The sequence below is a fragment of the Zingiber officinale genome, chromosome 5A (genome assembly GCF_018446385.1).
Source record: "Zingiber officinale cultivar Zhangliang chromosome 5A, Zo_v1.1, whole genome shotgun sequence".
Lineage (NCBI taxonomy): Eukaryota > Viridiplantae > Streptophyta > Magnoliopsida > Zingiberales > Zingiberaceae > Zingiber > Zingiber officinale.
In genome coordinates, this window is record NC_055994.1 from 145,849,942 (window position 1) to 145,922,030 (window position 72,089).

Below are 72,089 nucleotides of genomic sequence, written 5' to 3' on the forward strand. Positions count from 1 at the left end.
GGTGTAAATCAGAGAATGGCTTGGTTTTATATCCTCCATCCCCTGGCTATAGTCCCAACGACCGCACCAAGCAACTTCACCGAATAAGAAATAATAACAGTCGCAAATGACATATCGATGGACTGATATATTTAGTTTAATAATTTTAATTGTATTTATATTTTTAAAATTGAGACGATTAAATTGTATTAACCGATATTTTTTATAAATAAATAAATTTCTAAATTAGCTTAGCAGGTTGGAAAATTCTCAGCTAAACACGGCTCAGCCAAGATATCAAAGATGGGAGAGGCATCACTCGCTCGAGTTTCAAGCTAACATTTCAAAATTGGCACACGCCTCAAATATCTGAAGAAAGAAAAAGAAATAATACAGTTGTTACGCAGCACAAGAGTGAGTTTTAACTCATCTTTCTTGTGGAGGAATGCACTACTCCTTTCTTTTTAGATAATGGATACAGCATAGGAACAATGTTCGAGATACAAATTTGATCACCGAGAGATCTATAACAAAGCAAATAAGATTGAATTTCATCTGGATTTAATGTTATAGCTTCGGCCTACCGTCTATCTCAAGTTACACCATTGTTCACGGTAGAGAAGCTTAAGTGTATAAAAAGCAATTTCTATGTCATTCTTGCATGACATCGCTCTCATCAGACTCATGAGCATCAGTGACATCTCCTAGGCCTTCAGTATCAGTGCCTTCTTCCTCCTCAGCACCAATTGCGTCTTCTGATTCTTCGTCATCACTGTTCTCATATATAATAGGTTCGGGTTGCTCAGTGCCTTCATCATCAGTTTCATCATTGGCATTCTGCAGTCAGAAAGCATGGTGGAGACTAGGACAAGTAGAGTAGCGTTCACTGAAGAATAACTATATGAACTCAACTCACATTAAAAAGCAGGAGATCCAAAGAACATGATAATTGGACAGCTGACCCATATGTTGAGGTCCTTGATTCAAGTAACTGCAAGAATAATTTGACCATAAAACAAGATCGAGGCGCATGTCTAAAAGTGGGAAAAAAAAATCAACTATAGCAAGATGCAATGTGCAAGATACTATGAATTCAAATATTAAAAGCAAAGAACGAAGTGAATAAAATAACAGGTGATATTTTGTTATATTTTTCCTACAGAAACTAACATATTTCAGATGGAATTCACATGCACTTCACCTACAGGGAAGACCTCTTTGAAGACAAAATGCAAGTAACACGTGACAAAATACTAAAATTCAGAAAACTAATAACTGATATGAGTGATATCCCTGAGAAACAGTAAAATACTTCAATATTACCTGGTACAAAGAATTGAGGGTGCGGAGAGATGACTCTTGTAGCATTATGCTGCTTGCTTTATGACAAAGCAAAGTTCTAATCCATACAAGTACGCAGATCATAACTGCACCCCTGCAACCATAAGAAGAAAACTGAGGAGGAAGAATGAAAGATGAAGCGGTTGTTAATGCGAGTATATATGATGTCTTTGGATTGGCTTGTCCACAATATTCAAGGTAAATATTTCATTTTATTTTATAAAACAACAATTTGAGCACACAAACTCCCACAAATGTGGGATTTTGGTAGGGCCAAAAAATGTTTTTTTTTTATCTTTGCATACTAAAGTTGTGACTTCTTTGAAGACCTGTCTCCATGGTGCAATGGAGTAGTGACCACAATCAAGGTTGTCAAATCAAAGTTCAGATTGTGAATCTTTTTTTTTTTTTGATAAATTTTTGAATCAAGGTTCTTTCTTCTTTTTTTTATAGTGTTTTTTGCTTTAATTTTTAATATATTATGTTTAGCACAATGCCTTAATGGGGCACAATGCCTTAATGGGTAAGCTCATCAACTAAGTAATTTTTTTGACAAGCTAATGCATACAGGCTAAATGCATACACAAAAGAAAAAAAAAGTTAAATAAAGCAGTGTTTTTAACCTTTTACAAAGGCAACTTTTCAATATCATATTCTCTAATGAGAATCACAGAATTCATCTTGGAGGATTATACTATAGAAAAATGAATGAGGCCATTTGTTTACGTTTAATCTAACAGATTTCTCATGCAACTTTGATATCATCCAACAAAAATAAACAATGATAAGAAAAGTAGAAAACTACCTTGAATCTGCCATGAATGAAAGGTGCTCCAAAAGTTTGGCAACGCTGGCTGGATTTAGATGTGATATCGATTTGGCAATAACCTGAAAGAATTAGATATTCCAGAATCACATATGAACAAACTAAAAAAAAAATCAAAAATTCCATAAACTATTGATAATAAAACAAGCTGATCTAACTGATCTAAATCACAAGAACACCTAGTAGCCTAAAGTTATATATTTGAAATAAACTAAGTCAAGAGCTTTTAACTTCTAGATTCAGCTTGGCATTGTCTTTTAGGGAAGAGCCGCTAAATCTGAGAATTAACCCGACTCAACAAGTGTCGAAATAAGGAAAAATTTAAACCTCAATTCAGGAGTTTATAATAAAAATCACTTCCTAATTAAACAATCAAAAATAGAGTAGCAGCTTCAAAGATCAGGAGAATACAGACAAAATACATTGTACCTTCTCATCTTTTTCGTGTAGGCACTCCAATAACAATGAACGATCATCAGCACGTAGTGCTTGCCTTAACAAAACATGCAAGGAGTCTGCCCTTGGGGGATCCACGGTCGCAGCTGGTTCAGAGATGGGTTTGTCCTCTAATTTCTCTTCATTAACCATCTCTAGGCTTGAAAGCTTCTCGGCAATAGTAGGCTCATCCATACTCACTGCTCTACTCTTTTTGGGCATTTCTTCTATCTGAAGGCGGCGTTCGGCGAGGGAGGAACGAGGGAGAAAGAGGGAGAGGAGGGCACGGCGGCGAGAGGGTTTAGGGTTAGGGGTTGGCCTTCTTTTCTAAAGAAAAATTCAGGGTTTTATTTCTAAAAGAAATTCAGTTTGATAAATAGTTTATTTTAAGGGTGTTTTTAACATCAATATTTTTAAGCAAAAATTCAACCCCGGATAAAATTATCTAAATTGTCAAGAGGAGCCCTAGGCTGTGATGTATCGACAGAGGGCCCATACAGTGGATATTTATTTATAGTAGGATGATAAATTTAAAATATTAGACTGCTTAATCGTGTTAGTGTGTGCACTTATGTGTCAAGACACTGTTTATGTATTTTGTGAATAATTATTTAATAAAGGTAAAATTTATCATTAATTAATTACTTTTCTGTACGTATATGATTAATGATAAAGTCTCACAGATTAATGAGTATATTAATCTGAAAATAGTCCTTGATCAGATATATATCTAGAGGGGACATGGATATCTAGATCAACACTGAGTATGACTAGGTCGAGATAGACCGGAGGGATGGATATCCAAGTTGTACTTGGGGGTGCCTTGAGTTTAGAGGTACACTGGACACGACCCGCTTAAAAGTAGACCACATATTAAGCATCATTGGTCTTTCCTTTTATGAACGAGTGTAACTGATCTTTTAACTTGAGACCTTCATTTATTCTATGCGTGGAGTTATGTGCTTTGATGCCGTTAAAAGCAGTCTTTAATCGGATTGTGATTAATACGGTAGTTGGGTGTATGACAAAGCGTAGAGAGAATATTGTTAAGTCAATAGAGGATTCATCGCTCTCTTGGATTAGGAATTAACATCCTGGCCGCTTGATAGAGATATTAGTGACTCAAAATCCATGGTCATGGGAGAAATGATTTATCATTCAAGAGGAGTCTATTATATCTTGGAAATCAAGTAAAACAATTAATTTGGTAATGATGCATAATGTATCAAATTAATTGGGATGTAAGCTTAGATGAAGAGATTGAATTATATAGTAATCGGTTCATAGTGGTTTATAGTTTATGACTGATATTAATTTTATCACGTTGGGTGGCTAAAAACTGTTGCTAGACGGTTACCTTAGTCTGTGTATGGATTTACACTGCCTTCGTGTATAAAACCTAGAGGGTCGCACGCATAGCACGTAGACATGAACAAGAGTATCGGAAGCGAGTCGAGATCAAGATCAAATATGGATTTATTTGATACAGAGAAGAGAGAATTCGAATAACCAAAATCATGATGATTAATGGAGAATTCGAAGAGTCATCATAATGATAATTAATGAAAAATTTGAAGAGTTATCATAATGAAGGTCATAAATGAAGAATTTATGGAGCCTATAACTCTTCATCTTCCTTATTAATGAAGATCATAAATGATGAATTAATTGAAGGCTTAACTCTTCGTATTCCTTGGAAGCTATAAATAGCCATCCTCGGAAAGATTCAAGGTAAGGATTTCATTCTCTCCATTTCTCCTTCGTCAACTGTTGGTTGCTACTCGGAAAACCTAGAGGTTCCACTGTACAAAAATTTTGTACAAAAGTCTGAACCTTTTTCCTAGCTACCATGTGTTCTTTTAAATTAAATTTTGGATCGCTTGCGGAACTTAACACGTTTGATCCAAAACTTAATCTATTTGTTCTTTTAGGTTTAGACTTGGATCTCCTGCGGAACTTAACACGTTCGATCCAAATCACCTTAAGTTATTAATTCCATTAAATATTAATTTCCATAATTGGTTCCCAGTACTGACGTGGCGAGGCACATGGCCTTCTTGGATATGGGAGCAACCACCACCGACTAGACAAAACCTTTTATGGAAAGCTAATATTTAATTTCCTAAAATAACTTTAGGTTAACCGAAAAGAACAATCAAATCACAAGGAAAAATAAATCAAAAGAACACAACATCGAAAAACATATTCGAAATACTATAATCGTAAGCCTCTTGTATTTGGTATTATTTCCAAAAATAACTAGTATGATGCGGAAAGAAAAATTACTAGTTATACCTTTTAGAAAGACCTCTTGATCTTCTACCGTATTCCTCTTCTAACCTCGGACGTTGTGTGGGCAACGATCTTCCGAGATGAGAAACCACCAAACATCTTCTTCTCCTCCTAGCTAGGTTCGGCCAAAACAAGAAAGCTTCACCAAGGAAGAAGAAAAAAAACACCAACCAAGCTCCAAGGGATGCAAACTTTCTCTCCTTCTTCTTCTTCTTCTCCAAGTAGTATCCGACCACCACAAGAGCTCCAAGCCAAGAGAAAGGTTCGGCCACCACAAAGAAGAAGAGGGGAAGAGAGGTTGGCCGGCCACACCAAGGAATAAGAGAGAGAGAAAAATAATAGAGGTTGTACTCAATGAAGGCACCCCCACCCCTTCTTTTATATTCCTTAGCCTTGGTAAATTAGGAAATTTAATTATAATAAAATTTCCTTAATTTACTTGACATGATTTAATTGAGAAAAATAAAATAAAATTTCCCAATTAAACTCTTAATGGGCGTCCACATCATAGAGAGGCAAATTAGACAAGTTTCAATCAACAAATTAAAACTTCCTAATTTATTTCCGGAAATTTTAAAAAATAAAATTTCTCTTCAAAAATCCCTTCATGGTTGATAAAAAGAAATTTCTATAATTTTAATTTTTCAACATGTGAATAATTTTTAAAAATAAAATAAAATATCTTTCCAATCTACAAATAAGGAAAGAGATCTAATCTCTTTCTTTAATCTTTTGTAGATCCTTTTAAGAGAGATATTTTAATTTTAATTCTCTTTAATAAATTATATCTTTCATATAATAAAAATAAAAATTAAAATTCTTTTTTTTTTAATTTAATTATGGTCGGCCCCCTCTAGCTTGGGTTCAAGCTAGGGCCACCCTAAACCATGATTAGGTCGGCCCTAGCTTGATTCCAAGTTAGCTTGGTCGGCCCCCTTTAAGTGGGTATAGAAGGTGGGTATAAGTGGGTATAGTACTCTATAAATAAGAGGCTACGATAGGGACCGAGAGGAGGAATTGGTTTTGGTCTCCCGATAAAATTAAGCATCCCGTGTTCGCCCCGAACACACAACTTAATTTCATCAATAATAATTCATTCCACTAGAGAACTATTATTGAACTACCGCACCAATCCCAAATTGCATTTTTGGGCTCCTTCTTATTATGAGTGTGTTAGTCTCCCTGTGTTTAAGATATCGAATGTCCACTAATTAAGTGAGTTACTGACAACTCATTTAATTAATATTTTAGTCCAAGAGTAGTACCACTCAACCTTATCGTCATGTCGAACTAAGTCCACCTGCAGGGTTTAACATGACAATCCTTATGAGCTCCTCTTGGGGACATTATCAACCTAGTATCTCTAGGACACAGTTTTCTTCTATAATCAACAACACACACTATAAGTGATATCATTTCCCAACTTATCGGGCTTATTGATTCATCGAACTAAATCTCACCTATTGATAAATTAAAGAAATAAATATCAAATATATGTGCTTGTTATTATATTAGGATTAAGAGCACACACTTCCATAATAACTGAGGTCTTTGTTCCTTTATAAAGTTAGTATAAAAGAAACGACCTCAAATGGTCCTACTCAATACACTCTGAGTGTACTAGTGTAATTATATAGTCAAGATAAACTAATACCTAATTACATTACGACCTTCTAATGGTTTGTTCCTTTCCATTTTGGTCGTGAGCAACTGTTTATAATCTATAAGGTACTGATAAGATTATCTTCTGCATGTGACACCACATACTATGTTATCTACAATATAAATTAATTGAACAACTACAAACAAATGTAGATAATTTGACCAAATGTGATTCTTTATTCAAAACAAATGTTTACAAAAGCTTAGGCTTTCAGTATACACTCCAACAATCTCCCACTTATACTAATGACTAAGCTGTCATTTCTTCTACCATACATCTGATTCTCATTCCCTCCACATGCCGATCAAAAGCTTTCGCTGGAAGGGCCTTAGTGAAAGGATCTGCTAGGTTATCCGCTGATGCAATCTTGGCGATGACAACTTCTCCTCGCTTCACGATATCTCGTATCAGGTGGTACTTGCGCTCTATATGTTTACTTGCCTTATGAGCTCGTGGTTCCTTTGAGTTTGCAACTGCATCGCTATTATCACAATAAATTATGATAATTTTGGGCAAACCAGGAATCACATCTAAGTCCATTAGAAAGTTCTTGAGTCATACTGCTTCTTTAGCTGCCTCAGAGGCTGCTACATACTCAGTTTCCATGGTTGAGTCCGAAACGCATTTCTGCTTAACACTCCTCCATGAAATGGCTCCACCTCCTAAAGTAAACACATAGCCTGATGTAGACTTACTGTTGTCCCTATCTGATTGGAAATCTGAATCCGTGTAACCCACAGGGAGCAAATCGTCTGCTTGGTAAACTAGCATATAATCTCTAGTCCTTCTCAGGTACTTTAATATATGTTTTACCGCAGTCCAATGTCCTTGTCCAGGGTTACTCTGATATCTGCTGACCATGCCCACGGCAAAACAAATATCAGGTCTCGTACATAGTATTGTATACATAAGGCTTCCTACAGCCGAAGCATAAGGAACTGTTTTCATGTCTTCTATCTCCTTTGATGTCTTTGGAGACATCTCTTTAGATAGAGTTATTCCATGCCTAAAAGGTAAGAAACTTTTCTTGGAATCCTGCATGCTAAAACGAGCAAGGATTGTATCTATATATGAAGCTTAGGACAGACACAACATTCTTTTCTTGCGATCCCTTATTACTTTGATCCCAAGAATGTGTGCACACTCTCCTAAGTCCTTCATATCAAATTGTTTGGACAACCATACCCTTACGTCTGATAATACCTTGACATTATTGCCAATTAACAAAATATCATCTACGTATAGTACAAGAAATACCACCACGTTTCCGTTACACTTCTTATATACACAAGACTCATCCGGACTTTGAATAAATCCATATGACTGGATTACTTCATTAAAACGGATGTTCCAAGATCTTGAAGCTTGCTTCAGTCCATAAATGGACCAATTGAGCTTGCACACTAGATGCTCTTTGCCTTTTTCAATGAACCCTTCTGGTTGCTTCATATGGATGTTCTCTTCAAGACTTCCATTCAGGAAAGCTGTCTTGACATCCATTTGTCAAATCTCATAATCCATATGAGCAGCAATGGATAAGAGTATCCGGATAGACTTAAGCATGGCTACCGGTGAAAAGGTTTCCTCATAATCGATTCCCTCTTTCTGAATGTACCCTTTCGCAACAAGCCTAGCTTTGAAGGTTTCTACCTTCCCGTCTGTCCCTCTTTTCCTTTTGTAGATCCACTTGCATCCAACGGCTTTTACACCATCAGGTGGTTCTACAAGCTCCCAGACCTTATTAGAGTACATAGACTCTATTTCAGAATTCATCGCCTTTTGCCAAGATGTTGCATCTATATCTTGGAGTGCTTCGTCATATGTCCGGGGATCAGGTTCATGTTTACCCGGGATTAAGTCCGAAAACTCTCCCAAAAACATGAATCTCTCAGGCTGCCTTACAACCCTCCCACTATGACGAGGCACTGTCTGTGGTTGTGTATCATGTGTGACACGTGTTGCAGTTTCTTGTGGTACTTCATCTTGTACTGTTGGTACTAAAGTAGACGTGCCCTCTCTTAGTTCCTCTAAAACAACTTTACTACTGGGCTTGTGATCCATTATATAGTCTTCTTGTAAAAACTGGACATTGGTGCTAACAATGACCTTCTGGTCTTTATGACTATAAAATAAACCTCCTTTCGTTCCTTTAGGATATCCCACAAACACTCGAACTTCTGTACGAGATTCTAACTTATCAACATCTGGTTTCAGCACATGTGCTGGACTACCCCAAATCCGAATATGTCTTAGACTGAGTTTTCGCTCATTCCACAATTCTGTGGGAGTAGAAGAAACTGATTTAGAAGGTACTAAGTTCAGAACGTATACTGCTGTTTCCAGAGCATATCCCCAAAACGAATTTGGTAATTTTGAATAACTCATCATCGATCTAACCATCTCCATAAGAGTCCTATTCCTTCGTTCTGCTACACCATTATGTTGGGGTGTTCCAGGTGCAGACAATTGGGATTGAATCCCGACCTCTGATAAGTAATTCCTAAACTCTCCTAAGAGGTATTCGCCACTACGATCAGATCGTAGTGTCTTGATACTTTTACCTAGTCGTTTCTCCACATCAGCCTTGTATTCTTTGAACTTATCAAAGCACTCGGACTTGTGGCTCATTAGGTAAATGTATCCGTATCTTGAATAATCATCTATAAAAGAGACAAAATATTCAAAACCACCTCTTGCCTGGATAGACATAGGACCACACAAATCAGAATGAACCAATTCTAACACTTCTTTGACTCTATACCCCTTGGCCTTGAACGACCTCTTGGTCATTTTACCTTCCAAGCAAGATTCACAAGTTGGAAAATTTTCCAACTCTAATGAACCCAAAAGTCCATCGGCTATTAGCCTCTGAATCCTACTTAAGTTAATATGACCAAGCCTTAGATGCCAAAGATATGCTTGGTTCATTTCCGAAGGTTCTTTTTGTTGGTTGCTACTCGGAAAACCTAGAGGCTCCACTGTACAAAAATTTTGTACAAAGGTCTGAACCTTTTCCTAGCTACCATGTGTTCTTTTAAATTAAATTTTGGATCGCCTACAGAACTTAGCACGTTTGATCCAAAACTTAATCTATTTGTTCTTTTAGGTTTTGACTTGGATCTCCTGCGGAACTTAACACGTTTGATCCAAATCACCTAAGTTATTAATTCCATTAAATATTAATTTCCAAAATTGGTTCCCAGTACTGACGTGGCGAGGCACATGACCTTCTTGGATATGGGAGCAACCACCACCGACTAGACAAAACCTTTTAAGGAAAGCTAATATTTAATTTCCTAAAATAACTTTAGGTCAACCGAAAAGAACAATCAAATCACAAGGAAAAGAAAAACAAAAGAACACTATATCGAAAACAAATTCGAAACACTAGAATCGTATGCCTCTTGTATTTAGTATTATTTCCAAAAATAACTAGTATGATGCGGAAAGAAAAATTACTAGTTATACCTTTTAGAAAGACCTCTTGATCTTCTACCGTATTCCTCTTCTAACCTCGGACATTGTGTGGGCAACGATCTTCCGAGATGAGAACCACCTAGCACCTTCTTCTTCCTTACAAGTTTCAGCCATCAAAACTTCTCCTAGGATGAAGAGGTTCGGCCACCACCATCATGCTCCAAGGGATGCTAGAAAAGAGGCTTCTTTTCGCTCCTTCTTCTCCTTCTTAGTTCCGGCCACCAAAGCTATCTCCACCATGAGAAGGTTTCGGCCACACAAAGGAGAGGAGAGGAAAGAAAGGGCCGGCCACACCCAAGGAAGAAAAGAGGGAGAAAAATAATAGAGTTGTTCATCCATGAAGGCACCTCTACCCCCTCTTTTATAATCCTTGGTCTTGGCAAATAAGGAAATTTAAATAAAAACTTCCTTAATTCTTTTGCCATGAAAAGGAAAATTTATTTAATTAAAAATAATTTTTCTCTTCTCAATTTACAATGGCCGGCCATTATACAAATCTCCAAGCAAATAAAATTTTAAACACAAATTAAAACTTCCTTATTTGCTTCCGGAAATTTATAAAATTTTTCCAATAATTTTATCCCTTCATGATTGGTTTATAAAAAGAAATTTTATAAATTAAAATCTTTCTTTTAAACATGTGGATAAAAAGAAAGTTATCTCTAAAAATTAAAATCTCTTTCAATCTACAAATAAGGAAAGATATCAAATCTTTTCTTAATCTTTTGTAGAAACTTATAAAAGAGATTATTTAATTTTTAAACTCTCTTTTTAAATAATGAACATGTTTAAAAAGTAAAGTTTTCTTAAAATTTAAAATCCACCTTTTAATAAATAAGGAAAGATTTTAAATTTTTAAACTCTCTTTTAAACATGTAGATGATTTACAAATAAGAAAAGTTTTTAATAAAAATTAAAATCATCCTTTTAATCTACAAATAAGGAAAGAGATTAATCTCTTCTCTTAATCTTTTGTAGAAAGCTATAAAAGGAAATTTTAATTTTTAAACTCTCTTTTAAATCATGATATCCACATAAGAAATAATTTTAATAAGAAAACCCTTTTAATATTCTAGTGGCCGACCACCTAAGCTTGGGACCCAAGCTTTGGCCGGCCACCTACATGGCTCATCCACTTGGTCTTGGCCGGCCCTAGCTTGGGTTAGCTTGGCCGGCCCCATTGGATGGGTAAGAAGGTGGGTATGCGGTGGGTATAAATCTCTATATACTAGAGGCTACGATAGGGACCGAGAGGAGGAATTGGTTTTGGTCTCCCGATGAAATTAAGCATCCCGTGTTCGCCCCGAACACACAACTTAATTTCATCAATAATAATTCATTCCACTAAAGAACTATTATTGAACTACCGCACCAATCCCAAATTACATTTTTGGGCTCCTTCTTATTATGAGTGTGTTAGTCTCCCTGTGTTTAAGATATCGAATGTCCACTAATTAAGTGAGTTACTGACAACTCATTTAATTAATATCTTAGTCCAAGAGTAATACCACTCAACCTTATCGTCATGTCGGACTAAGTCCACCTACAGGGTTTAACATGACAATCCTTATGAGCTCCTCTTGAGGACATTATCAACCTAGTATTTCTAGGACACAGTTTCCTTCTATAATCAACAACACACACTATAAGTGATACCATTTCCCAACTTATCGGGCTTATTGATTTATCGAACTAAATCTCACCCATTGATAAATTAAAGAAATAAATATCAAATATATGTGTTTGTTATTATATTAGGATTAAGAGCACACACTTCCATAATAACTGAGATCTTTGTTTCTTTATAAAGTCAGTATAAAAGAAACGACCTCAAATGGTCCTACTCAATACACTCTTAGTGTACTAGTGTAATTATATAGTTAAGATAAACTAACACCTAATTACACTACGACCTTCCAATAGTTTGTTCCTTTCCATCATGGTCGTGAGCTACTGTTTATAATTTATAAGGTACTGATAACATGATCTTCTGTGTGTGACACCACACACCATGTTATCTACAATATAAATTAATTGAACAACTACATTTATCACAAATGTAGACATTGTAGGACCGATGCGGCCGGGTAGAAGGGGGGGTTGAATAGCCCTGAAAAATCAAACACAACCCTTTCTCGTACGATTAAGTTAACACATAAAAAATAGATTAAACAGAAAATAAAGCATAAAAACGAGGCACCGAATTTGACTTGGTTACAACCGGGGAGGTTGTTAATCCAAGGATGAAGATCGCACTAAGAGCTCCTTCAGGCGGAGAAGCCTCGTTTACAGCAGTGTAAGCACAGAAAGACAGAAGCTAATCTAAACAATGGAAGCACACAAGTGTTGTTTACAATTTCTGAACTGATGAAGAGCTTCTGGACCAAGGCTATATTTATAGCCTTGGTCGGGGCGCCTGGAAGGGTTCCGGGCGCCCTGGGGGGGATAAAGTTTTATCCCCCAACGTTCAGATCACGTAAATCGCGATCTTGGTCAAAAGCAAAAAGTCAACTGCGATTGACTTTTTGTCCGGGACCACTTCTCCGTTAAGTCCCCGTCTCGGTCCGGGTCTTCTGCTCCGGATCCGCTTGATTGGGTGATCTCTGACATCCGGAATAGGGCTCACCCGAACCCATCTTCCGGTCTTCTCGAGCGTGCTTCCCTCCGGCCTCTCGTCCGTCGCCGTGTCCTTCTCGCCCACCAACAGACTCATCCGCAGACTTGCCCCTCGATCGCACCTCGGCCGACCTTCGCTTAGCCGCGCCTCTTGCTCCCCGAGCAATCTTCCGCCCGGCCAGACTCGGAACCATCGCCGACTTCCTTCTCGTCCACGGTACTCTTCCGCAACGCCTCGTCCCTCCTCGGACTGTCGTCCTTCTCGCTAGCTGCGTCTTCCGCTCGAGTACCTGTGCTCCTAAGCTCCTGCACACTTAGACACAAGGTTAGAAAACAACAGAACCTAACTTAACTTGTTGATCACACCAAAACCAACCTTGGGGTTCCAACAGACATTTGACCAATGTGATTCTTATTTCTAGATAAATGTTTATACCAAAAGCTAGGCTTTTAGTATACACTCTAACAATCTCCCACTTATACTAAAAGACTAAGCTGCCATATCTGCTGCCATACATCTGATTCCCATGCCTTTCAAAAAGCTCTTGCCTTAAGGACCTTAGGTTATCATCTGATGTAATCTAGGCGGCAACAACTTCTCCTCGTTATACAATTTCTCGTATTGGGTAGTACTTGCGCTCTATTGTGTTTACTTGCCTTATAGACTCATGGTTTCTTCGAGTTTGTTACTGCACCATTATTATTACAATAAATTGTAATAATCTTTGGACAAACTAGAAATCATATCTAAGTCTATCTTGAGGTAATTAAGTCATTCAGCTTTTATGGCTACCTCAAAGGCTTGCCATATACTCTATGGTGGAGTCCAGAAAAACACCTATGCTTATCACTCTTCCATAGTTATGACTTTTCCTCCTAAAGTAAACACAAAACCCCGAGGTCGACTTATTATTGTCCCTATCCGATTGGAAGTTAAAATCCGTGTAACCCACAGGGACCAAATTAACTGCCTTGTAAGCTAGCATATAATCTCTAGCGCCTCTAAGGTACTTTAATATATGTTTTACTGCAGTCCAATGTCCTTGTCTAGGGTTACTTTGATATCTGCTAACTATGCCCTTGGCAAAACAGATTTCTGATCTCGTGCATAGCATACATTAGGTTGTCTAACTGTCGAAGCATAAAGAACTGCCTACATGTCCTCAATCTCCTTTGATGTCATCGGAGACATCTCTTTAGATAAAGACACTCCATGCTTAAAAGATAAGAAACCTTTCGAGGAGTTTTGCATGCTTAAAACGAGCAAGGATTTTCCGATGTATCAAGCTTGGGATAAGTAAAATATATTTTTTTCTTTCGATCCCTTATTACTTTGATCTCAAAAATATATACATTCTCCGAAGTCCTTTATATCGAATTATTTGGACAATCATACCCTTACTTCTGACAACATTTTGATATTGTTTCCAACTACCAAAAATGTTATCTACGTATAGTACAAGAAATACCACCACGTTTCCATCACACCTTTTGTATACACAAGACTTATCCGTTTACTCAATAAATCCATAGGTCTGGATTACTTTGATAAACCGGATGTTCCAAGACCTTGAAGCTTTGCCTCAGTCCATAGACTGATTGAGCTTGCACACAAGATGCTCTTAGCCGGTTAGCCCTTTGCAATGAACCCTTCTGGTTGCTTTATATGGATGCTTTCATCAAGACTTCCATTAAGGAATGCTGTCTTGACATCCACTTGCCAAATAGATAAAAGAATCCGGATAGACTTAAGCATGGCTACCAGTGAAAAAGTTTCCTTTTTCATCAAGCCTTGCTTTGAAAGTTACTACCTTCCTTTCTATCCCTCTTTTCCTATTATAGATCTTTTTACACCCAAAGGCTTTTACACCATTTGGTGGTTCTACAAGATTCCAGATTTTAGTAGAATACATATATTCTAATTCTGTTATTCATTACTCTTTGCCAAGATGTTGCATCTTTATCTTGGAGTGTTTCGTCATATGTCCGGAGATCAGGTTCATGTCCTCCAGGGATCGAGTCCAAAAACTCTCCCAAAACATGAATCTTTTTAGGTTGCCTAACAACCCTCCTACTACGACAAGGCACTTTCTGCAATTGTGTATCATTTGTGATACGTGTTGTAGTTTCCTTGTGGTATCTCATCTTGTACAGTTGGTACTAGATTAGACATGTCTTTTATTATTTCCTTAAGAACAAATTTTCTTATGGGCACATGGTTTATTACATAGTCCTTTTCTAAAAATCGGTCATTGATGCTAATAATGACCTTCTGATTTTCAAGACTGATCCGGCAGTAAGAATGGGGGACCCCATTTAGCAGAGTCAATGCCGTGAGGAGGGCCAAAGGCCTTGGCCGAGCGGATAAGGAGGGCGACGACCAGCTGAGGCTTCCGAGCGGAAGTAATATACCCCGCCGGAGGCGGGGTTCCGACGCTCATGATGAACAGTAGGAAAGGCCGAGCAGAGGGCCTGCTCGGCCGAAGGAATAAAACATCAACGCTGCGAACAGTCCAGAGCACATGACCTGGAATCTCCCGCGCGGAGCAGAACATCCGATCGGCCGGACGCGAGGAAACGGCCGACCGGTCGGACGATTGACGGGGAGTAAGAAAAGGCAAGGATAGGAACATCTTCTGAAAGCAGATGATATGTAGGATCCTAGGACATGGGCTCACTGCCCCATCAAGGACATGGGCTCACTGTCCCATCAAAGACATGCTCACTGTCCCATCAAAGACGTGCTCATACTGTAGCAGTAAGGAGTCAGCCAAGCTCCTCTGACAAGCCCATACTGGGTATGGGTTGAGGACACGTGTGTATGCCTCGGTATATGTACATCAGCCTCCTCAGAAGTCTATATAAGGCCTCCACTTCTTCAACCAGAGGTACACGAGTCTTCATCTTTGAGCCACTTCCTTCATCTATTCCCTCGCCTGACTTGAGCGTCGGAGGGCCGTCGCCGGGACACCCCTCCCGGCTCGGTTTTGTTGCAGGTTCGCCGGAGCACTCGAGGATTCAGCAGGGAGCGCCACGTCCCCAGCGTTCGTTGACCCCTGGTTCGGACAGGATCAATTTGGCGCCGTCTGTGGGAACGCACCTGCATCCGAAAGGGAACAATGGACGAGGCTGGACGACAACACACGGTGACGCTTTCGACGGAAGAACTCGACGCTCTGGTCGAGATGAGGGCCGCCAAACTTATGGAGCTAAAACAGAAAGCAGCCGCCGAGCGGCCGGAGCAACAAGCAACATCTGCATCGGGTGGCCGAGCGGAAGCACCTCAAGCCACCGTTGCATTCCATCGGGCCTTATTCCACACCCCTGAAGCTGTACCAGCTCGGAGAGATAGAGGATCTTCTTCCGACGAAATGCCTAGACGAGACGCCAGAAAGGGGAAAGCTCCCCGAGCAGACTTATCTCCCGAGCGGATTAATCGCCAATTTTCGGAGGCTATTCTACGAGACCCTCTGCCTAAACATTACGCGCCCCCCGCGATCGGCGAGTACAATGGAACAACAAACCCGGATGATCATCTGGGTAAGTTCGATAACACAGTTACGCTCCATCAATATACAGATGGAGTAAAGTGCCGAGTCTTTCTTACAACTCTCTCGGGATCGGCTCAACGGTGGTTTGATGACTCCGGACGGATCCATCACTAGCTCAAGGACTTTCACAACCTTCCTCCACCACTTCGCCAAAGTCGGCATTATCAAAAGACAAGAGTTTGTTCGCCATCAAGAAGAGCCGAGAATCGCTCGAGCTTACATCCAATGATTCAACCAAGTGGCGATGGATATTCCAACGGCCACATCGAGACGATGATGAATGCCTTCACGCAAGGCCTTGTGGACGGGGACTTCTTCCGGTCGCTCATCCGAAAGCCGCCCCAAGATTATGATCATATGTTGCACGGCCAATGAATATATCAACGTGGAGGAAGCGCAGCCTGTGAAGAAAGAAACACCAACCGAACGGGCTCCTCCGCCGAGGAGACCCTTGGCCATCAACCGCCAAGAGGACCGAGGGCTGAAGCAACCGATCCCCCCATACCATAAGAGGTAGCTGCCGCCCCGCCCAAGCCAAAGAAGAGATGGACCCCTATGTTCTGCTCCTTCCACCGGACGGATACGCATAACACAAGGGATTGTCAAGTCTTCCTTCGTGGCTAATCCTGTCCCAGAATGTCAACGGTCTCCTCCCATCGACTGGAGACAAAGGACCCATGAAGTCGACCGACCCGCACCGAGAGGCGACATCAACAGACGCCTGATCGGCACCGATCTCCAACAGGAGAATCGACGGGCGTCCAGAGAACGGTCCCGACCGTCCGCTCGGGAATAGAAGCAATATTGCGAGGCGAGATCAACGTTATTGCCGGTGGCCCGACCAAGGAGACTCCAACCGAGCCGGAAAGGCGGGCGCCCATACATCCACGCGGTTGTAGCCAGAGAGGGCAGTGGACCAGAAATCACTTTCGGGCCCGGAGACTTAGAAGGAGTAGAAGTGCCCCACGACGACGCGCTGCTCATCAAAGCGGTAATAGCAAATTACACTATTCACCGCATATTTGTTGACAAGGGACTCGCTAACATTATATTCAAGAAGTTCATCAAGGATAAATGAGAGGCAAATATTATGAATTGCCGGACCTCTTTTAAACGAATAATCATGGACAAACTACTGCTATCTCATCGGGAGAAGAGCCGCTCGGAGGACCAATGAGCAAAGGACAGGTGGACTCTCATCATATAACGTTGCACGTTGATTAAATTTCCTGGGAAACGTAAAGCGGAGATACGGAGGATAGTATTGGAAAGGAGTGCTAGATATGGTGTTGGAATCCAAAGTTCTTTTCGTGTGATCGCCTCGGATCGAGGTGCACGCCATAACCGAGAAACCTCCTGCTTAATTTATGATGAAAAGGAGGAAGTTCAGATCCATCCGACCCGATCGGATAACACGACCTTTATTGCCTCGATCCGGAGGAGGAGCGAAGGAGGAGCCGATCCAATGCCTCCAACGAAATCATGATGTCTTCGTCTGTCGACACATGAGTTGCCCGAATTTCCCAAGCATAGCGCAAGCATGAGTTGCATGTCCGACGGACGCTCGTCCAAAGGAAGCAGAGGAAAAGGATTTCAGTGCAGGTGAATGCAATCATCCCGGAAGTAGAGAACTCGAGGCCTACCATATACGCCAAGTGCGCCTCCCGAGCCGGCTAATGTATTAGTCTCAAGCCAGGCAAGTGGAGAGTCTCAGACGACTGGACTTAAACAAAGCATGCCCCAAAGATTTTATCCCCTGCCCTGGGTGGATTCTACGGTCTGCTGCGAATTAATTTGTATGCTTGACGCCTACCAAGGCTATCATCAAGTGCCGGAAGATCAAGAAAAGTAAGCTTCATTACCGACAAGACATATTGCTACAATGTGATGCCGCTCGATTGAAGAATGCCGGGGCCACCTATCAACGCTTGATGAATAAAGTGTTCTGTGAGCAGAGCGGAATCTGGAAGTTTATGTGGACGACATTCTTATCAAGTCCGCCCGAGCCGATCTCTTCAAGGACATGGAAGAAACCTTCCGAACGCTTCGCAAATATGAGTCAAGCTAAATCCCCAAAAGTGCTTGTTCGAGCAAAAGGAGGTTTCTTGGGGTACATAGTGACCAAGCGGGTATCAAGCCAATCCCAAGAAGGTGAAAGCTCCGCAAGACATGCGCCTCCAAGAAATACAAGGGAAGTGTACGGTTGACCGGTCGGATAACCGCTTTGTCCAGATTCATCTCCAAAACCGCCGAGCCTGCCATTCTTCAAGATCCTACGCAAGGCTACTAAGTTCCAATGGGATGAAGAATGTGATCGAGCATTCAAGAATTGAAGACATATCTTAATTCTCTGCCTATACTTGCCAAGCCGATCGGGGTGAGCCACTTTATATTTACCCGTCAACCGAGCATGTCAGAGGCTCAAGATTTGTGAGGGCGAAGCCATAAGAGCAGTGTATTTTCTGAGCCATATTTAAAAGATGTTGAATCTGCTACACCGGCTCGAGAAGTTGGCCTTTGCTTTAGTTCTAGCCGCTCGACGCCTTCGACCATATTTCTTGGCTCACACCATCATTGTTCGGACGAACACCCGCTAGAAGGGTGTCATAAATCCGTGGTCCTGGACTGCTCATCAAATGGACGGCGTAACCAAGTGAATTTGACATCCAATACCACCCGCCGATCAAAGCGCATTCCTGGCGACTTTGTGACCGAGCAAAAGCCGAGCCTAAGCTCGTGGAGAATATATGTGGATGGGTCTTCCACCCTACAAGGGATTGGAATATTGCGCTCTCACCTCAAGAAGAAAATATGCACTTATCCGTCCTACCTGGATTATAAAGCTACCAACAATGAAGCGTAGTATGAGGCCCTCATAGCCGGATTACAGGCAACACGGTGGGAGCCGGTCAGGTGACACTTTATTCAGATTCACAGTTGGTCGCTAGAACTATCTGCACCTTGAAATCAATGATTTTGGCTTAAACTCTATGCCGAGGCCTTTGAAAACTTAAAGCTAATTTCCATGAGGTTCTTATCCGTAAGATTCCCCAACGGAGAACCAGCAGCCGATGAGTTGGCCAAACTAGCAAGTTCTATGACGCCGGCCATTATCCCGAAGCCAATAACAAGTATCTTTGGTGGCACATGTTGACCGGATGGAAGGCCTCGGATTTCCGACTCGAGGACACCCATCATAGAGTTTTTGCGCGGCACCACTCGCCGATCGAAGAAGCCCACCGCCAGGAGGAGGGCCGGTTCACACTCATCGGCGATCAGCTCTACAAGAAGGCTTTCTCGCTCCTCTGTTGAAGTGTGTGAGCTCTAGACTCGGCTTACATCCTCCAAGAGGTACATCAAGGATCGTGTGGAGGACATCCAGGACGATCACTAGCCAAGAAGATTTTAGCTGGATATTTTGGCCAACCTTACAAATGGACGCCGCTCGGACAAGATCCACGTGCCTCTCATGCCGGAGTATCACAACTTCTCGCACCGACCCGCAGAGGAGATGAAGACATCAGCCGCTTCATGTCCGTTCGATCAATGGGGAATGGATATTGTGGGTCCATTCTCCGATGGCGACCGCAAAGGAAATTTCTACTGGTGGCGGTCGACTATTTTCCAAGTGGGTGGAGGCCGAGCCACTAGCCAGATCACCGAGCGGATGGTCAAAAATTCATCCGCAACACATCATCTCAGAGGTTCGGTATCCCTCGCTTGGTTTCCGACAATGGGCGCATCACAGGAAGGTGCTAGAAGATTGCAAAAGCTACGATCGAGCAACACTTCACGTCCGTGGCATATCCCCAAAGCAACGGCCGTCAAGTAGCCAACCGGAAATCCTCCGATTCTACGCACTGCTCGACCACGGGGGAGCTACGGATGAAGTGCCATGCTTTATGGGCCATCCGGACGACTGGAAGCAACGCGCCACACCTTTTCATCCGTGTACGGCTAAGTAGTCATTCCAGTTGAAGTCACAGTCCGGTCCGTCGGTCCAATTGTACGAAGGCAACGCCGATCGGAGGAACATGGAGCTGGATTTGATTGACGAGGAGCGAGCCAAGGCATCCGCTCGGCCGATGGCATACCGCCAACGAATGAAGCAAAACTACAACCGCGATCATTCCCGATCATTCTGTGCCTGACCTTGTTCGAAAAGTCAAACCGGTCATGCGACGCCAGAACTTGAAGTCTGCAAGGTGTCCTTCAAAATCACCGAAAACTCCGCCGGTGCATATTATTTGAGGATGAAGACGGTCATGGCTATTAGGCCGTGAGCGCGAACCACCTCCACTTTTATCCGGGATGAAAGGAGTACCACCGAATCATCCTGTACTTTTTTTCGACCAATACCGGAAATGCGAAATGAAGAATCAAGAGAACAAATATATGGCACCGTCAACGAGGAACGAAGGCCCCGCACGCTCGGACGGAGGTATATTGGTCGAGCCAAGGTGCTCTACGGCAAACCCGAGCCGCTCGGCCAGAGTACGCTCTCCAAGCCGAGGAAAGGGCGATGACCCGCCGCTTCGCCGCATAAAATAGTTCAAGCACGAGATGAGTTATGAAGGCCAAGGTCGCCGACCGTAAGGAGTTAGCCTTGAAGGTCGCCTAGCCCAGACGTTAAACCGAGAGCGACCGACCGCTATAAATATCCGCTAATATCGACGAGCCTCGCCATTAAAATCAAGAGTCGCTACCACGGCTATAATATCCGCGCCGAGCATCGACGTAATATCGAGAGAGCCGCGCCTATAAATCTCGAGCGAAGACCGACGAGCCCCGCCATTAAAATCGAGAGTCGCTACCGACCGCTATAATATCCGCCACGAGCACCGACGTTAAATATCGAGACGAGCCGACGCTATAAACCTCGAAGGAAGATCGACGAGCCCCGCCGTTAAAATCGAGAGCCGCTACCGACCGCTATAATATCCGCTACCACGAGCCCCGCCGTTAAATATCGAGACGAGCCTCATAAACCCCGAAGGAAGATCGACGAGCCCCGCCGTTAAAATCGAGAGCTACCGACCGCTATAATATCCGCTACCGAGCACCGACGCAATATCGAGAGACGAGCCGGCCTATAAATCCCTCGAAAGGTAAGATCGACGAGCCCCTGTCAAAAATCGAGCAGCGCCGACCGCTATAAATATCCGCTACCGACGAGCTCCGGCTGCAAAGATCGAGAGACGAGCCTGCCTATAAACCCTCCGAAGGAGATCGACGAGCCCCGCTATTAAAATTGAGAGTCGCACCGACGGCTATAAATATCCATGCCGATACCGACGAGCCTCCGTTAAAAATCGAGAGCCGCTACCGACCGCTATAATATCCGCGCCGCCGAGCACCGACGTTAAATATCGAGAGACGAGCCGGCCTATAAATCCTCGAAGGAAGACCGACGAGCCCTCGCCGTTAAAATCGAGCCGCTACCGACCGGCTATAATATCCGTCACGAGCACCGACGCTAAATATCGAGAGACGAGCCGACGCCATAAATCCTCGAGATCGAATAGGCGACAATCGAGAGCCACGCCGACCGCTATAAATATCCGCGCCGACGTAAAAATCGAGAGCCGCGCCGACCAGCTATAAATATCCGCGCCGACGAGCCCGCCGTTAAAGATCGAGACGAGCCGGCTTCTATAAACCCTCCGAAGGGAGATCGACGAGCCCTGGCCGTTAAAAATCGAGAGTCGCTACCGACCGGCTATAAATATCCACGCCGATACCGACGAGAGCCCGTCGTTAAAAATCGAGAGCCGCACCGACCGCTATAAATATCCGCGCCGACGAGCTCCGCTGCTAAATATCGAGACGAGCTTGCCTATAAACCCTCCGAAAGGGAGACCGACGAGCCTGCTGTTAAAATCGAGAGCCGCGCCGACCGCTATAATATACCACGAGCCCGCTTAAATATCGAGAGACAAGCCGCCTATAAACCCCCGAAGGAAGATCGACGAGCCCGCCGTTAAAATCGAGAGCCGCACCGACCGACTATAATATCCGCTACCACGAGCACCGACGCAAATATCGAGAGACGAGCCGCGCCTATAAATCCTCGAAGGAAGATCGACGAGCCCGTCGCTAAAATCGAGAGCCGCTACCGACGGCTATAAATATCCGCTACCGACGAGCTCCATCAAAAGATCGAGACGAGCCGGCCTATAAACCCTCCGAAGGGAGATCGACGAGCCCCGTCGTTGTAATCGAGAGCCGCACGACCGCTTAAATATCCGCTACGATTAGCCTCGTCAAAATATCAAGAGACGAGCTGCCTATAAACCCTCCGAAAGGGAGATCGACGAGCCCCGCCGTTAAATATCGAGACGAGCCGACGCCTATAAATCCTCGAGCGGAAGATCGACGAGCCCCGCTGCTAAAAATCGAGAGCCGCTACCGACCGGCTATAAATATCGACGACGAGCCCCGCCGAAATATCGAGACGAGCCTGCCTATAAACCCCCGAGCGGAAGATCGACGAGCCTCGCCGTTAAAATCGAGAGCCGCGCCGACCTGCTATAAATAGCCCGCCGAGCACCGACGTAAATATCGAGAGACGAGCCGGCCTCTATAAATCCTAGCGGAAGATCGACGAGCCCCGTTAAAAATCGAGAGCCGCCCGACCGGGCTATAAATATCCGCTACCACGAGCTCCGCTGTTAAAGATCGAGACGAGCGAGCCGCCTATAAACCCTCCGAAGGGTGATCGACGAGCCCCGCTGTCGTAATCGAGTCAAGGCCGACCGGCTATAAATATCCATACCGATACCGACGAGCCCCGCCGTTAAAATCGAGTCACGCCACCGCTATAATATCCGCTACTGCCGAGCACCGACGAAATATCAGAGAGACGCCTATAAATTCCGAGCGGAAGACCGATGAGCCCTCGTTGTACTGAGAGCCATACGACCGCTATAATATCCGCGCCGCCGAGCACCGACGTTAAATATCGAGAGACGAGCCGACGCCTATAAATCCCCGAGCGAAGATCGAATAGCCCCGCTGTTAAAATCGAGAGCCACGCCGACCGCTATAATATCCGCACCGACAGCCCGGCCAAGAAGATCGAGACGAGCGCGCCTATAAACCCTCCGAAAGGAGATCGACGAGCCCGCCGTTAAAATCGAGAGAGTCGCTACCGACCGCTATAAATATCTCATACGATACCGACGAGCCCCGTCAGAAAATCGAGAGCCGCTACCGACCGCTATAATATCCGCCGACGAGCTCCTGTTAAATATCGAGACGAGCCGCCTATAAACCCTCCGAAAGGGAGACCGACGAGCCTTGCTGTAATCGAGTCACCGATGACCGCTATAATATCCGCTACCGACGAGCCTGGCAATATCGAGACAAGGCTCATAAACCCCCGAGGAAGATCGACGAGCCTGCTAAAATCGAGAGCCGCACCACCGCTATAATATCCGCGCCGCGAGCACCGACGCTAAATATCGAGAGACGAGCCGCTCATAAAACCTCGAGGGAAGATCGACGAGCCCCGCTGTTAAAAATCGAGCCGACCGGCTATAAATATCCGCGCCGACGAGCTCCATCTTAAAGATCGAGACGAGCCGGCCTATAAACCCTCCGAAGTGAGATCGACGAGCCCTGCCGTTAAAATCGAGAGTCACACCGACCGCTATAATATCCGCGCCGACGAGCTCCGCTGTTAAATATCAAGAGACGAGCTGGCCTATAAACCCTCCGAGCGGAGATCGACGAGCCCCGTCTGTTAAAAATCGAGAGTCATACCGACCGCTATAAATATCATACCGATACCGACGATCCTCGCCGTAAAATCGAGAGCCGCTACCGACCGCTATAATATCCGCTACCACGAAAGCACCGACTAAATATCGAGAGACGAGCTGCCTATAAATCCCCGAGCGGAAGACCGCCGAGTCCGCTGTTGTAATCGAGAACCATACCGATTGTCTAAACATCCGCGCAACGAGCATTCGCAAAAACTAAATTGTTTAAGTCCGACTTCCAGTTGGTTTGTTAAATACTTCATTCATCAATGCAAACAGATAGCTGCCGCTAAACGATTTTGAGGAAAACGAGTTAATTGATTAACCCGACGGTTGTCTAGTGGGAGACACGAGCTTAACCGACTCTACAAATGAGCACCAAATGTATATGTAAGAGGGCAATAAAGGACCGACAAAAATGGAAGCAAAGGAATACAATTAGCCGAACAAGACGCATAAAATTTTACATCCGCCGAAGATGAAATACAAGAAGAACTTGGAAGAACTCGCCTACCCGGTCCTCAAAATTGAAAAAGGCATCCGGATATCGCCAATCATGGCCGCCAATGAGGCGGAATGTGCATTCCGCAGGAAGGTGGCCACCCTTCTTCAAGCACGCCACGGTGACCTTGATCACTTCTACGAAGGTTGATGAGACGCTGTCACCAATTTTGCGCCGAATCGCCCGGAGCGGAGGTAGTCTTGGCTACCGCTACTAGGCGTGCTCTTCTCCCTCCTTATATTTTCTCGAAATCACGAAGCGCTAAGGAATCTTGACCGCCTTCAAGTCCATTTCAGCCTTTGTGCTCGCCAACTATTTCCCGCCCTGCTCACCGGCCTCGATCCTTGGATCGCTGATCTAGCGCACGACATCTACTTCTCATCCCATCAGCTATCGCCGCTTCCGGCAAAGAGCGCTTGGCATCCGCTCAGGCTTAATTTGGCCCCAGCCGAGCCACCAGAGATGTGCTCATGCTTCTTCTATTCGGCCTCGCTGGCTTGTTTCTCCCCGCCGATGGACCCCCGACACTGAGTTTCTCCAGAGATCCTCCACTGGCAGCCGATGGCTAGTGGCGATTTGCTCACCAACAGAAGGATAATAAATGAGGAACCTGACAAGAGCATAGCATGTAAAGAAAATGAATTTACCCGAGTGGCTCACGATGTTGTTATCGCCGAGTCGCTAGGGCGCCATGAGGGCCACTTGAACTGGGCATCCTCAAGAGTCTTGAAGAACCCTGGTATGGTTTTTTCATGTAACGGGCTTGATGGCCGATCATGGACAAGAATATTCCTCCGATGGAAATCGAGGGTAGTCTGAGGGTCTGGGTGGTCGGCCTCTACCGCACTTTGCCCGAGGACCTCTAGGGACCAAAAGTAGCAGAGGGGGTGAATTGCTGGCCGCTTGCCTCGCTTGTTCCTTCAAAGATGTGCAATGAAAATACAAACAAATACAACAACGCTAACACGGCTGGTTTATTTGGTATCCACCTCACAAGAGGTGACTAATCCAGGATCCACACCACGCACGCACCTCCACTATGAAAACACTCTTTCTAGTAACTACCGAGGGCGGAGAAGCCCTACAAGACTCAAAGAAGAGAGGAAAAGGATACAAGAAATACAAGCTTACAAATGAGTACAAAACCCCAACCCTAGCTTCTTCTTTGATCCGCCTCTTGACTTGGAGAGCTTCCAAGATCCTTCAAGAATCCGCGATCCGAGCTTGGAGCGCCGGAGGAGTTGGCAGAGCCCGAGTGAATCAAGAAGGGATGCCGCCATCAACTCGCAGCCTATAAACGACGCCAACGGCCGGATCCCGATCGATTCGAATGTTCCCACTGATCGGAGGCTTTGGATCGATCCACGGATCGATCCAGCGCCTAGACTGCCTCGGATCGATCCACGGATCGATCCAGCTTATCGCGCGGCAGCAGCCCCAATCGATCCACCGATCGATTGGGACTCGATCGATCCACGGATCGATCTGAGCTCGTCGGATAGGTCCGATCGATCCGACGATCAGAGTTCGGATCGATCCACGGACGATCCAAGACTTGATTTTGTCCAAACCAAGTCTCAAACCTCCAAACCAACATCCGGTCCTTGACCTGTTGGTATGTCATGCCCAGCATCTAGTCACCCCTTGACTGCTAGGACTCCCTTACCAAGTGTCCCGTCAATCCTTCGACTCTACTTGACTTTTTCTTTCATGCCAAGTATCCAAAAATCCTTCGACCTACTTGGACTTCCCAAGACCAGATGTCCCGATCATCCTTGATCCATCTCGATTTTCCTTGCGGCTTCACTCACCAGGACTTTCACCTAGCTTCACTCACTAGGGTTTTCCATCTGCCTAGCTTCACTCACTAGGACTTTCACCTGGCTTCACTCACCAGGATTTCCATCTGCCTAGCTTCACTCACTAGGACTTTCACTTTGCCCAACATCCCAGTTAGGACTTCCCAGTCAAGTATCCAGTCAATCCTTGACCTACTTGACTCTTCTTCAATCAATATCTTATTGTCAAACATCTAAACCCAAACCAAGACTCAGCTTGGTTACCCAGGTCAACCTTGACCTGAGGGATATTGCACCAACATCCCCTATGGTAGAGGTTTCGCCCAACCGTCGTAAGCGACAACGAGTTCGTGGAGGAGAACCAGAGGGATGTGCGATGGGCGAGGCCACTGGAGTCCCGATCTGCGACGGCGTGCGATCTGGCGAAGCTAACCCGATCGGCGCCTGTGGTCCGCCCTCTTGGGTCAGCGGAAGGCTGGAGTCTCTTTGATGTTTTCGCCGAACTTCCAGTGGGGGATCCCCGACATGGGGGACCCCCAGCTCGGCTGGGGCAGAGGAAACAAGGTCCACCTCAACTTCCGTTGAAGTGGATGGGGTAACTTCTGTTTCAGGGGCGGACTGCGTCCCACTTTTTCTATATCGATAAAAGCTTCTTATCTCTAATTTTTATTTGTTATCTTATTAATTAAATAACTATAGTTGATATTCTAGGTATCAAACTAAATTGATTTTCAGAAATGGTTGTCTCATATCTTATTCAACTTTAAATGATTCGTTTCCCAAAGTTTGATCATGTGACTCATCAATTTGCTACCTCTATTAAGAAGTCTGTTTAAGCAAGCAAAGAGACAAAATAGAAATTGCAGGCCACAAACAACTGGGATAAGTAGTAAGTGTAACGCACGTTGCATGTGGAAAAAAAAGTGAGAAAAAGAACTAAAGTTCACTACAATAAAATACCAAGAGAAAGAAAAAACAGTACATGATACACTTGGACAGCAGAAAAAAGACAAAAAAAACAATTGTTGGGATGACCTGCATGGATCTCATTAAGTATGTTGGATATTCAACTTAATGATTCATTACAAGAAATCAGTCATATTCTGAAAAATGCTAATGACACTTTCAGACATAGAATAAATGAAAGGGGAAATGGAAAACCATACAACTTCCGAGATCGCCCCAGCCACGACTGATGATTCCCCTCTGCTGTGTCTCTTTTAGTGCCTCCAAAATGATAGATGTAGTTTTCTTTTCATCTTCAAGGGGCTTGAACAAAAAAAAACAAGAATGATTTAAAGTCTGCACATGCACATTAAAGCATAACATGGCAAGTGGCATTGGTCGACATCCATATTTTATCTTGCAAAGACAAGTAGTACTATTCTAGTTGAAAAAAAAACTGAAGTAAGCATTAAGTTTAGCAACCAACAGAATGCAAGTGGTTTGTTTGAATCCTGAGAGTATGGCCAGGTTGGGACTACAACAACCAAAACAAATATTTAGCACAGAATAAATTTTCCTGCCACTTGAGAATCTGCACATCATTATTTTTGGCATCCTAAATCTTCGCATATCAAGTATAATGAAAGAAAACTTGACAATGTACACACACCATCCTTGGTAAAAGCACCAGGAACTGACCCAAGGATCCTATGCAGGCAAGGCATTGCATCTGCCTTAAGCTACATAAAGGCAAGTTAAGTTCTGAAACTTGAGCTGAGATGCTTATAATTTGAGTTTCTGATGGTGCATCACTGGGGTTTTAGACTCCACAAGTTTTTAAAATAAATTATCACTTTGTTGATCGATCTGTCAGGTGATAGGCCAACCGATACAGTGATTGTCATAGAGAACCCACAACAAGGTTTTTCCCATCATAATTCCTTCACAATCAGAGGTTTGCATTGAGACTCAAGGCTATAGACAAACTCATGATGTTGAACTTAGCCATCAAGCTCATGGACTGTTGGGGCTCTAAGCATTCCAAGATGCCAGCAGTTGGCCATTAAGTCTAGAGACGTGGCTTTTGGCTTTGATAATTGGTACCAAGATGATGCAAGGCAGAACCATTCTGCTCAATGTTTCGTCAGTTGGAAAGGAATGCCCCTTAATATATGTACTCTGGATGTCTGTACTTGGTTATATGAGATCATGAAATAGTAGACAAACCTCTGTGATGAACCATGGAGAACACTCAAAATCTTAAAAAAGACACTAGTAGGCAGACATGTCAATAAACTTAACCTTTAGTTGGAAACCTTTGAACAACAGTTCTGGTTTTGCAATACTGCAGTCAAAGATGGCAAATCTTAGTTGTTAACAAATGCTTTGATATGGTCTTCAGCAGACAAAAAGTAGAAGCCTCCAAAAGAACTACCTCAATGATCTTCAACATAATGTCACAGTGATGACTTTTAATAATTGGATTAAGTGAAACAAAATAACCTTTGAAGTGCTTAATCTGTGAGACTCGTATTTCTCAACAGACTTTCTTGGTTTTGTCTTAGTTAATACATGCTCCTACTCCCTCAAGGGTAAGGTACATTCAACATATCAATTGAGGTCTAAAAGAGTTGGAGCTAAAATAAAACCCCGTCGTTGATCTATGCTATTGTTTCTCAATGGGAGCAGTGGAATAGACAGTCAGACGAGCTTGCATAGCGGTACTTTTTTATGATGAACTATAAAATAAGTTAAATGGAATACTTTTAAAGTCTAAAATAGCATAAAGAAAATAATAATTTAGTTGATATCATAATATTAATAATGGAGTGAGTTGATGTTCATTTGCGATTGTTAAGATTGGAAAAGGGGAATATTCAATTGCATTTCATATGAGATAACCATTACAAGATATATGTAGGACTTAACATAGGCTCTAACCCTAAGACATGCAAGGAGGATGTTCTTCAATAACCACAGCCCATGTTATTGGTATTAGTTTAAACCAATGCGAGAATTTGAGGCAAAAGCGTTAAGTTGGAACAGGTGAGTGTCTACACTAGCTAGCTTCACCACAATTTCGAGAGCAGTGCCACATTTTGGACCCTAAAATTGATGATTCCTAGACTATGCTCCTGCTCTGGCATAGTAAGTGTCCTACATTGAATGCTCAAACAGATTCTTGCAAGTCCAGCGGAAGGCAGATCATCTGATCATGTCTTTTTGATCTCACCATCCGTACTAGGACTTGTTCAGGAAATAAAGGTGCTCATGTAGTGAAGTCTTTTATTTGTTAACAAGTATGAGACATTACTCTTTACTAGGTTTGGAGGGATAATGGTAGGACAAAATAAATTGTTGGTGGTGTGTGCTTGATTGCACACATAAAGATGCTGGTGATGTCCAGCAGTATTTTGTGCCACAATCAAAAGAAATTCTCTCGCTGATACTGGTCTAACTACAACATATAGTTGATAGAGGATCAAGGAACAAGGCATTCAACAAAAAACTTCTAGCTTTCTTAGTTACAAAAGCTTGCACTCAATCAAAATAGGATAAATATTCCCATGCATAAGGCAACAGAAAAATCCAGCTTAATAATATACCACTTAACAGAAGAATATATTTTCATCACTTGTGATGGAAACACCACTACATATATCAGAAGTGCAATATGCAAAAGTTTGTCATCACTCTCTATCAAATGAAGTATTTTAACATTGTCAAATAGGCATCCATGATGTCTGATAACTGCTACAAAAGGTCAACATGACTCAGTTATATTAATATGATTCAAAGTTCAAACTACTGCCATATTCATACGGCAGGTATGAGAATCTCGACAGTTGCCAACTCATCTAAAAGCTTCAACTGATTGATAGATATAATTTTCACAGCAGATGGCACGTTCTTTCTTATTTTACTACTCTCCTTCAAATAGAATACACTAGGAACTAGCATGGAAAAGTTGCGATAGCAAATTATTTGTTCATGACACTCAACTATTCTACTAATATTTCACTACCACATTAGGTTCATATTTATGATAGAGAGCTCACCCCATCAATACTAACCAATTAAGGAACAAGGCTCATAAGATGCATACCATGCTACCAAATCCAATGTATATAGGTTTTGGTCCCTGTTGAATCCATTCCACCAAGTGCTTTGCTGGTTTATATTTTGTCCCAAGGTCCAAGAAACAAAAACCAACAACATCAACCAATGCACCCCAATCTGTTATAGTCAGTAAAAACTGAGTCATAGTTTTAGTAGGATTAACTAAAAGGATATACCAACCATTTGCAACTGAAAGAAAAATAATATTTGAACAAAAAAATTAACCTATGTAAGAAAGTTACCTTAGAAACAGGATAAATTGCATTCCATTTAGTGATAATGTGATAGCGCTATTTTAGATATGCTCTTGATGATGCAATCTAACCAAAAGCTCTAAAATGAAATATATATAGCCTTTGTTTGATTTTGGAAAGATCCAATTCAAACTATTTACAAAGAATTCAAATTTAAGATTTTGGTATTAGTTGGCAAGTAAACAGAATCCTAAAAAGCATTCTTCAAATTGGGCTTAGTCCCACATTAAGAATTTTAGGTTTAGGAATTAAGTTGATGTTATGCATACTATGAGCCAAGAGGGATGGAATATTGGAAATTATATTGGTGTATTAACGTAGAGTTACAAATCATGAATTTATAGCTCTTAAACATAACTAATTTTATATAAAACTTAAACATAAGAATAAGTATAACTTGATTACCAAGTTGATGTCATGTCCACCTCTCAACTATGCAATCATGTGTAACAAAAACATTAATCTATAGCTGGTGGATGCATGCAAAGTGGAAGAGAAGGCCATTATTTCATTGAGTAGTGATTTGATTGTAATTTGAAGTTTGAAGTATCATTCTGTGGTTGGGTATGATATGATCGTGCTAGTGCTACCTAATAGTATTGTTCCAACACTTAACATACTTTAGCACTTATTGTATTTGTAGCATATGCTCAAGTTAATCCAGATGGATTTGCCTAATTCAATTTCCTTCCACTTGGCTTGCTTACTACCAAAAACAATGCTGCTGCAATTATTTAGTTAAACTCAAATTTGGATAAACAAGTTTAGAAAAATAAAGCATTTCAATCATCATGAGTACTGTCTAGGTAGACTACTAATGTCAAACAACACCAAATAATGAATAATAACATATTTCCAACTATTTCTGTTTCCAAAACTAATTATACAATCACATAACAAGCTATATTTCATATTTAAATTATATTAAATTAATAATTTATTATTTTAATATGACTTGATTTCGTTGAATTGCTATTATATTGATAATTGTGTTAATGAATGTGCTAGATGGCGATCACTAGTAAAAGGAGAGAGGTGATGACAGGTGCACATTAGCACCTCCCTATCATGCCACTAAGATAGGTGCATTAGCAACAATCAGGCATGGAGGTGAACCATTAACATGGACTTAATCATTAAGCCTTTTGGACGTGGTTAAATCTATCGAGATACTCTCTTTATAAAGGTTTGGGTTGTGACAAATAGATAGTGGTCCTCTATAGTTATCAAGAAATTGGAATATAATCTCTTTACATAGTTTTGGGATGTGACAAATAGATAGTCTCTTTTTGGACGTGGTTAAGTCTATCAAGATAATAGAATATAGTCACTTTAGGATAAGTGGCAAATAGATAGTTGTCCTCTATGGTTATCCAAAAATGTAGATTGCACTGCACATGGTTACTCTAAAGAAACATATATTTTGGGTCTTTGCCCATGGAAAGTGAAATTACAAATTTGTAGCTCCTGTCTCTTATGTTAATTTCAACTTGGCATGCTATAAATGGTTGTACAAATTAACAAGCAAATTTACACAAGTGAATATGTTGACCTGAAAGGAATGATGGGATACAATTGTCAGATAATGGAATGCTTGGCGATATATAGTTCAGCGGAAAGTAATAGAATGTTCAAATTATCAAAAATGAAGGATTTATTACCACTTGGCTTTGGAACAAGGTGGGGACTCCACATGTATCCTGTTGGCAAATGTGATATAGAATCATGGTATGTACTGAAGTATGCAATTGGAGGCAATTTTAACTTCTTTTTCCTGAAATCATTAATGAATCCCCTTATGCCCCACCAGACCATTAACTCCATTATTAGATATGACAGCTGATGTAAAAATGGGAAACAAATCAGCAAAAAGAAAAAAAAAAAAAAAAAGAAGACAATATGATAGCTCAAAAGAATAGTGGAAAACATGTTAAAGTAAATAAGAAAATTTGAATAGTGAAAAAAAAAAAAAAATGCATACCCTATATGCTGCACTCTGCGGCACACGTGCCAGAGGATGTGGAAATTCATTAGTTGGCCTGCCTAAAATAGCGAAAGTAAGGCTATTTGATAGTGTTAACAGTCAAATCACACAACTGTACTTCAAATGAAAGCATGGATGGATTAAAGATCTTAATTATTGACCTTGGACCCAAGGAAAATCACTTTCAACAAAATCTATCATGCATCTTCAGGACTAACTTATCAAGGATGTCCAACCATATAACATTCTAATTTGCAAATGGAATGTAAGACAAATCACTGTCTTCTCTAGAAGCAACATGCTCTTTAGCTCAGTCTTTAACCACATCAATCATAGATTTTGTATCACTGTATTCTTGAAATAAGAAACAAGTCTTAGTGATGCATAAATCTAAGTTGGGTGGATCAGAAGAGTTAAGGTAGTGTAGATTCCAGACTATGTGAGTTGCATATATTGGAAGAAACCAAAACTTCAGCTTTCAAATAAATGTAAAGTAAAATATGAGAAGTTAGTGATAATCTAGTTATAGATATAACTCACGTCCACGGCATTGTGAAGAAAATGTGAAGAGGCACTCCGAGAGCTTCAGCAACATGTAAATGTCCTGTGAGTATAATCTGGTATCAGCAAAATAAAACAAGGATGCTAAATCAATGATTTTTTACTAAATTTTTTATTTCCACAAAAGCTCCATTGCAACCCAAAAAACAACTCGAACAATCAAGCCCCTCTTTAACCTCAAGTCAAAAAAAAAAAAATACCCCACAAGAGTTGCTGAAAAACCATTTAAAAAATTGATTAAACAAGAAACTGCAACCAATATCATTGCAAATAAACTTTTCAACTTCAATTATAGCATTACACAATGGAAAATGGATTTGATGCTAGGAATTATAGAACATACAGGTGGAACCTAATCTAATAACATTAGAGCCATGCCATTACAAATTCCTATCAGAGAATCCATCTCATGATGTATATATGGCTTAAAAGTATGATCTCCGTAGTTTTGCCACTGAAGAAGTTGACCATATCTTATGGAATTGCCCATCAGTGCAAATGGCATTGCAGGTGTTTTCAGTGCTCTCTTTGGTTCAATTTCCTTGGCAATTGCTAAAGTTATAGTAGTATTATAAAATGAGAAAAGACGCAAATAGCACCCAATATGGGGGTCAAAACATAACACCTGGTATGGGGCAGAAACATAACACTTGGTAAAAGAATTCTCATGAGAATCAAACCATATGTTCACTTCCCCCTCAAGTCAGAGTACAATTATCAATCTCGAGGTCTAAAGTATCATTACTTGCTAGAGTTCCTATCGACCATGTCATCAACTCAAATGCTCTTTTAATCCTATAGTACATTTGTGCTTAATTTGTTTACCTTCAAATATAAGTCAATAGCAATTAAACCCTAAACAATTAAAAAAAATTGAGCAACAAGTTACAAAAAATACAAGCATCTCATTTAATGGTTACCTTATGGATACCAAACTATTGTGATGGCTTGAAGCATTTATTCTTGTAGCAGGCTAGTAAAATCATCCTCATAATTTTCCCAACCCAGATTAAATAATGCTCCAACCGGAGATCTGGTAATGGAATGGGTTTCTCACATGTCTATAAATATATTTTGGTCAACCACAGGAACCTAATTAGACCAAGAACATGCACAGGTACATGAAATGGATGCATCTTGATCTCTCTAAAACCAGTGATAATCCTTTTTGTTATTGTTGGTGCTCCAATTAGTGCTTCTGCTCCTCTTATCCCCTCATATTATAGTATTGAATCTCCCAATGATTGGCAAACATAATTGAAAGAGAAAATCTTCTGTTTCAATCGATTTTAGACAACAGAGGCTGGTACATTGCCTGTCCATCAATTCCACCGACATTGTGTTGGCAAAGGCAACATACTGATTTTTACTCATGCGAATACAAAATTGATATCAGTCAGCAACTGTAATGACACATTTCCATCACACCAATTGACACTTGAAGCGTGACTCATCAAGTTTATTACATGAAATAAAAATAGTCCCCGCAAATTAGAAAATAAGTTCCACTAAGGTGCCAAGCTAGGAGAAGGTTATATACCTGGCACAAACTGTTGAGAACATTTTAGGTGTGATGTTGAAAATGATAGTCATCTATGCATCAAACATTGCTTCAAAAGAATACAGCCTAACTTCTCTCAAACTGAAGATATTGCAAGGATCAAAAATTTGAGAAAGGGAAGAGAAAATTTGAAAGGATTGAAAACAAGAGAGATTATGATTGCATATTTACAGTTTCTACTCCTAAGATATAACCATATAAAAGACGAGAACATATAAAAAGAGAGAATGAGTAAAGTTCGATATTATTTCAAAGAGGAAAATATCTCAGAAAGTAGAATGAGTAAACTTTTGACATTTTCTTGAAATAAGATAGAAAAAAACTCAAAAAGAGAAAAAATGATTGATCTATCACTTAAAATTGCAAGAAACAGAGAAAATTGATGAACTACTAATAAGGAAATTGGAGTTCTAACATCCACTCTATGAGAAGAGAACACTGAAAGAAAAGAAAATTTTGCAAATTTTACTGAATAGGTGAAGATGTCAGGAAAGAGTGAAAATCTAACATCAGTTTGAGAGGAGAGATAATAGAAGTGAAAGAGAAGTCAATCAATCAATAGAATACAATCAATAACTAAAAAATTGATGGAATAGGAGCCTGGAGGTAAAGCTGTAGTCATCAAAATATGCAAATTTCTACTTACCATCCCCACTTTTTGTTTTTATTCTGCCATTTTTCATGTTTAAAATTTCTTTACATGTATAATATTTTAAAGTTGCCCCCCGCCCTACCATTTTTTCCAATACTTTTTTTTTTCCAGAAACCTGCCTCTTTTCTTTTTTTAAAAGTTTTTGCCTTTCTGACCCTGTTTCCAAAACTTGGTCCAAAGGCCCAGTTTGGACCTTAGTAGTTGACCCTAAAGACTTATTTACCTTGGGGATAGAAAAGAGACTGGATATAAAATATAGAAAGGATGTGTCGTATTAAGATGGATAAGGTTTTATTTATTCACAATGCCATTTACCTGGAAGGATGAACGTTTATTTGGGAGTGTTCCTTTGCTTATTTGCAAAAAAAACTAGAGGGATAAAATTTTTAACTACAATAAAGTGCCATCAATACCCTTAAAATGGTGCCCTGTGAGTAGTAGGTTAAGTGTGGTACTGCCAGAGACAACAATAATTGAATGTTGCTGGAGAAGAAAGGTTAGTGTGATCATTGACATAGCGAGTTAGCAGCTAAAGTGAAAAACAAAATTTGACATGCAGTTTAATTTTCCCCAAAGGGGCAATTTAGTCATTTGATAGCATAAGAGTCTCCTTCCATTTCTGTTGGCATTAAACAAAACCAAGGAAAAGTTTATTACGTTGGACCTATGATCCGTGTGGTAAAAGTCAAACTAGGTATCATTGTCAAACAGCTGTCACGGCCTATACAGATTTGGCAAGATGTGAACAGATTTCACGGCTTGTATAGCTGTGTCAAACAGCTATGAAATCTGATTTCACAGCTTGTACAGAAATAAAACAGATGTGAGCACAAAGTAGAATTCAGGGATTTAGTTAGAAAGATATTAATTTCTTATATACAGAATAATTAGTTTCCTATTCTTTATTCTATTGTAATGTTGTATATAATGAGTATTCTCATTCTGAATGTAAACAATTTATTGAGTGATATCAATTCGATCCACATTTTTCACATGGTATCAGAGCTTTAGCCTTCATTGCTAATTCTCTTTTCTACATTTCTTTGTCATGGCCGATTCTCAAACAATCATTTCCAACAACCCTAGCCAATCTATTGTCTTTGATGACGGTAGTTCAGTCTAGAAAATTGGTGATCTATAGAATATTTGAGCTTCCAATTGACTCAATGGGAAGAACTACTTGAAATGGTCTCAGGTTGTTCATATGTGCCTCAAAGGCAAAGGAAAACTTAGCCATATCCTTAGGACAGGACCTGCCACAACTGATCCAGTTTTTGAGATATGGGATGAAGAAGATTCTATGATTATGTCTTGGTTATGGGATTCCATGAACCATCCATCAATGATACATGTATGTTTCTCTCTACTGCTCATAAAATTTGGGATTGCGTTACTTGCACTTACTCAATAGCTCATAATGCTGCCTAAGTTTATGAACTTAAAGTCAAAACAGGTGCTACTAAGCAAGGAGATGAATCGATCACTGAATATTCCACGATTTTGCAAAATATGTGGCAAGAACTCGATTACTACCAAGTAATTGAGATGCAATGTGCTTCAGATGCTGCTGTTTTAAAGAATTTTATTGAAAAGGAGCATGGATATGATTTTTTGGCCGGCTTAAATCCTAAATTTGATCAGGTCTGGATCCAAATCACTGCATACCATCCCTAGCAGAGGTGATCTCTCTACTCCAAGCTGAGGAATAGATAATGGTATTAGTGTTGTACAGATTTGACAACTGTTTGACACTCCCCCTCAAGCTGAGGAATAGATATTTTCCATTCTCGACTTGACTATGAGATCGTGAAATCTAGAACTATTCAGTCCCTTTGTTAACACATCAACCAATTGTACTTCTGACGGGACATATGACATACACACTAATCCTTCTTCCAATTTTTCCTTGATGAAATGTTTATCAATTTCAATATGCTTAATCCTATCATGTTGAATAGGATTATGAGCAATATTTATAGCTGACTTATTGTAACAATAGAGTTTTATGGGGTATTCCAATTTGATTTTCAAATCATCCAGAATAATCTTTAACTAGAGTAGTTCACATAATCCTTGAACAATGTCCCTAAATCCTATTGGGGAGAGGCTATCCTTAATGTCACATACATGATAAACAGAATTCCTTGACATGTCCTAGATAACAAGAGTCCTATGCAACTCCTCAATGAGCTTTATCCTCATTTCCGAGCCATAAATGGACTTACTCCTAGGATTTTTGGGTGCACTGCTTTTGTTCATATCCACAGTCCACTTCGAGTTAAACTAGATCCTCGTGCCATCAAATGTGTCTTCCTTGGATATTCATCCACTCAAAAAGGGTATAAGTGTTACCACCCAATCTCAAAAGTTTTACATCTCGGCTAATGTTACCTTCTTTGAACATACCCCGTTCTTCTTCAAGTCCTATCCTCAGGGGGTGATTTCAATGACAAACGATAGCACTTGTGAGTTATCTGAACACATTAACGCTCTTGATCTTCCTCCTACTCAAGTTCGTATCAAATCACCTTCTATTCCATCTAGTGAGTCTCCTCCTATTGATACTCTAAGTATCCCTCAAGTGTATTCAAGGAGAAAGGTCACTCTAGAAGCAATACAAGCCCAAGAACCTCAACCACAAACCTCTGACCCTAATGCTGGGATCATGGTAAGTTCTGACCCACCTTTACAATCTACTGAATAATCCACTGACCTAACAGATAGCCTTGACCTTCCCATTGCTGTTAGAAAAGGTACTAGAGAATGCACCAAACACCCTCTCTATCCTCTATCTCACTATGTTTCTCTTAAACATCTATCACCAGCCCACAAAAGATTCATTGTGAGTCTAAATACCATGACTATTCCCAATACTATTTCTGAGGCATTGTCAAAAAGGGAATGGAGGGATGTCATGAGGGAGGAAATGGATGCATTAGAAAAGAATACGACATGGGAGGTTATTGAGAAGCCAAAGGGAAGAACATTGTTGATTGTAAGTGGATTTTCACATTAAAATACAAAGCAGATATAGATATAAAGCTAGGTTAGTGGCAAAAGGTTATACTCAGACTTATAGGGTAGATTATCAGGAGACCTTTGCTCCAGTTGCAAAAATGAATACGGTCAGAGTTCTACTATCTTTGGTTGCGCACTTCAACGGGAAACTCCTACAGTATGATGTGAAGAATGCATTTCTTCATGGAGATTTAGATGAAGAAATTTATATGAACCTCCTACCAGGATTTGAAGGGAATACTGGTAACAGAATATGTAAACAGAGGAACGCTCTTTATGATCTAAAACAATCTCCTAGGGCATGGTTTGGAAGATTTACAAAAGCCGTGAAGAAATTGGGGTATAACCAAAGCCAAGGGGACCATACTCTCTTTGTTAAGCACTCAACAGCAAAGAAGGTGACTGCTCTTCTAGTCTATGTAGATGATATCATTGTGACTAAAATGATGAAAAAGAAAAACATGATCTAAACCAGCAATGAATAAAGGAGTTTGAAATAAAGTGGGCAAACTGAAATATTTCTTTGGTATTGAGGTAGCATATTCTACCAAAGGAATTTTTATTTCTCAGTAGAAGTATGTGACTATTTTGTTAGATGAAACAAGGAAGATTGAGTGTAAACCAATTTTAATCCAATGGATTCAAATCACAAGATAGGAGAACCTAAGCAAGAACCAACTGTTGACAAAAGAATGTATCAAAGGTTGGTTGTGTTAGAGTGTAAACTAAAAGCCTAGCTTTTTGTAAACATTTATTTTAAATAAAGAATCACATTGGTCAAATGTCTACATTTATATGCTAAGTGTAGTTGTTCAATTAATTTATATTGTAGATAACATGGTGTGTGGTGTCACACACAGAAGATCATGTTATCAGTTCCTTATAAATTATAAATAGTAGCTCACGACTAAGATGGATAGGAACAAACCATTGGAATAGTCGTAGTGTAATTTGCTATTAGTTTATCTTGACTATAAAATTACACTAGTACACTCTAAGTGTATTGAGCAGGACCATTTAAGGTAGTTTCTTTTATACGGACTGCATAAAAGAACAAGACCTTTGTTATTATGGAAGTGTATGCTCTTAATCCTGATATAATAACAAGCGTATATATTTAGTATTTATTTCTTTAATTTATAGTAGGTGAGATTTAGTTCGATAAATCAATAGGCCCGATAAGTTGGGAAATAATATTATTTATAGTGTGTGTTGTTGATTATAGAAGGAAACTGTGTCTTATAATCTAGGTTGATGATGTCCCCAAGAGGAACTCATAAGGATTGTCATGTAAATCCTGCAGGTGGACTTAGTCCGACATGACAATAAGGTTGAATGGTACTACTCTTGGAGTTAGATATTAATTGAGTTGTCAGTAACTCATTTAATTAGTGGACATTCGATATCTTAAACACAGGGAGAATAACACTCATAATAAGAAGGAGCACATATAGTAATATGGGATTGGTGCGGTAGTTCAATAATAACTCTTTAGTGGTATGAGTTATTATTGATGAACTCGAGTTGGGTGTTCGGAGCGAACACAGGAAGCTCAAGTTCATCGAGAGACCAAAACCAATTCCTCCTCTCGGTCCCTGTCGTAGCCTCTTATTTATAAAGTCTTATATCCACCCGAACCCAACTTTTTACCCACCTTAAGGTGGCTGGCCAAGCCAAGCCAAGCTTGGAGCCCAAGCTAGGGCCGGCCAAACCAAGGCTAGATGGGTTCAAGTGGTGGCCGACCCTAGCTTGGAGCCCAAGTGGGGTGGTCGGCCACAATAAAAATAAAAGGGAATTTATTTTAAAATCTTTCCTTATGCAGAAGTCATGATTTTAAAAGAGAGTTTTAAAAATTAAATCTTTCCTTTTATAGTTTCTACAAAGGATTAAGAGAAAGGTTTGATATCTTTCCTTATTTGTAGTTAAAAAGAAGATTTTAATTTTTGGAGAAAACTTTCCTTAATTGTAATCATCCACATGTTTTAAAAGAGAGATTTTAATTTAAAAAAGTTTCTTTTTATAACCAACCATGAAGGGAATTTAAAAGAGAAATTTTTATTTTAAAAATTTCCGGAAACAAATAAGGAAGTTTTAATTTTGTGTTTAAATTTTCCGTGTTTGAGATCAATGAGTGGCCGACCATTAAAAGTTTAAAAGGAAGTTTTTAATTAAATTTTCCTTTTTAGTCATTGGCAAGGAAGATAAGTTTTAATTATGTTTAAAATTTTCCTTATTTGCCAAGACCAAGAAATATAAAAGAGAGGGTAGAGGTGCCTCACCTTACAAGGCATCTATTATTCCTCTCTTCTCTTCCTTGGTGTGGCCGGCCCTCTTCCATTGCTCTTCCTCTTCTCTTCTTCTTTGGTGGCCAGCGGCATCTAGTCTTGGAGAGATTTTTGGTGGCCGGATTTTGCTTGGAGAAGGAGAGATAGGAGACATTGTTTCTTAGTATCCCTTGGAGTTTGGTTGGTGGCCGAAGTTCTTCATCTCTAGAAGATTGTTGGTGGCCGAAACTAGCAAGGAGAAGGAGGCTTGGGTGGATTCTCATCTCGGTAGATCGTCGCTCACATGACGTCCGAGATAAGAAGAGGAATACGACAGAAGATCGTGAGATCTATAAGTTACAAAAGGTATAACTAGTTTTGTTTCCGCATCATAACTAGTTCATCTTTTGTATGGATTTTGAAATATCAAACACAAGAGGCTAACGATTCTAGGTTTCGGATTTATGATTCGATTTTGTGTTTCTTTTGTTTTTCGATCTTGTGATTCGATTATTCTTAATGGTTAAACCTAGGGTTACTGTAAGGAGATTAAATATTGAATTTCGTTGAAAGACTTTGTCTAGGAAGTGGTGGATGATAGAGCTGTCAGACGGGTCAACCCATGGCGGGGAGGGTCGGCCCGTGGCGGGCCAACCATTTGGCAGGGCGGGGCGGGGCGGGGCGGGCCATCAACTTGGCGGGTTGGGAAATTTCCAACCCAACCCAATCCAAGGCGGGTCGCAGGTTTGGCGGGCCAACCCGCGGGCCTATCAAATTTTTTTAAAAAATTAAAAAAATAGCTCATATCTTCAATGTTTTACTTCGAAAATATTTTATCAATCAAATGTATTCATAAACAAGTATTTTAAATATAAATGGACATAAACAAGTACTTATGTTGGGTCAAAAATACTATTTTTATTTTTAAATTATAACAAAGAAAGATAATAAACTGGCATAAAATTGTGCAAAAAAGAGGAATAGTAATTAGGACTCTTGGTTGTGCATCGAGCAGTTTAGATCAGTGGTACCCTGGCTGTGCGTGCGTAAATGAATCAAATAAGAAGGTCATCTACTTTTAATCAGGCCATCTAATTTGGGTACACACACCAAGCTCTTCATTGTGCATAATGTATGTTTCAGATTCATCGCATAAATGATCAAATAAGAAGGTCATCTACTTTTAAGATTAATCGACTTTGTGTGCATATATATTTCTTTAACTTTTGTCTATCACACTCAACTTCACAAGTATGAGCTTTTCCTAATTAGTATTTCTCTTAACGAAGAAGATAATGAAATGCTACAATTTAACCCTTGGTACTCTCGTAGTTGCAGCATTGACTACTGATATAAATTGCTTACATGTGTTTCTCATCCCGCGGGCCAACCCAAGCCCATCGCGGGTCGACCCGCATGGGTCGCAGGCCTAGGCGGGTCGGCCCGCGGCGGACTTGGGTTGATGAAATTCCAACCCAACCCGCTTAAATTGTTTGGCGGGGCAGGCCAACCCGACGGGCCTAACCCAAATTGACGACTCTAGTGGATGATCTCATACCCAAGAAGGTCTAGTGCCTCGCCATATTTAACCTGGAAGTCGATCTCTGAAATAAATATTTAATCAAATTTGTAACATGGATGGATTTGGATTAATAATGTTAAGCATCGTTTGCGATCCAAGTCTAAACCTCTAAGAACAAATAAGTTGAATTTGGAATCAATAATGTTAAGTTCTGTTTGCGATTCCAAATTTAATTTCTAAATAACACAATAGGTTGTTAGGAAAGGTTCGGGACTTGTACAAAATTTTTGTACAGGGGAACCGGTATGATATTCCGAGTAGCAACCAACAGGTTGGTAGGCTCATATACCTTGCTCGCACTCGTTCAGACATTGCATATGCTGTGAGTGTAATTATTAGCCAATTCATGCATGATCCAAGAGAATCTCACCTTCAAGCTGCTTACAAGCTGCTTACAGAGTATTACATTACCTGAAAGACACTCCAAGAAAGGAAATTTTGTTCAAGAGAAATGAGACACTAGCTTTAGAAGCTAGAGTATTACATTACCTAATAGGCATACCAGGAAAGCGAATTTTGTTCGAGAGAAATGAGACACTAGCTTTAGAAGCTTACACAGATGCAGACTATGCAGGTTCTCTAATGGATAAAAGGTACTTTCCTTGTGGTAATCTGGTGACATGGAGGAGCAAGAAACAAAATGTGGTGGCAAGATCATCTACAGAATCAAAATTTAGTCATTGCTCAAGGATTATGTGAACTACTCTGGTTCAAGATTATTCTGGATGATTTGAAAATCAAATTGGAATACCCCATGAAACTCTATTGTGATAATAAGTTAGCTATAAATATTGCTCATAATCTTATTCAACATGATAGGACTAAGCATATTGAAATTGATAGATATTTCATCAAGGAAAAATTGAAAGAAGAATTAGTGTATATGTCATATGTCCCGTCTGAAGTACAATGGGTTGATGTGCTAACAAAGGGACTGAACAATTCTAGGATTTTAAGATCTCATAGTCAAGCTAGGAATGGAAAATATCTATTTCTCAGCTTGAGGGGAGTGTCAAACAGCTGTCACAACCTATATAGATTTGACAAGTTGTGAACAGATTTCATAGCTTGTATAGCTGTGTTAAACAGCTGTGAATAGATTTCACAGCTTGTACAGAAATAAAACAGTTGTGAGCACAAAGTAGAAAATCAAGGGATTTAGTTAGAAAGATATTAATTTCTCATATACAGAATAATTAGTTTCCTATTCTCTATTTTATTGTAATGTTGTATATAATGGGTATTCTCATTCTGAATGTAAACAATTTATTGAGTGATATCAATTCGATCCACATTTTTCACAATCATATCATGTTTGGAAGACATTAATGCACTATCGAGAAAGCAAAATGAGTGGTGTTATTTCAGACCTTGTATTGAGAAAAGGAAAAGGGATGATCGCAACATCAATCAAGGGTGGTGATTGAGCTTTCTACAACAAACAAGGCATGGGATCATGCTTAATGAGTTGCAGAAGACAGATACAAGATACTGGTAGTTCAACAAATGAGGATGTGGTAGTAGTATTGTAACTGAGGAAGGAAGCTACTAGGTTAGGTTGTTTCAGGTTTCTTAAAGAAAAGAAGTGATGGTGTGGAAGGTTACATTTAATGAGAAGGCAATGCTGGATGTGTGATTTTGTATTTCATTTTGAACAAGTAGAGTAAATGACAATGTGATCATGTTTCCATAGACAAGTGACTACCTTGACTAAGGTGCAACAACAAGAAAATCTTGAGGGGGGATAAAAAAAGAAACACTAAATAGGTAGTGTGGTACCATTTCATCGAACAAGTGGTATCCCCACAAGGGAATTCAAAAGAAGTGATCCTTTGACTTAGAAGAAAACTGCTTTCATCAAATGTAGAAAGTGATGCAGTATTATTCAAAAGATATTGTGTTTGTGAAGTGTCATTCAAACCATTGGTCCTCAGCCAAGATGATATTGTGTTGGTGAAATGTTTGGCATACCAATGTGGCATAGGTGGCACAAATTCAGAGGGCAGAAACAAGAAGAGAAAGGTGCTTAGCATGTGGTGTTAGTGGAATAGATTAGGCAGGATGGATAAAAAAAGGAGAAGACAACAATATACATGGAGGAGCGTCATCGAGTTAAAGGATATGGTTTGAAATCTCATACAGTGCCAGATGAAACGGTCTAAATGTATCGTACCAACACGAAAGTTCAAAATCTCAAACCATGTTGTAGTTTCAGTCTTTGACCAAAAAGATATTGTTCAAGTATTGTGTTGATGCTCCGATGCATGGCGTCGATGATAAATTAGGTTGAAGGAGGAAGGAGAAGAAACAAAGAAGTGACATTATCCATACTAAGTGATATTGAGTTTCGGTAATTTACTAAAATGATATGTTTCGACAATTTTGCTCGACATGGTACAAGATTTAAAACTATAATTAGTATGAACAATATCACTTTCCTATGTTTCATCTCTTTCCTTCTTCAACTCTAATCCATTACCAGCATCATGCATCAAAACATCGACACAATACCGAAACCGTATTGTTCCAAAGACCAAAATTTCAGCACAACTTGAGATTTGAACTCTCCTGTCTAGAGCTAGAAGAAACCTCACTTTGAAAAGTGATTCCTTGGAATCCTTGCACATGACCTCATCTAGAGTCATTCTGCAAGTGTCAATCACCTAAATAACAATCTGTTTCGACTATGACAACCAACATGAAATACATCATGTTGAAATTAAACCATATATCCTAAAATAGTTACTCAAGCCACAAGCAACTATTAATTGAAGTGAAATTAAATGAAATGGGGTGAATTGCAACAAATATTTATCTTTATTTCGTTGGTGCATTTACATAGATCTAAACAAGGTTTCAAGCTATCAAAGTTGATTGACTAACCACTTATCTTCAAAGCATGAGCTGTTAGGAAATGAATCGATCTTTATATTTATGTTCTTAATACTACCCCCTAATGTGTGAGTATACTTGATTTGAATAGCCTAATCTAATGTATAAATTAATGAAATAATATTATTGTCATTGGTAAGATTTCAACCGAAGGCCTTATTGCTCTAAAAAGCATGATAAAGTTTTTTGGCTTCCTAACATGGTATCTAAAGAACATGTCCTAGCCCCCAGAGGCTAGCACAGTTGGTTCATGCAAGGATGTTGCTGTCAATAGGCCTGGGGTCAATTCCCAAAGGGTGCGGAATGTCTTTGCATGTGCTGTTGTTACTAGGCGAAGCCCCCGTAATTTACCTCCTTTCCTGACGGTGGGGGGTCACCCTAGAGGGGCCACTGAGGTGAAGGTTCCACCTTTTTGCTGCCAAAAGAACAGGTCCTAGGTTGATCAATTTTAACACTAACAATGCTTCATTTTACCGTGTCAAGACATTCACAATGTACCTATTAGATCAATTTCTCATTTTTTGAGTGAGGTTTTGCCATGGTCACTTTTGCACAACTTGTTACTGTATTATTTCAACCTTTTGAGAAATTATTTCCATGGTCACTTTTGCACAAAAGGAACATCAGTCAGTGAAAAGTAAAATGATTAAATTATGAGGCAACCAGACTTTAGAGGGTAAACACAATTTTCTTGAAGAAATGATGATGAGGTTTTGCCATGGTCACTTTTGCACAACTTGTTACTGTATGATTTCAACCTTTTGAGAAATTATTTCCATGGTCACTTTTGCACAAAAGAAACATCAGTAAGTGAAAAGTAAAATGATTAAATTATGAGGCAACCAGACTTTAGAGGGTAAACACAATTTTCTTGAAGAAATGATGATGTGATCCAGGCATGACAAGCTTGGTCCAGTTTATAGTAAGTTAGATTGAAGTCGGTCGAGGTTCAAGAGTTTAATGATTGAATCAGTTTAACTTGAACCTTCAACTCACCCAACAATCCAACTTGTACTAATAAGATTATTCCAAAGTACAAACTGGATCACCTCATGGTTGAAACGTGAATTTTACAATATCAAAGGATGATATAACATATTGTCAGAAAAAGAATATATGTATATATATATATGAAAATGTTATGAGATCACTAGCAGTGATCCCAAAAACAAACGTCAAAGATGCTTAGTATTCATTTGCTGATCACAATGAACAATGTGAACTATTATATAGAAAATGTTAAAGCACATTCTCATATGAATTATTCTAATAAGGGCAACCAAAATATTAGATAAATTAAAATAACACATGCATTCAGTTGCACAAACTCACCATAAGCAGGTGGGTTTGCTATTATTGCCTGAGCTAAGAAAGGCATCCCAGAAATCAAATCAGGTTCTGTGCATGCTGGAAGTAGAGAATCAATTATTTCCTTAAGTTGCTTCCGTTGTACATTAATCTCTGTAGGAGCTGCTAATAAACCCTTGTTTCTAGCCATATCTGTAATTGCAAATGTTGAAATTTTGATCAATTTAACAAAGTGGAAACGACCCTTGGATACAAGTAATGTAAGAACACAATTCAAAGTTAACCGGTTGGCTGTGACTTGATTTTATTATTATAAAAACATAGATACGTCTAAATATATACATAAATGTGGTTTACAATTCTTTCAAAGTTCCTATAAAGCTCCTATAAATAAAAATAAACTCATTCCTCATTCCTTGTACCTTGGTTCATGGCAGACTCCCTATAAGAATTCTTCAAGTTAAAACCAAGGGAAAATATCATTTCATCTTAGAATGTTTATCGATTATTACAAAATTCCCTCTCAAGTTACAAATCATCAAAATGCTAATAGAGTTTTCAAACTTTTATCCTTCAACCATTAACATAATTACTTCAAGTTGGCAAATAACAAGGAAAAATCTGACATTATTCCACCAGAGTTGAACACCCAAAAATGTCATTTTTTAGTGACTCACTGACAGTTGGGATTGTGGCAGCTTTCAATGAGTTGACACGGAAATAAGCATAAAAGATAGGTAGAAAAGGAAAAGTTACTGACAGAGGATGATGAAAAGCCTAGGTTCTATCCTCACTCAGCCTTGATTTGGTCTTGCATGACAAAACATGAAAGATGGAGAAGACAACCCTGTGTTAGAGAAATCAAGGCAGACATAAATTGGCATATGTGATGCCACTGCCTACAATATAGTGATGTCAATCGACCCATTTTGACACCTCTACTACAGTGGGCGATGCTACATACAGTGGGAAGACAATGCATGTTGTGGCTGAAGTCAACATGAAGGAATGCAAGTGTGTGTAGTGGCATTCACAAGTAAAAATATGGAGAGACAACCACTTCAACAGGATTGCTGTCACATTGGAATGGAATTGAACCAACACAGAGAAGATGTCATCAACAGTCCCCTAGACCCTCTATGAATACATCCACTGAAGAAAACTGAAGAGTAAAGATGAAGTGCTAGCAAAGAGGATATCTATGCATCTATTTCAATCTTCCTATTGTTCTTCCAGTGGTACCTATGCATTTATTTCTATCTTCCTAGTGCTCCAATACTGCAAGGATATAATGGGAAGAGAAAATCTTCTCCACTCCTTGCTCTTTAGGTTGATCAAAGTAATCAATCCTGAATTATGTAATTAAATACATACTTTTACTATACATCTTATTCTCAACCAAACAAATGAAGGGAAGAAAGTACAGGCAATCAAACATAGAACTAAAGACTAATGAATGTTACTTTTACAAGGATTTTTTTCCCGTGAAAGAATAATCCCTGAGAGCTCAAACTTCAAAATTTTATGTTGTACAAAGAAAATAAACTGAAAAAATCATGCAGTATGACCGGATGACGAATGATTTTGAACAAGAAAATGTACTTTTTTAACTGGAGAGTGACTACTTACATCCAGCCAGTATTCGAGGATCGCCGCCTAAAGGATAAAATTCCAAACCACATGACTTTACAAAAGAGCTGAAATTAACATGAGTTGCCAATCTAACATGATGACCAAACTCCTAAAGGAAAAAAAAAATCATGAAGATTTTGTTGTCAGATGAGACTGCCAGAAAAATAAAAGCAGCATCATAGACTACAAATGAAACTATCCAAAAGAGAAAAATCTTTTGAGCTGAAGAGACAATTAAAATGCTTTGAAGAAATGAAATGCAGTAACAATACCGTAATGTCCTTTCATGCTTTAGTGAGCTCATTAATGCTAGAGTGAAAGACTTACTAGAGGTTTACATTTCAGTTTGACAGAATCATAAAAAAAAACATTAGATTCTACTTGCACAAAATAAATTTTTTACTTAAACTAGCATGTGTTTAAGAATACACAGCTTCAAATCATGCAGCGCTCTCAAGAACTTTCTATGATGTGTATTTAGTAATTATGACAAGCATATCCATGATATGCTAACATTGATTTAATTTTAATACTTGATACCCACAAGGCATAACATATTAGATGTTGATTTCATAACTACTAAGAAAGTTAAATGTTTTAATATATTCTAGCAAACCTCCTTTTAAATTTATTTTTATAAAACAATGATTTGTTTTGTCGCTCAAATATGACCTGACAAATTAGATAAACCATTGACAATGCCAATCTCTAGCCAATCCTCATATCCACATTCATGAAGGGAACCATGCTCATAAATCCAATTTATGGTAACAAAACAAACATAGTTGAGTCTCTAACACAACTTTTCCTATCTAGGATAGATAGAATAAGAAAAACCATTAAAAAATTTGATGGCCTGTTTATCTTGGAGGAGGAACAAAGGAACGGATGCATTGCGAGAGAGTTGAGATAATTTTTTTTTTCATTTCCTTGGTGTAAAATTAGGGGAAGGATGGATTTCAAATCCATCTGAAATCGACGGTAAGATCTTTCCTTCCTCTCATGTCAAATCTAGTGAACCAACAACCCCTTTCTTTCCTTCCGTGCGAAATCTTGCAAGCCAACGGCTCGACAAGCTAGCGAGCTCACCGCCATAGCCTAGCCACGAGCTCATGGTGCGGCCAACCTGACAGCTAGTTCCTCCTCCCCTTTCTCTTTCTTTTTTCCCCTTCCCTACTTTCCTCCTTCCCCTTTTCCCCTTTTCCTCCTTTCCTTTTCTAGTAGTGATTCTTTTCCACCCTTGATCTTTTTCTCTTCTCTATCCACCCTTTGAGACAATGGGAGCATGAATGTATTGGAATTCAGAGTGTTAATCTTGTACAAGGATGAGAAAGATAAACAATAACATTTATGAAATAGTACAATTTTTAGCTGAATAAATCACATGCTATTTTGTTAACAAAAAAGAGGAATTTTCTGGTTTGTTAGTTTATAAATATCTTCTTAGTTGCCACTATATCACTAGTGAATAACAAGGGAATAATCATTTCCAGTTGATCTCTGACATGCATTGATAGTGCTAATGATCCTATATATCTGATTTAGTAATATATGTTTGTGTGTAATTTGGACTGGTGAGAGCATGTTTTATGCAAATCACATGTAGTGGCAATCACATGGCAAAAGAACCATAGTAACTGAATAAATTTTCATGAAAAACAACTTAATTAAAATCCGAAATAAAAAATAAAGGTTTGAACTCTTAAAGAAGAGTGTGAAAGAGAATAAAACAACATGCAAATCTATGTATATAGTCTGCTGTGTGCCTAACACATCACTCTACATATACTTTCTCAGAAATTCAAGCTCAACAAGAATTCATAGCAAAGAAGAACATATAGCTTAGCTAATCAAACCAATTGAATGTAATTAAAAACCACCATAGGGAATGCAACTACCAACCAGTATGAAAGTAATCCTGACAACAATCGCAAACTAGACCATAAAAAACTACTGCTGCACCATATTGTTGTAAAAGTATACTTGCCTGAAGTTTCTTTGCAAATGCTATAAAAGGTTGAACATCTCCTCTTGTTCCAACGACAAGTATTGCAATGTTTAGTCGTGGAATTGATTTTCCAAGGTCAAATGAAGACTCATTTATATCTACAGGTGTAGAACCAACAGCAGCAAGCTCCAACAGTTGTGATGCTACAGGAGTAGTACATTGAACATCCACCTTCACAGTACCATCATTCTGGATCTTTACCAAATTCTCAATCAACTTTTTCTGAAAGGTTGCAGTAAATTTATCAGAGGAAATAAAAGGAAATAGTATCAAAAGAAAATCCAACCTCCACTTCCAGAAAAATCATGTGATTTTGAATATCACAAATATTATTTTATTTTGTGGGATCAAGAGATATGCTGACTAGCACAAGCCCTCATTTTAATTAACTTCAAATGACTAAAGAACCTTTGATTATGGAGCAAAAGTACTACCGAATTTGTTAAATATTTGTATTAATAAAGTGGTTTATAATACTGATTGCATGGAGAAATAAACTTATGTTACAAAATCCATCATATAAAAAAATAAAATTACGACACATAATGAACACATAAGATTGAATCTACATACAGTCTGAAATGAAAATAAATCTGTCTTATATCATTCCAAGTTTACTTGCAAAGAACCTTGACAATTGTTAAAGGATGTCTAAACTAATACATTATTTGCTTAGGCTTAGAATCTTTAAGTTTGAATTTAGGAGGGGTTTTCTTTTGTCTAAATGGATAACTTGAAAAGATTCATTTAGGGGTCTGGCCATATTCACCAACAAGGTGATTGGGTGGGCTAAATTGGCAAAGACATACAGGTCTTCAGACTTATAAACATCAGATTCTTATCAATGTTGGGCCTTTAACCATTCAACAACCAAGTTCTTGAGGGGGTCAACTTGAACAAAAGCAAGAAGAAATTTATTTTTAGGGAATTTAAATTTTATTATAAGTTGTTTGAATTTGAATTCGATCCAGTTAAGAAATTTGAAAACCACTGAATAGCCTAGGAATTTAATTTGAAATTATTTGAATCGAATTCATGAAAAATTTAGATTTAATTGGATTTGACTTAGAGAAGTTTAAAGTTTGAAAGCTATTACATAGTTTTAAAAACAAAGACTTGGAAGTTGCTTGGATTGTATTTGAAAAAAAACTGGAATTAGCTTTGATATGATTTGGGAGAGTAACTTGACATGGTCGAAGTTAAATTTTTGGAAAGTTCTCATCAAGACTCATAGAGAGAGAGATGACGAGCACAAAGAAATATATTTTGATCAAAGTGGAGATATTTGGTTGGGTTTTAAAGATGTCCTAGTATAAGAGTAGTGGGCTCTTAGTCATGCTCGGCTCAAACACAGTCCATTGCCAAAAACAAAAAAGAACTTATGAATATGTCCACAAGGCTTTCTTGTTTCATGGTATTTTTAGTGGTTGGGAACCAAAAAAGATAGGGCACCTGCAAGTACATCCATACTTGGTGTGGCAATAGTTGAATGTGTAAGGCTTTAAGTTATATGAGGGAATATGATATCCGTATTGGACACAGGTATTTCCACAAAATAAATCAAGCAATGCAAATATGATATTGCTAACAGCCTGGCACTTTACCTTTTCGCTTTCTGGCAAGCTGTCCAATTTTAAGTCATACTTCGTTACTTTTTTTTCTGTCTTTGATCTTGATAAAGTAAAGTCGGGGGTCTTGTACAGCCGGCTGCTACTATTATTGCCTTGCACTGGTGCTGTATTGCAATGCTCCAGTCCTTAAAAATAAGCAACCATGAACAAAAAAATGTAAGCTTTCAAAGTTTAAACAGAGTAGTACCATATGAAAAAAAAAAAAAATCATCCTTTAATTATTTTCATAAGAGATGTTTAGACAGGAATCAATATAATTTTGATCAAATCAAGGAATAAAGAAAGCAAATCACCCTATCTACTATTATAACAGCAACTACATATGGAAGCACCAGTACACCAAGTATTCACTTGAAATGTAAAATAGCACAGAAAATATTCAACTGCTAATTTTACTCATAACTGGAACAGGATAAACAAGTTCAAACTGATCCAATTGTTTCATTGGAAGTGAATTTTTGTTGACTCAGTAGTAGGATTACAATTTGGGAAGCATAAATGAATTGACTGCTTTGTTTCATGAGCATACAAGGTAAGTAGCCAAGAAAACTAGAAAGAAGAGAAGGGGTATTCCTATTTCGTCAGATTCCATGTTCAGATTAGTCCAACCTCTGGCTTCATATTATAATAGAAAGAACAGTACAATGTTGAAGTCTGAACTCCAAATCACAACATTAACCAACTTCTCAAAAGAAGCTGCAGTTTATGTTGATCCTCTAACTGTCAAACAAAATTCAGGCAACCTATAACATAAGTCATTGTCTTGGGCTGGCAATACAGACCTATTCTAAGACTAATTGATGCTTGAGTCATTTTAGATTGGGAAATAACCTGCAAATCAGTTTATTCATTAATAATAGAATATCTATAAGCACAGTGCTTGCATTTACATGAACCAGATGCAACGACATGGAAAATTGAACAAAATGACACTCAGTTGAAGCCCTTCTTCAGGAATCAGGATAGCTCAGATCAAACAAATCTAAGCTCTATAGAAAAGGAATTTCCCATCAAGTAACTGAGAGTTCAGATTTCAATACAGGCCAAAAATGGCATCATTAAAGATGGAAAGTTTTAAGTTCAACATTGATAACTGAAGAGTGAAGGTTAAAGTTAGATATAAACAATTAGGATGATGCTTAACAAGTTTTATGGCCAAGGTTATGAATCTCAACAACATTATCAAATAGAACATTTTCAGCCGTTATTTAAGTAAATTGTCATTGACAAAAGTTGATACAAACAAATCTGAGATTTTGAGCATCAGATATCAATCTTCCAAAGCTCAATTTCGTCAAAATATGGGGTTAAGCTAACAAGACAAAATATCCATGAGGGTATAGATGGATACTTAATCAAACCATATTATGATTTCAAAGATACAAAGGAACTAAAAGACAAGTGACTATCAATAACCGAAATTAAATATTCAAGAATCTGAATAAGAATTAAATATAAACTCGAGGAGGAGGAGCGGGAGGGAAAGTCTCACGTGATTCAGAAGAAAGTTCCAAAGGGCAGTCTGAAGGATAGCCAACCCCCTCCAAAGCAAATCCTCCGAGGCCGGGCTTCTCCCCGCTATTCAACTCCGCCTCCATCTGGGAGACTTCGTTTTTCGCCATTCCCCCCGCAGCGGTAGCATCAACGCCGCAGATCGCCACGCGATTCCGACTCCAAAAATTCCTACAAGAACAGAGCCAATTTATAAATCGCCGAGCAGCTCTCTTTCCACCTACCCTAACACGAAGATTCCGCTTCAACTACCAGTCAGAACTGTACGGTCAGTCTACCAGAGCGCCCTAAGGGAGAAAAAAACACACTAAAAAATCTCCGTTCCTCCATGCGCCAGAAGACGATCCGAGGGGAGGGGAGGGGAGGGGAGGGTTCGAGAAGGGCGAGGCGTCTATATATAGAGGAGGAGAACTGGAGGAAGAAGGAAGCCGGGGGGCTGGCAACAGAGAGACGCGGTGCGGTTGTAAGAATATTCCGTTCGAGCGACGGAGGGGCCGTGCGGAAACCGCTCGGATCTGGTCTTGTGTCCACTTCTGGCGAGTTCATGAAAGGCCAATGGAGAATAGAAGCGATTAATGAAGCGATTGTCAGGCTGTCGCTGAACGAGGCAATTGCCATTTTTGTCAAACTTGACAGTGACCGTACGAGCATCGAGTTGCATGGTGAACAAATATATAATAAATAATTCCTTTTTTTTTTGTTAAATAATTTATATTTATCATTTTTATTTGGACAAAAAAAATCAAGGGCATCGCATATTTAATAAATTGTCAAATAAACGGCCCCTTTATTAAAATCATCAAATGAACTATATTTTAGTAATATAATATGTTACTCTAATCAAAATTATAAAACATTGAATATTATTTATGATTAAAATTATTTAAATTCTATTAAAAATATTTTAATTTAGTCCAACTCACTTTAAAAATTTACCGTGGTTAACGACTAATAAATTATTATTATAATAATATTGTAATAACTCTATAAGAATATGGGTAATTTTGCATGCAGTCTCTATTGACAAATAAATCTTTACATGTAGTCCCCACCCATTAAAATCATTGTTTTCACTCCCCAGTTAAGTATCTTTACCAAATTGCCCATGATATTTTTAGGTACAAAAAGTCTAAAAATCAGTATAAATCCTCTTAAATTGAGTATATTAACTTAGAATCTAGTATATTTTCTATCAAATTGAGTACGATTCTAAACCCTAAACCCTAAACCCTAAACCCTAAACCCTAAACCCTAAACCCTAACCCTAAACCCTAAACCCTAAACCCTAACCCTAAACCCTAAACCCTAAACCCTAAACCCTAAAAAATAAGAGGAACAATTTTGATAGAAAATATACTCGATTTTTAATATAAAGTACTGACTTTAAGAAGAATTATACTCATTTTTGGACTTTTTATACTCAATTTTGAAATTTTTGTACTAAAAAAATCTGAGGGGCAATTTAGGTATCAATATTTGCATGAGGGAGTTGAAACAAGTAATACTTTGCATGCAGGGAGTGGAAACAAAGTTTTTTGGACATAGGGATTGCATGCAAAGTTAACATTATGATTGGAGATTTTTCTCTAATTTACCGTAAGAATATTCACGTCAACTTTTGTTTACATAAAATTTATCTTAAATTTTTACATTATATATAAAAAAATTTTACATAAACTATCATATTCATTTACTAAATTTATATTTCATAAATAATACTTATTTAAATTCAGAATGAAATTTATTCTCTAAATATTAAAATATCATCTAATTTGAGAATGAGAAAAAATAAAGAAAATTGATTGGATAATGAAAAAGTAAATATTACATAGGGAGAAAGAAAAAATAATTAAAAATATAGAAAATAAAATAAAAGAATAAAAAATAAAGATAATAAAAATTTTAGAATAATTGATGTAGTATATAGTGAAAAGTGTTTGTCTAAATTTAATAAAGTAGATGATTTATCCTAAAATTTAGATATATTATAGAAAAACGGATGTGCATACTCTAAGTATTTGATGCATGGATATTTCCTAGTTGTCATGTGACCAAAGAGGTCAATAATCAAGCCAAGATGAAAGCGGGGTCAACAAGGGACGACTCTCAGCTACTCCCGACTACACCCAGTGCTCGACTCCTTATTACTCCCTAGTCTCAGCTACTCCCAACTCCAAACCATGCCAAACGTTCGACTCTCAATTACTCCTGAGTCTTAGCTACTCTCGACTACATCTAGTGCCCAAATGCAGGCTACTTAGAGCAACAAAGCATTATGCTATTCATGGGGGATAATGAATAACACAACTCTTACTGTGAGAAAAGCGAAAAACAGAACTATTAACTCTGACATAAATAGGTCGTAATAAACATTGATCCGGTGGTAAGAACAGGGACCCCCCTTTCGAGGGAAGTCAAAGTCACGTGGAAGTCAAAGGGTCAAACGGCCGACCGGAGAAGGGGAGACCGGTCGGACGAACGGGGTCCCAGCGGAATCACAAACAACCCGACGAGGAGTCGGGTCTCCGATGCTCATGAGGAACAGGGTCGTCGGGCCGATTGGGGAGCTCACTCGGCCGAAGGCATATAGTAGCATTACTGTGAACAGTCGACAGAGCACACGACCAGGAATCTCCCGAGCGGACCAGCACATACGACCGGCCGGATGTGAGGGGACGGCCGACCGGCCGAACGCTCGGCATGGGGTAAGAAGAGACAAAAGGACAAGGGAACAGCTTCTGACAGCGGATATGCTCAACGACCAGGCCATACGCAGGATCTTATGACAGAGGGTTCCGTTGTCCCATCAGAGATGTGCTCGGACTGTAGCAGTATGGTGTCAGGTAAGCTTTTCTGACAAGCACATACTGAGGTATGGGCTAAGGACACATATTCGCCTCGATATGTGTGCGTGAGCCCCTTCACAGCTCTATATAAAGGGCCTCACACTTCACCTGAGGTACGCATTCTCCGATATTGAGAGCAACTTCTTTGTTGTCCGCTTGCCTGACTTGAGCGTCGGAGGGTCGTCGCCGGGAATCCCTTCCCGGCCCGACTTCCTTGTAGGTTCGCCGGAGGTCCGTACGACCGGTCGGAGATCCACGTCAGCAGTTCGGAGAGCGCCACGTGCCCAGCGTCCGTTGATTCAGCGTTCGGACAGGATCAAATTGGCGCCGTCTGTGGGAACGCACCTGCATCCGAGCGGAAGTAATGGACGAAGCTGGACGACTGCATTCGGTGATGCTCTCCACGGAGGAACTCGACGCTTTGATCGAGACAAGAGCATCTAAGCTTGTGGAGTAGAGACAAAAGTCGCAAGCCGAACGGATTGAGCAGCAAGCAACATCAGCATCAGGGGGCCGAGCGGAAGCACCTCATGCCACGATTCCATTTCATCGGGTCTTGTTCCGCACGCCTCCTGAAGCCGCAGTAGTTAATCGAGATCGAGGATCTTCATCAGACGAAGTGCCAATACGAGACAGCAGAAAAGGCAAGGCCCCTCGAGCGGACGCCTCCCCCGAGCGGATCAACCGTCAATTTTCAGAGGTCATCCTGTGGGACCCTCTACCAAAGCACTATGTGCCCCCGCGCGATCGGTGAGTACAATGGAACTACCGACCCGGATGATCATCTGGGTAAGTTCGACAACACTGCTACCCTTCATCAATACACAGATGGAGTAAAATGTCGGGTTTTCCTTACCACCCTCTCGGGATCGGCTCAACGGTGGTTTCGGAGGCTGCCGGACGGATCCATCACAAGCTTCAAAGACTTCCGCACGGCCTTCCTCCACCACTTTGCAAGCAGTCGGCGGTATCAGAAGACAAGTGTCAGCCTGTTCGCCATCAAGCAAGAGCCCAGAGAGCCGCTCAGAGCCTATATCCAGCGATTCAACCGGGTGGCCATGGACATTCCAACTGCCACCTCGGAAATAATGATGAATGCGTTCACGCAGGGCCTCGTGGACGGTGACTTCTTCCGCTCGCTCATTCGGAAGCCACCCCGAGACTACGATCATATGCTACACCGGGCCAATTAATACATTAATGTGGAGGAAGCCCAGGCAGCCCGAAGAAAGGAAGTTCCAACTGAGCTGTTAGCACCCGCCGTGCGGAAGCCCGTCAATCTACAAGAGCCGCCCAGAGGACCGAGCGCCGAAGCAGCCCGCCCTCACCACGCGACGTCCCAAGCAGTCCAACAGGTAGCTGCCGAGCGACCCAAACCTAAGAAGAAGGTATGGACCCCAATGTTTTGTTCATTCCACCAGACCAACACGCATAACACCAGAGATTGCCGAAGCCTTCCACTGATCGCCCACCCCGCTCCTCGGAATAGCCATCATCGCTCTGTTGGGTTTTTCGGGATGCGAAAACCGTTTTTTCGCGTCGAGGAAACCCCGAATCACCCTAGCCAACGGATCTCGTGCAAAGAAAAGATTTCAAAACTAAATTACGAGTACGAGTTTCTACTTAGATCTACTCCTAGATCTACATGAAACGAGTTATACCTTTGAAGCGAAGCCCTTCGCGTTCCCGCTCGTCCAAACGGTGCCGGATCTCAAGAGTATAAAGATAGATACTCCTCTAGAAGTATCCACACGAACACGTAGGTGGAGAAAACCACACAAAAAGGTGTGCTAGCACCTATGTGTGGTTCGGCCAAGCTGAGGAGGAGAGGGAGAGGGAGAGAGCTCCAAGAGGAAAAAGAAACAATGAATACACACTTGAATGAAAAATGAATTCATTCAAAACCATAAGTGGCCGACCACCTCTCCAAGGTGTAACCCCCATTCTCATTAAATGTAGCCATTAAAGAGAATGGAGTTGTAACTCCCATGAGGTGGCACACTTTGATGATGTGGCACATCATCATTGGTCCACATCTTGTCATCTCACTAATGATGTGGCGATTAGTCAAGTCAAACTTGACTCTTCCTCTTCCTCTCAAGTCAAGTCAAACTTGACCCAATCTCTTCCATGGTTGATCTAATCTAACCATTTGATTCAAGCCAACTTAATATAATGAATCTAATTCATTAAATTAAGTTGATTTAATGAGTCATAATCTAAATTAGACTCATTGAATACTTGAATCAACTTGAGTCCAACTCAATTAGCCTAATTTGGATTACTCTTAATCTAATTTGATTCATCAAATGAATCTAATCCTCTTGGTTCATCATATGAACCAAATCTCCATCTAATTGTCCTTAGTGTGTGACCCTATAGGTTCTTGTAACGTTGGCAATGCCCCTAAACTCATTTAGGAGCATAAATAATGAGCGGTATCTAGCAACACATCATTACTACCCAATGTTACAAGAATGTTGAGATCCAACATCACCTTGTGACTACTAATTGTGACTCCTCACAATATATGACAAGTGTCCTTCTATCCTAGACATCTAGATTGGTCAATGTGAGGCATAGACCGTGTCATCCTCTGACCAATCTAAATCTTGAACTCCAAGTAGACTCACTAAATCAAATGAGCTCAATATCCTATATTGACTCATTTGGGCATGGCCATGCACTTCGTGGTCTCACTCTATCAAGAATACCGATGTCTCTCCCATCATATAGGAGGGATAGATCTCATCTACATCACTCACATCCCTCTGCATAATTTGTTATATACCCAGTAATCGCCTTTATAGTCTACCCAGTTACGGGTGACGTTTGACGAAACTAAAATACATAACTCCTTATGAAAGGATCTATGGTGACTTCAGGTCTAAGGACTAGTAGTCATACTAATAGCCACATGAGAAAGTATATGACACTCAGATATATATAACGATCCATGATACTTTCTCATGGCGGGTCATTCAGTATACATTCTCTAATGCATACCCATGTATCAATTTGATATCTCTATATCCATGACTTGTGAGATCAAGTCATCGAGTTGACCTACATGCTAGTCTTATTGCATTAACATTGTCCATGAATGTTAATACTCGACTAGGAATGATTTAAAGTAGTGTTCCCTATATCATCTCACTATCGATTCAACCAATCGATTGATATATGTAAGAACCTTCTACTCAAGGGCGTTATTATACTTAGTTTATTTGGCACCAATACAAGTAAGTATAATAACCAAATGCCTTTATTTATATAGAATATGATACAATAAGTCCAAAATACAATCATCAAATGATTGGCTCTAGGGCTCTAGCTAACAATCTCCCACTAGCACTAGTGCCAATCAGTGTAGGCTCTAAGCCCAAATGACCTAATGTGACCATCATGCTTCCTCTGTGCCAAAGCCTTGGTCAAGGGATCTGCGATGTTAGCCTCTGTAGGTACTCTGCAAATCTTCACATCTCCTCTCTCGATGATCTCTCAAATGAGATGGAAGCGCCGTAGTATGTGTTTGGTCCGCTGGTGTGAGCGAGGTTCCTTCGCCTGTGCTATAGCTCAATTGTTGTCACAATAGAGCTCAATAGGGTCAGCAATGCTAGGAACCACCCCAAGTTCAGTGATGAACTTGCGGATCCAAACTGCCTCCTTTGCTGCCTCTGATGCAGCAATGTACTTGGCTTCTGTTGTAGAATCAACTATTGTATCCTGCTTCGAACTCTTCCAGCTGACAGCACCACCATTAATGCAAAATACGAACCCCGACTGTGATCTATAGTCATCCTGGTCGGTTTGGAAGTTAGCATCATTGTAACCCTTTACAGCTAGCTCATCATTACCTCCATATATCAAGAAATATTCTTTAGTCCTTCTTAAGTACTTAAGAATATTCTTGACCGCTATCCAGTGACTTTCACCTGGATCTGCTCGTCATGCTCAAAGCATACGAGACATCAGGTCGAGTACATAGCATGGCGTACATGATCGATTCTATGGCTGAGGCATAAGAGATCTGATCCATGCGGTCTCTCTCCTCTCTAGAAGAGGGACCTTGAGTCTTCGAAAGACTCACGCCATGTGACATCGGCAGAAATCCCTTCTTGGAGTTCTGCATGGCAAACCGAAGGAGTACCTTGTCAATGTATGTACTCTGACTTAGGCCAAGCAATCTCTTAGATCTATCTCTATAGATCTGTATCCCTAGAATGCGGGATGTCTCACCTAAGTCCTTCATTGAGAAGCAACTCCCTAGCCAGGTCTTGACAGACTGAAGCATAGGGATGTCCTTCCCAATGAGTAGTATGTCATCCACATACAATATGAGGAAGACAACTATGTCCCCTACAACCTTCTTGTAGACACAAGGTTCATCTTCGTTCTTGATGAAACCAAACTATTTGATTGCATCATCAAAACGAAGATTCTAGCTCCGAGAAGCTTGCTTTAGTCGATAAATGGACCTATGCAGCTTGCATACTCTGCTAGTATGTTGTGGATCTACAAAACCCTCAGGTTGTGTCATGTACACATCCTCAAGTAGGTTTCCATTCAGAAACGCGGTTTTGACATCCATCTGCCATATCTCATAGTCATGGTAGGCTGCAATAGCAAGCATGATCCGAATGGACTTAAACATCGCTACTGGAGAAAAGGTTTCATCATAGTCAATACCATGAATCTGCTTGAAACCTTTAGCTACCAAGCGACCCTTATAGATAAGTTCATCCATGTCAGTCTTTCTCTTAAAGATCCACTTACACCCAATGGGTTTTACCCCTTCAGGTGGATCAACCAAAGTCTATACTTGGTTGGTGTACATGGATTCCATTTCGGATCTCATGGCCTCTAGCCATTTCTCGAAATCTGATCTCATCACAGCTTCCTGATAGGTGGTAGGCTCATCCTCTATGAGCATAACGTCATCATGGTCAAACAAGAGAAATGAGTATCTCTCAGGCTGATGACGTACCCTATCAGACCTGCGAAGAGGTATGTCTACTTGAACTGGTTGTTGTTCCTCAACTCCTTGTGGAACAACATCATCCACAACACTTTGTGGTTCTAGTTCAATTTCCATCGAGGCATCAGTGCTATTGTTCGTATCTTGAACTTCTTCAAGATCGAACGCGCTCCCACTAGTCTTTCTAGAAACAAAGTCCCTTTCTAGAAAGAACTCAGTCTTTGCCACAACTACCTTGTGCTGACTGGGAATGTAGAAGTAATATCCCTTAGTTTCTTTGGGATATCCAATAAAGTAGCACTTGTCGGATTTGGGTCCTAACTTGTCTGAGACTTGACGTCGAACGTAAGCCTCACAACCCCAAATCCTCATGAAAGACACCTGGGCATCTCTCCCAGTCCATATCCTATATGGTGTCTTTATCACGTCCTTGGATGGAACTCGGTTGAGTATAAAAGTTGCCGTGTCTAGAGCATAACCCCAAAGGTATGTCGGAAGATCTGTGTGACTTATCATAGATCGCACCATATCTAATAGGGTATGATTCCTCCTTTCGGATACACCATTCCACTGTGGTGTTCCAGGAGGAGTGAGTTGGGATAGGATCCCACACTCTGCTAAATAGTCACGAAACTCATGGCTAAGGTATTCTCCACCTCTATCAGATCGAAGTATTTTAATACTCTTGCCTAGCTGGTTCTGTACTTCATTATTGAATTCTTTGAACTTTTCAAAGGATTCAGACTTATGTGTCATCAAGTACACATAACCATATCTACTGAAGTCATCAGTAAATGTGATGAAGTACCTATAACCACCTCTAGCAGCGACATTGAAAGGGCCACATACATCACTATGTATGAGTCCTAACAAATCAGTCGCTCTCTCGCTGTGCCCACTAAAGGGAGTCTTGGTCATCTTGCCTCGTAGGCATGACTCGCATATCTCATATGATTCTAAATCATATGAGTCCAGCAAACCATCCTTATGGAGCTGGGATAAGCGCTTGTCATTTATATGACCTAAGCGACAGTGCCAGAGGTAGGTTTGATTCATGTCATTTGACTTGAACCTCTTGGTATTTATGTTATAGATAGGGCTCTCAAGGTCTAGAATATAGAGTCCGTTCATCAGAGGTGCACTACAATAGAACATATCGTTTAAATAGACAGAACAACATTTGTTCTTTATTGTAAACGAAAATCCTTTCTTGTCCAAACAAGAAACTGAAATTATGTTCTTAGTCAAGGCAGGCACATAACAACAATCATCTAATTCTAGTACAAGCCCAGAGGGTAGAGATAGATAGTAAGTTCCTACAGCAATAGCAGCAACCCGTGCTCCATTGCCTACTCGTAGGTCTATCTCACCCTTCGTCAATGCCCAGCTATTTACATTAGTACAAATGTGCGAAGCACATCCGATATCTAATACCCACGATGAAGAAATAGAGAGGTTGACTTCTATAACATGTATACCTGAAGTAGAAATCTTATTTCTCTTCTTCGTAAGATCTTCCAGGTATTCTTTGGAGTTCCTCTTCCAGTGCCTTGCTTGTCCTTGATATAGGTGACAAAGATTTTCAACCATATCGTAAGCGCCCATTAACTCGTGTTGCTTCTGAAGCTCAGTTCACGAGGATTAGACAAGACACATCTAATGCGTCATCATTTTTGTCAGCTCGCGTGGCAGTGGCAGGAGGAGCCTCCGGAATAGGCTGCTCCAGAACGTACAGTTTACGTTCTTGGGTGAGAACTATTCTCAGGTTCCTGTATCAGTCCAGGAAATTTGCTCCGTTGAGCTTGTCCTTCTTAAGGACAGATCGCAGGGAGAAGATGTTCGTATTTAACATCATGGTAATCTACAACAGAAATAAATGCAGAAATAAGTATCATATTCTTAATCATTTAATTAGGCCTTTAACTAAATGATGCTCCCACTGAATTCTATAATTCATGTGGGACAAGATCCACATCATACTAACCCTTGAGTTAGCTTTGGCTAATACGCCCAAGACTTAGTATGATCGGTAGGTAACGATTACCAATTACATCTCTATGCAACTCTTGTTTATAGAATCAAAATCCGCATTTATATTAAAACTTAAGTTAGCTTTGGCTAATACGCCCGAGAGTTAATATATATGTGATTTTGACCTAACTTTCTAACCGTTGGAAGAATGGCTATAGTTATACTCGATCCAACCGAGTTAACTAGGAATACTCAATCTAATTGAGTTGTACTCACCCATGCGTTGATAGGCGGGACCAAGATTGTCCCTCCGTACCCTACCAAGATAGTATGTGTTGCTCTGCTTTGGCAGATTCAACAACTACATGCGATCGAGGTAGTGGTAGGTATCACGGCATGGTAGGCATTACGAGTTGACGTGATTTATATCTAATCTAAACGATGATGCGTATCATATACTCGATAGATCTAATCTAATCGAAGGGTGCATCATGTGCACGACTTAGATCTAATCTAATCGTTAGGCACTAATTAATTACTTAATTAACTAGCATGCATCACATACACACAAAAGCAATTAATTAAATTAATTTGTGATTTAGTCATGGCCCTACTACGATCTTCTCAAGCCAATGAGAAGATCGGATGGTCAACCTAAGGTTAACAGCTTCTCAAGCTCCTTCCGTTGACCACCTCGTGTTGCTCGTGCCCTCCTCGTAACTCCGTCTCATGTGGACCTTCCACCGCTTCAAAAATTACATTACAATTTTGAAACTCGAGTTACATTCGAGTCTAAATCTAATTTACAACCAGAATATAAGAGAAAGGCACGACGCGCAGGTCGTGAAAATAAAAATAAAAACAAATACAGCACGCATATCACAAATAACGACGCAGACCGTAATATGAATTACAACACAATTCCAATCTTATTGGGTATTTTGGGCCATGACTATCACAAAATTAATATATAATTCAAAATTATATATTTCTATAATTTTCTGTAATTTTTTTATAATTTTACAGATTTTATGAGTAAATTTTTCCCGGCGGTCCCGATTAGCGATTTCGGGCGTAATCGCGGAACGAATCCCCTTGCGGGGCCAAGGGCAGCGCCCCTACCCGCGATCTAACCATCGCGAGGGTTCCATTGCGATCTAACAGCACCTTAGCCCGCTATCCCAAAAGGTTTTGGGGCGAAACTTAGCCGTTTTGGAAAAATCTTCCCGGTAGCGGAAGCCTACAAGCGCCGAAACACTTGTGCTTCGCTTCTACGAGAAAATTACCCATAAAAACTATAAAAATCATAAATTTACAGAAAGTTTACAGATCTATATTTTTCATAAAAATACGAATCTAAACTCGTACTCGCTTCGCACGTGGCTCTGATACCGCTGTTGGGTTTTTCGGGCCGCGAAAACCGCTTTTTCGCGTCTCGGAAACCCCGAATCACCCTAGCCAACGGATCTCGTGCGAAGAAAAGATTTCAAAACTAAATTACGAGTACGAGTTTCTACTTAGATCTACTCCTAGATCTACATGAAACGAGTTATACCTTTGAAGCGAAGCCCTTCGCGTTCCCGCTCGTCCAAACGGTGTCGGATCTCAAGAGTATCAAGATAGATACTCCTCTAGAAGTATCCACATGAACACATAGGTGGAGAAAACCACAAAAAAAGGTGTGCTAGCACCTATGTGTGGTTCGGCCAAGTTGAGGAGGAGAGGGAGAGGGAGAGAGCTCCAAGAGGAAGAAGAAGCAATGAATACACACTTGAATGAAAAATGAATTCATTCAAAACCATAAGTGGCCGGCCACCTCTCCAAGGTGTAACCCCCATTCTTATTAAATGTAGCCATTAAAGAGAATGGAGTTGTAACTCCCATGAGGTGGCACACTTTGATGATGTGGCACATCATCATTGGTCCACATCTTGCCATTGTTGGTGTAACCTTAGGTCAAAGTTGACCTGGGTGACCCGACTCGAGTTGACCTGACTCGAGGTATATTTTGATGTTTGACAATAATGGAGAAGTTATACTTTGATGTTTGACAAGAATAGGAACTTGGGGGATTGTGGGTGCAACCTTTGGTCAAGGTTGACCTGGTTGACCCGACTTGAGTTGACCTGATTCAGGAAAAGTCCAAGTATGGAGACTTGGCACGGAAAAGTCCAAGCAGGGAGCTTGGCACGGGAAAAGTCCAAGTATGGAGACTTGGCACGGAAAAGTCCAAGCAGGGAGCTTGGCACGGGAAAAGTCCAAGTATGGAAGCTTGGCATGGGAGGTCAGAGAGGGCTCGGTAGCTCGTTCTCTGGACTGGATGGAGTCGGAGAGGGCTCGGTAGCTCGTTCTCCGGACTAGGTCAGAGAGGGCTCGGTAGCTCGTTCTCTGGACCGGACGTGGAAGTCGGAGAGGGCTCGGTAGCTCGTTCTCCGGACTAGGTCAGAGAGGGCTCGGTAGCTCGTTCTCTGGACCGGACGAAGTCGGAGAGGGCTCGCACTGCCTCCTGACTAGGTCGAGAAGGCTCTGAGCTCGGTCTGGACCGGACTCGGAGAGGGCTCGCACGCCTCTTCTCGGACCAGGCCGAGAGGGCTCGGTAGCTCGGTCTCGGACCGGACGTGAAAGTCGGAGAGGGCTCAGCTCGTTCTCTAGACTAGGTCAAAGAGGGCTCGGAGCTCGCTCGACCGAGAAGACGTTAGGGTTTAGGGCTGGGAAGCTCTAAAACTAACACAGAGACATTGGATTGGTCTGTTGACCGATCCAGTGATACTTTGGTTGATTGGATCGGTCGACAGATCGATCCAGTGATACTCGAGTGATCTGATCGGTCTCGTGACCGATCAGTAACCACACAGAAGCATTCTGTGGGTTATCTGATCGGTCTGGTGACCGATCAGTAAGAAGCGAGACGACAGGGGATCGATAGGGGATCGGTCTGTGGACCGATCCACCTATGGCCTGATCGGTCCACAGACCGATCAGGGATCGGCAACCCCTCACTGTGAAGAGGTGGGATAGGTCTGGGGACCGATCAGACTAGGGCCTGATCGGTCTACAGACCGATCAGGGATGTCCTGGACCGATCAGGCTATGGCCTGATCGGTCCATGCCTAGCCGTTGAGTCACAACGGCTAGATTTCTTTCTGTGTCTTCTTCTTCGCAGGTTCATTCATATAAGAGGGCCAGCACAGGGAAGAGGTTGTATGTTCTGGAACTTCTTGTTCTTCTTGCTCCTTGCGATCTGAGCTTTGTTGAGCTCTCCACTGCTGAAGCTTCGTGTGAGCTTCCCTCGGCTGGGTTTCCAACTGATCAGTTGCTGCTGTGGTTGGCATCCGTGAAGTTGCTGCTTCATCAACAGTCGACGAGAAGGCAAGCAAAGTAGTGTTTTTACATTCATATTGTTTTTGACTTCTTGCTATATCTTTGTACTCCGATCTTGCTGTTGCAAGAGAGATTGTGGCGAGGTTTCTCCACCCAGAAGGAGTTTTTATTAGCTGGTTTTCCGGGGTCTCATCCACCGACGGATTGATAGGATTCGACCACCTTACGGACACGCCGAGGAGTAGGATTATCATCTCGGAACCTCGTTATATCGTCGCGTTTGAGGTTTGATATTCTTCCGTTTCGTTTCTATCTTTTATTTCCGCTGCGCTAACTCAATTTGTAGGAAGAAACGAGAATTTGGGGTCGGCTATTCACACCCCCCATCTCTAGCCGCATCCGAAGGTCCTAACAGCCATCTCACTAATGATGTGATGATTAGTCAAGTCAAACTTGACTCTTCCTCTCAAGTCAAGTCAAACTTGACTCAATCTCTTCCATGGTTGATCTAATCTAACCATTTGATTCAAGCCAACTTAATATAATGAATCTAATTCATTAAATTAAGTTGATTTAATGAGTCATTTGATCCTGTTCGAACCAAGGGTCAACGAACGCTGGGGATGTGGCGCTCCTTGCTGGGTCCTCGAGGGCTCCGGTGAACCTGCAGCAAAACCGAGCCGGGAGGGGTGTCCCGGCGACGGCCCTCCGACGCTCAAGTCAGGCGAGGAATAACAAGAAGGTGGTCTCCAGATCAAGATTTCTCATACCTCCGGTGAAGAAATGGAGGCCTTATATAGACCTCCCGAAGAAGCCTGGGCGCACCAATCAAAGTAACCACCTGCCTTTGACCATGCCCAGGTATGGGTCTGTCAGAAGGGTCATGCCCAGATATGGATATGTCAGGAAGATGTCCATGAGGCCATACTGCTACTGTATCAACCTTTCCATGATGTGACGGCAAGGTCCTCCATCGTGCGATCTTGTGTACGGCCTAATCATCAGACATGCTTTAGCTGATATCCCATATCCCGAGCCGAGCGCATAGGCCGCTCGGCCCCCTTTGTACCCTCGCCCTTATCTTGGCCGAACGGACGACCCGCTCGGCCCTTCGGTTCCAGCCGAGCGGCATCCCGCTCGGCCCTTCGATCCTCCTGCCTTGGCGTCGGAAACCCAAACCCTTGGATGGGTTATCTCTAGCTCCGCTCGGACCTACCCAGCTGCTCGGCGTGGCCATTAACCGCTTAGTCAGCCCTTCATCGGTCCTCAAGCTGAGACCCTTCAGGAAGTGGGTCCCCCATTCTTACCGCCGGATCATTTGCCTTCCCTTCAAGTCTAGTCGAAGGAGGCAGTGAGTCCGACTGACTGGACTATATGTGTCCGAGCGGGCGGTCGCCGCCTCTCCGTAGCTTATAATATCCCTGGGGCCGTTCGGCCCTTCTGTCAAATTCAGCCGTTCGGCTCTTCATTCCGGTTGTCTTGTCGCTCAACATGGATGTTTGCTTGTCTATATCTTCTCGAAAATCACGCAAATCTTCTCCATTAAGTCGAAGCATGCGCGGTATGGGCGCATTAATTGTGCCTGGCGACAGAGCGCCACGTGGCTCTTCTCGCGTGGCGGTGATGATCCGTACGATGGGACGCTGGTCATTTTGAAACGGACAGCTAGATGATGACTTCGTCTTCCGTGACCTGCATCCGACGGACGAGGCTGACCAGCCTCGTTCGTATAAAGCCCTCGTCTTCGCCTTTTACGTCGCATTTTCTGTTTCATCACGTATTCTCCGTCGAAGGTGCCCGCTGCTGCTGCATCATTCCAGCCGTCCCAGCTCTCGCCTCTTGGTGGTCTTCGGCTCTTTGGTGATCCTTTCTGTCTACCTTCCCTCAGTAAGCTTCTCCCTTCCCTTACAAGGCCTTCCCAACTTGTTCTGCCTCCTTTGTTCCCATTTCTTCGATTTCTCGCTGTCTTTTTGCTCCTTCGAGATGGCAAGCTCCTCCGAACCCGCTGTTGGTGTTCACGACCCTTGGTACCTGACCATGGAGAGTCGGTTTGATGAGGAGGGTGCTCGGCGCCTTGTTCGGACATATGGGATTCCCGATAACTATGAAATAGTTGTAGCCAACCCGACTGACCGGCCCCATGACCCCCCGATCGGCACCATTTGTTTTTTTCTAGACCAATTCCAGGGCGGCCTTAGATTTCCTACCCATCCCTTTATTTTAGAGGTTTGCAACTATTTTCGCATCCCGCTCGGCCAACTTGTGCCGAATTCCTTTAGGCTGCTGAGCGGGATGGTCGTCCTCTTTAAGCTGCACAGTATCCCTCTTGACCCTAAAATATTCCACTTCTTCTTCTACCCCAAACAATCCGAGTTGGGATTTTATTTTCCAAAGTAGAATAGGCTTTAAATTTTTTGACAATATGCCGACCTCCAACAGTTTTTCTTTTATATCCGACTTCCCGAGCGGCCAGCATTCCGAACCAGATGGCAGACCGCTGTGCCGACTCAGCCGGAGCTTGGCAAGTTCAGAAGCAACCCAGCCTATCTTCATGCGGCGAACTGGTTGTCCGGTTAGCGATACAAGATCGACCAGTTGCTGCTCAAGGGGGTGTTGTATATTTTCGGATTGTCTCCCGTTCGGGCAAATCTCCCCTTCCGCATGAGTAAGGATTCTTTACTCTCTTAGTCTTTTTTGTCTAATTGATTTTAATTTCGTTTACTGCAGCTGAAGTCATGTGGCGTTCCAAGGCTACCGCTAATTTGAAATTAAAGTCCGTGGAGATTGAAGCGGCCACCAAGAAAGAGCTCGCCGAGCGGGGTCTTATCCCCAGCCGCCCCACACATGCAGGGCGCCCCTGAAACAGATGTTGCCCCATCCGCTTCAACAGAGGTTGAGGCGGATCTGCTTCCTCGGCCCCGCCGAGTGGGGTCCCTGTCGAGGATCCACCTGAAGTTCGTGGCGTCAAGAGACTCCGACCCCGCCACAAGAGGGAGCACCACAGTGCCGATCGGCGAACCGCTGCACGCCATCACAGATCGGGACTCCGGCCGCCTCGCCACAGATCTTGGCTCTCCTCCCGGACTCGTCGCCGTTTACGTCGGTTGGGCGAAACTTCCACCATAGGGGAGTCTTCGCAACAAGCGGCTACAACTGAAGAAGCGCCGTCCGACCATCAAGACCACCCTCCGATTCCCATCGGAGGAATATTTACTGTCTGCCGATCGGCCATCGAGCCCTGTTCACGAAATAACCTTGACGGGTCCGCTCGCCAAGCTTTTTGAGGACGCCCAGATTCAGGTTGCCCTCATGACGCCCAAGCAGCTCGGCGATAACAATATGCAGCAGGCCACACAGGTAAATTCATCTTTCTTCATGTGCCATGCTATTGTTTGACTCCTGATTTTATTATTTCCTTACAGCGTTGGGCTGAGCAAATCGCCACCAGCCACCGGCTGGCCGAGCTGGAGGATCTCCTGGAAAAACTCCAAGTATCAGGGGGTCCATCGGCCGAGCGGGAGAAACAAACTCTCGAGGCCGAACAGAAGAAGGCTGCTGATCTGGCTGCAGAGGTGGCCCGACTCGAAGACTTGGTGAAGAAGCGGGACGGGGACGTGAAACGCGCCAGTGGCCGGAAGAGGCGGGCGATTGCTGATCTGGATAAAATGAAAGTTGAAGTCCGGGCCTTAGATCAGCAATCTAAAAAGCTAGAGGCCGAGCTGAATGCCGAGCGGGAGATCCGTTCGGCCGAACACACAAAAGCTGCGATGGACTTGAAGGCAGTCCAAGATTCCCTAATTGCCTCCCGGGCGGTGCTTAAAAGGTATAAGGAGGGAGAGCCGAGTCGCTTAGCAGCGGCGCGCCAAGAATATCTCCACTCGGAGCGGTTCGGCGCGAAATTCGGCGACAATGTCTCTTCTACATTCGCCGAAGCGGTCAAGGTCACCCTGGCGTACCTGAAGAAGGGTGGCCACCTTCCCGAGGGAATGCATATTCCCGCCTCCGACCTGGCGGCCATGATTGATGACATCCCGGACGCCTTTTTTAATTTTGAAGACCCGGAGTGAGGCGAGTTCTTTCAAGTGCTTTTTGTATTTCATCCGCTCGGCGGATGCAAAAACTTTATTGTACGTGCCGTTCGGCTCCCTTATGCGCCTTGTATTTTTTGTTTGCCTTTCATTGCCCCTTTTTAATGCGTTGCTGCTCATTCGTATAATCTGTTGGGCTCCCCGGGTTTCCTACTAAACGACCGATCGGGTTAATCAATTGACTCGCTTCCTCAAAATCACTTAGCGCTTAACCATATTGTTTGCACTTAGCGCTTAACCATACTGCTTGCATTCAGTGCACGCGAAGTATTGGCAAACCGACGGCCGACCGGCATTAATCAATCTGGTACTTGTGAACGATCATGAGCTCGTCGGCGTGGATGTTTATAGCCGATCGGCGCGGCTCTCGATTTTTAACGACGGTGCTCGTCGGCGCGGTTATTTATAGCCGGTCGGCGCGGCTCTCGATCTTTAACGACGGTGCTCGTCGGCGCGGATGTTTATAGCCGATCGGCGCGGCTCTCGATCTTTAACGACGGTGCTCGTCGGCGCGGATGTTTATAGCCGATCGGCGCGGCTCTCGATCTTTAACGACGGTGCTCGTCGGCGCGGATGTTTATAGCCGATCGGCGCGGCTCTCGATCTTTAACGACGGTGCTCGTCGGCGCGGTTGTTTATAGCCGATCGGCGCGGCTCTCGATTTTTAACGACGGTGCTCGTCGGCGCGGATGTTTATAGCCGATCGGCGCGGCTCTCGATCTTTAACGACGGTGCTCGTCGGCGCGGTTGTTTATAGCCGGTCGGCGCGGCTCTCGATTTTTAACGACGGTGCTCGTCGGCGCGGATGTTTATAGCCGGTCGGCGCGGCTCTCGATTTTTAACGACGGTGCTCGTCGGCGCGGATGTTTATAGCCGGTCGGCGCGGCTCTCGATTTTTAACGACGGTGCTCGTCGGCGCGGTTATTTATAGCCGATCGGCGCGGCTCTCGATTTTTAACGACGGTAGCGGATGTTTATAGCCGATCGGCGCGACTCGATTTTAACGACGGTGCTCGTGTCTCGATTTTTAACGGTGCTCGTCGGCGCGGATGTTTATAGCCGGTCGGCGCGGCTCTCGATTTTAACGTGCTCGTCGGGGCGGATGTTTATAGCCGGTCGGCGGCTCTCGATTTTTAACGACGGTGCTCGTCGGCGCGGTTATTTATAGCCGGTCGGCGCGGCTCTCGATCTTTAACGACGGTGCTCGTCGGCGCGGATGTTTATAGCCGGTCGGCGCGGCTCTTGATTTTTAACGACGGTGCTCGTCGGCGCGGATGTTTATAGCCGGTCGGCGCGGCTCTCGATTTTTAACGACGGTGCTCGTCGGCGCGGATGTTTATAGCCGATCGGCGCGGCTCTCGATTTTTAACGACGGTGCTCGTCGGCGCGGATGTTTATAGCCGATCGGCGCGGCTCTCGATTTTTAACGACGGTGCTCGTCGGCGTGGATGTTTATAGCCGATCGGCGCGGCTCTCGATTTTTAACGACGGTGCTCGTCGGCGCGGATGTTTATAGCCGGTCGGCGCGGCTCTCGATTTTTAACGACGGTGCTCGTCGGCCTTCAAGGCTAACTCCTTACCAGGTCGAGCGACCTTGGCCTTCATAACTTATCTCGCGCTTGAACAGTCTTTGTGCCCGGCCGAACGGCATGGGTCATTTGCTTGCGAACCTAATCGGCTGGGAGGCCTTCACTTATTCGGGTGCTTGGCTCGGATA

The 72,089-nt window shown here is 41.5% G+C and overlaps 2 protein-coding genes across 2 annotated transcripts; both read right to left on the reverse strand.

Moving 5' to 3' along the window:
• Positions 1–504: 504 nt before the first annotated feature.
• LOC121982255 (WD repeat-containing protein 43-like) lies at positions 505–2,930 on the reverse strand. Its single transcript, XM_042535238.1, has 5 exons — positions 2,576–2,930; positions 2,126–2,208; positions 1,303–1,414; positions 896–970; positions 505–816 (listed from the first exon to the last, which is right to left on the reverse strand). Exons 1-5 carry the CDS (start codon positions 2,801–2,803, stop codon positions 631–633), a joined length of 684 nt encoding a protein of 227 aa, XP_042391172.1. The 5' UTR covers positions 2,804–2,930; the 3' UTR covers positions 505–630.
• Positions 2,931–27,354: 24,424 nt separating this feature from the next.
• Positions 27,355–53,727, reverse strand: LOC121982256 (sterol 3-beta-glucosyltransferase UGT80B1-like). Its single transcript, XM_042535239.1, has 11 exons — positions 53,421–53,727; positions 53,149–53,339; positions 51,630–51,781; positions 50,005–50,247; positions 48,015–48,126; positions 46,410–46,577; positions 33,088–33,151; positions 32,545–32,602; positions 32,225–32,402; positions 30,296–30,426; positions 27,355–27,513 (listed from the first exon to the last, which is right to left on the reverse strand). Exons 2-11 carry the CDS (start codon positions 53,276–53,278, stop codon positions 27,370–27,372), a joined length of 1,380 nt encoding a protein of 459 aa, XP_042391173.1. The 5' UTR covers positions 53,279–53,339; positions 53,421–53,727; the 3' UTR covers positions 27,355–27,369.
• Between the last annotated feature and the right edge of the window lie 18,362 nt (positions 53,728–72,089).

What these genes read in the sequence shown, in the direction of transcription:
- LOC121982256 (XM_042535239.1), bottom strand. Translation starts at nt 53,278, where the DNA reads ATGGCGAAAAACGAAGTCTCCCAGATGGAGGCGGAGTTGAATAGCGGG. An exon ending in TCCTCGAATACTGGCTGGAT is followed by an intron (nt 46,578 to 48,014) that starts GTAAGTAGTCAC and finishes TTGCAATTACAG; the next exon opens with ATATGGCTAGAAACAAGGGT. An exon ending in TTCTTCACAATGCCGTGGAC is followed by an intron (nt 32,603 to 33,087) that starts GTGAGTTATATC and finishes TATTTTAGGCAG; the next exon opens with GCCAACTAATGAATTTCCAC.
- LOC121982255 (XM_042535238.1), bottom strand. Translation starts at nt 2,803, where the DNA reads ATGCCCAAAAAGAGTAGAGCAGTGAGTATGGATGAGCCTACTATTGCC. An exon ending in TACACGAAAAAGATGAGAAG is followed by an intron (nt 2,209 to 2,575) that starts GTACAATGTATT and finishes TAATTCTTTCAG; the next exon opens with GTTATTGCCAAATCGATATC. An exon ending in CCCTCAATTCTTTGTACCAG is followed by an intron (nt 971 to 1,302) that starts GTAATATTGAAG and finishes TTATTCTTGCAG; the next exon opens with TTACTTGAATCAAGGACCTC.